The 72,089-nt window shown below is 43.2% G+C and overlaps 1 protein-coding gene across 1 annotated transcript; it reads right to left on the bottom strand.

The window, feature by feature from the left end:
* Positions 1-18,750: 18,750 nt before the first annotated feature.
* Positions 18,751-52,417, bottom strand: LOC124545965 (circumsporozoite protein-like). The gene is made up of 3 exons (XM_047124930.1): positions 52,069-52,417; positions 19,327-19,869; positions 18,751-19,136 (listed from the first exon to the last, which is right to left on the bottom strand). The coding sequence occupies exons 1-3, from the start codon at positions 52,415-52,417 to the stop codon at positions 18,751-18,753; spliced, it is 1,278 nt and encodes a 425-aa protein (XP_046980886.1).
* Between the last annotated feature and the right edge of the window lie 19,672 nt (positions 52,418-72,089).

The following is a 72,089-nucleotide window of genomic DNA, read 5'->3' as shown; positions in this document are numbered from 1 at the left end:
GTATTACGACTAATGTACAAACTGATAAAAATGTCTTTTCTGGCTATGATTGTGCTGAGATGTTGGAAAGTGGAGCACAGGATTACAGTGTCACAGATCGATCACGTTTTGAATGAAATTTAAACTGAAACAATGTTGCTGTGTGCCTAGATTAGATACTTGGTAGCAGCTAGTTTTGCTTTGGAGTTATTCGTAAGTATATCAACAGACTCATTCCTCCCACGCACAGTTTTGTTGAGCAAGATTCTGTGGGTGTCACCTGCAGAATTTGACCAGTGCTGCATACTTGCGTCAAAACAACCAAAAATTCCATAGTTGGACAGGAACTTTATTCTGTGGACCCCCACCACACTTAATAGAATACACTAGGAAGAACTGATATGAGAAAGTTCGATTAATGCTGTTTAGAACGGGTGGCATCAGACAGAGTTTAAAGATCTGATAATACATTTTCTGTGCTCATATGGTCTTGCTGATATCGCAGTTAGATCTAAACAATTGTACATGTGAATCCACAAATTCTTCTTCCTGCACGTTAAAATTCTAAATAATACATATCTTAAAAAGTACCAGCCACTGAAAGTACACATTACTGGGCGTACTCGCTACAATTTCGTATATACAACAGACAGTAAATGCTGTACCCACCTACAAACTTCCAGTGGCCGGTCCCTCGTTGCCTGTTCCTGATATGCTGCGCATACTGCTTGATGAGAAATAAAGGGGACTGTAACTCTTAAGTTACCACCAGTTTGTCGTACTCCAACAGTATATTGATAACATTTTTTTACTCCTTTACTGGTACATGTAATGTTGTCTATCACGCTATTGCTTTCGTGTACAAAACTACTGTCCCATTATAACGAACATGGTTTCCACTTGACGCCTTCCTTATTCCCAAAATTAATGTTTAAAGAGCTATTTAACATATATACTTGCGAATTTAAGTATCGAGTAAGGCAAGTCGAACATATTGCACAAAAAAATAGAAACTCCTCTACAGTGGCTCCTTTCGTAGTGGTACACAGTAGAGTGTCTGCACATCGGAAGTGCAATGTACGCCCCATCCCCGAAAATCATGTTAGTTAAAAACTGAAGAGAGTAAGTCAAGCTGTGAGTTAAAACTCAGGCATGCGCTTAAATTAACCGTTAGCAGAAGTGATCAGCTGTCATATGAAACAACCGCCGTGGCCTTGGTGTAGGCAAAATGAATGCTGAACATATACCATTGCTCCAGCCCCCGCACTGAACCGGTACTTCACATTACGTACAACCACAACTCAACCACAAACGAAACAGACACTCATTGACTACTACTTACGAGTAAACGACTGACACCACCGACAAATTCTATCTGAAGTACCGTCAATAAAGGCATCAGATCAGCAGAGTTTACTGAAGCACGGGATACAAGACGTCAGCTTTGACCAACGACGTCCTAGGTAAACCATAGCTATTAATGTCTTTACTTCCCAACCATAGATAATAAATCGGTTGTCTGCTGCGGATAAGCGCCATCATTGTACATTTAAAAAATTGAAAGATTGTCTTTTAAAAGAGCTAGATATTCGCAAAATTTCTTTCGTTTGCATTCATTTCAGTAATTGGTATTTTGCAATTCATTCGGTACTTAATTTCATTCCTAGTGTGTTTGAGATAATTTGGACGAATTGTTTTTTGTTTTATGAGAATTTTTTCTTTTTCGTTTTAGTTTGTAGGTATGAATTTATCTATTCCAATGAACCTGAATGATTTAATGGAGGCTATGGTAGAAATGATGGCCATGACTCGATTTTTACAAATGTATGTTCCTGTTGCCGGTTAAGTTCGATGTCGTGAGTGCGACGAACATATGCACCTGACAAGTATGTCCGCGCGACGTACTCACGACTTATTCGTATGGCGCTGCAGCAAAGATCGGTTGTGACTGTCCGATAGACGAGGAACATGGATCGAGAAAACTAAGCTCGCGTTGAGCGATATTGTTGGTCTATGAGGTATTCAGTGTGGCTATGCGTGCATGAATGTCGTGTGAGTGAGCGTACAGTTGTAGACTGGTACTCTTTTTGTAGGGAAGTTTGTAAGGAATATTTAAAGTACAGGGGGCCGCTGGGTCACCGGGTGTAATAGTCGAAATCGACGTGTCGCATTTTGGCAAAAGGAAGTATAACAGGGGGAACTTCCTGTAGGATTATGGATTTGGGGGGCTGTAGTTTGAAGTCAAGATGTGACGAAGTAGTTTTTAAAGTAGTTCCCAAACGAACGAAGGAAGTTTTGGTTACATTAACTGAAAATCATGTTGTAGAGGGTTCCGTAGTGATTTCAGATGGTTTTTCTTCATCTAGGGATTTGAACAATAGGGGTTACCAGCATCATGTTGTTAATCACAATACTGAATTCCGATCTTTGTCCACCAGTCAACTGAAGAGCAGGATACAAATGTTATGTACGGCTCTATTTTTCGTCTTCCGTAGCACTATTATAATATACTTCAATTGATATACGTAGGTCACTTGAAGTACAGAATACCCATGTTAAAAATGTCGGTATCTCCTATTCGCTAGTACTACTTTTCTGTTCATCAAATGGTACAAATGGCTCTAAGCACTATCCCATACTTCAGTTTTTATATATATATATATATATATATATATATATATATATATATATATATATATATATATATATCTCTGTGTGTGTGTGTGTGTGTGTGTGTGTGTGTCAATGGGATACAAATATTATGCACATAGATCTTTCCGCCGTCGGTAGCACTACTAACTATGTAAGAACAGACTATTTGTGGTAGCGGAGGCGAAAGAATGAAAGAATCAACACATGTACAATTTGTGTCCCGTACTTCACGTAATCTATATAGTTCAACTTAACAACAGAACACTAATACTAACGAAAACGAAGAAATTGACGTACGTTACATTTGTATCCCGTTCTCCAGTTAACCTATACGGCACGACTGAAGTTCCAGATACAACTCTTATGTATGTGACGTGAGGTATTGTATGCTACCGCTACTTCTATCCCATTTTTTCCCTTTATTTTCCACAGAAGTACCAGGACACAAACAAGCGATATCCTTAACATCAAGGTAGAAGTATTACTCGCTTGATATATGTTTACCATATTTTTTCAATCCTGTATTCCCTTGTTTCTGAACACTCCTCTCAGCTGTTACATCTTTGTAAAAAATGATCTCTGGCAAATTCCTACGTCATTGGGCAAAGCCGATGGGCTGTATCTTGTTCTTCAGTAGATCCGATCAGCATCTGCTGGAAATTATCTCATCACAGTCCAAATGATGAAGATATTACTGACCCATTGCTGCCCGCTGTAACACATTATTTAAACAAGGTATTTCGCTGAGATTTGGATACAGGGACTAGTTGAGGCATTACTAAAAAAGACATTTACACAGAAACCTCTGATTTCTGACCTATTTCCATTCTTCGTGTAATGTGTAAGCCGTTAGAACTTACAGTCTACGTCCAGGTAACAAACTACCCAACTACAAACAACCTACTAGACCAACACCAATCAGGTTTCCGCACACATCGCAGGTCAGCGTTTTCCTTCAAAGAGATGCACGAGAGACAGCTTTCATGTGATTCTTACTCTTTAGAAAAGCTTTGGCACTGCTATCTGTGATATTTTATCTTTCCAAAATTAGAAGCCTAAATTTCTTGACAAATGTAAGGCAATGGTTTCGCTCATACCTGACATCACGCCAGCAATGCTTCATATTCGTTATTATAAAATCACAATGGAGGAGGGTACTATCAGGCATTACCCAGTGTTCGGTGTTAGGTCCAGTATTCTCATCAGCTTTGTGTTTAGTTTTATGCTTCTGCAAATACCGCATCTACGTTGATGGCCTCCAGTTGTACCTAAGTGCAAAAAGCAATAAAAAGCTTTCGAGAATCTCAACACCGACCAACATGCGCACTCAAATTGGGAGCAGGATATAGAGTTAAAACTCAACCCTTCCAAAATTCAAGAGGTACTTGTTGCCCGTTCTAGGTTCGTTAGTCCGAAATAGTAGTAGTCCCTGCCATCTTAAACACTAAATAGGAGAAATTCCAACTTGTCGCATTCAGCGAAGTGTCTAGGAGTAATAAGAGTTGAAATTCTAAATTGGACTGAGCACATAACTGCATTGTGCTCGAAGTTATTAGCATCTTTTTGTGCCCCACAAAAATATAAGGAGCTCTTCCTTTAGACCTCGAAATGATTACAGGGATGTTATCCTGCAAGGATTCCTCAGAAATGCTCACAGGCCTCGAACTGATTATTAATACCTGTGTTCGTTGTATCTGTGATGTTCGACTCTTTGATCACATTTGACTGTCATATGCACAGCTGCATGCAGATGGGAGTAGGGGGACAGGGGGGGGTGCTACCCCAGAGAACCGTTATCCAAGGTGGCGGTGATGACTTCATCCAAGATGACGGCCATGACAGATGATGACACAAGTACCATTATCCAAGACGGCGGTTTTTGGCCTGAAGTTTGAGTATTGGCAGGAAGAGAGGTCGATTGGGCTACCTCCACTTACCTAATGATACCCCCTCCCCCAGAAAATGGCGGGAAGTTCAAATTCCATCAGTACAATGCAACACACCACGCCTACCTCTACCAACCTAAGGAAATGGCGGGAAAATAGGTTACTTGCGGCACCTCCACTAACATAAGTCATCTGACCGCTACCTCATCCTAGGAATTCGCAGGAAAAGGAATAAGATAGCCATAAGTCTTTATTTTGCATGCAGTCTTTATTTAAACTATAAGAGGCAGTACCACAATGAAGTGTGTTCACTATGATATCCACAGTCCAACTGACGTAGTACACAGTACCACCACAAGAGGGTTCTGTCATCGCTTCAGTATTGTAATCCAAGATGGTCGTCGGAGGTGGGGGAATATGGCAGGAAAAGGACTCAGCCTGTGCTGGACATATGCTCATATTCAAACAATTAGAGGCATTACCACAATGAAGAGTGTTCACCATGAGGCTTGGAGTCCAAATGACCTAGTACATAGTACTGCCCCCAGAAGGCGCTGTCATCCCTGCTCTGATGAGCTTGGGTTCACAACACAGAGTCCGCAGACCTGAAAATACTAGTAATTAAAGAAAGTACACTAATGTACAGACACACAAAACAACTCTTAAATTACGGAAATAATGCAGCACACAGTATACAGACCTGTAAAATGCACCTAAATCACCGAAATAATGCAGTTCACTGAAGAGCAGTCACGAAAACAACTCCCAAACTATCAAAATAACGCATGTAAAAAGCTCTTCAGCCATGCTCACTACTCGTAAACTGTCCAAATAAAGCATAGCACAGCATACAAATTTTCTTGCAAAATAAAGCAACAGGCACACAATCAACGCGAACACGGACCAGCCATTGCCCCCTGACCACTTGACTGCACAGGATGCTATCGCTCACACTCCCAGAAATCGGGATGCACCGGCAGCCCCCACGTCGTGATGATGCGACTGTCAGCTCCTGAGGCCATTTGGGTCGCACAAGCACAAGGCGGTACTATCCCTATCATATTGGACACCGTAGAAATTCTTCTCGAAATACGTGTTCACCTAGGCACCACTGATGGTACGACATGACGGGGGAGAAGACCTACTTGCAGAGCGACTCACCCTTGCAGACGCTGGAGAAATCTGTCCCATTGCTTCCCACAATAGCACAGGCTGCTTTCTCTTTCGTACGATTAAAATGGGACATCAAACTGCGTCTAACTGGGCACACGTGCTTACCTGTCCAGGGTGACTGATGCATCGCCATGAAATGCGCGTGCATAGCTACACACCATCGCAAGCGCATCTAAAAAGGCTCTCAATGTTATACTGATATCACACGGCTATGTAAAACAAGAACCTAATCGACCTCTCAGAAATTGTATAGTGCACCAGCAAGAGTTAGCGCTCACTTTTGTAGAAGCTTTCGTGATGTCTCAGCTTGTTTGCTTGGAAAATCTTGCCCTAACACAACCTGTTTACGAAAATAGTGCAGTAAAACGTCGAATGCATTCTTCCTCGCGGTCCTAACGTGGCACTCCGTCGCTCACGTGTTACCCTTCCTGCTTTCAACATACGCAATGTTCTCACCGCTATCTAGAAACTCCTGTACCCCAGCACAAAGGATGTCTTGTGAATGAAAGAAGAGAGCTTTATGATTGACTCTTATCGAATTTATCCGCCGAGTTACTGATGCCAACGGTATGGAAGCATCGTCTGCCTTTTATCTTCTTTCTGAAGATGAGACTTTCAACGGCAAAAAACTACTTTACACAGATCGCTATATTGAACTGGCAATTAAACCCTGCTAAAGTGTCTTATAGATCGTCAAATATGGAAAGTCTCTTACTCAATTACACTGCTCTGTTATTAAGGATGGAAACTTGAATATTAGAGGGTTAAACTGATATCCATCCCAACAATATATCACCAACTACTGCGTCGATGTAGTAAACATACAATTTCTATCCTGCGACGTACAAAATCGCCCCTTTAACATCACTCGTATGGCTATCGACTGCCAGAAACTCGTAGATATACCGCAAAGATGGACAGCACCATATATACTCCTCACTGCACTAGATATTTCCCATGAGGTCAGGCGGTTATCCACTCCCAATGGGTGACCAGAGCACCCTCAGTGGATCGAAGTCACTCTCAGAAGTGTTCTACAAAGACTGGATCGGTTCTCCTCGACACAAAGACGTTACTTTTACTGGTTCCGACTTGCTTGCTTTTCTACACCCATCTCCAGACTCTGGGGCTTACAAGAACACATGTATTTTTACATGGTTTGCCAGAACATTATACCATTTACGCGAAACTTCTCGATATCACGCACATAGCAGTATCCTAAGTGAGCGCTCGTGCAACATAATTCTACAGATATAGACTGGGAATTATTTCTCTACAAACCCGAAACATTAGCGAGGTGGAGCGCTCCGTAAACCACTGAGTAACTAGAAACTTAGCCCGTCTCCAATGACCTTTATCTGAAAAACCTTGAAAAAAGGAAAAATAGAGCAATCTGATATTTTCGCTCACGAATACTGATGTCTGTGATTTAGCAGATTCCAAATAATCCATATAATTTACAAAGTCAACTGAGGTGTTTCTCATTTCTAGACAAGCGGCAAATGTGTCATCCACCTGCTAGCTGCATACACCACAATCGAACTTACCTCAACTAAGTAAAGAAATTAAATGCCTAGACTCAGTCAACAGAACAATTTACATGCGATGGAATAATGGCCCAGTGCAAACGAATGTCCATGTTCAATCTCGTCAGATTTGCAGTTGGTCACGAAAGCTGTCCAGCACATACTAAGTATTAGTTCACTATTCGGGCGTCTAGAGGACTACACAGTTAAGTGAACTTCATTCCTGCACTGCAACAGCGCTCTCCGTTTGGACGGTCCCTCCCGTTAACGGGAAACGTGAATCATTCCCGCCACAGACCACGCACAGACAGAATCATCCTACAAAATCGGTCACGTATATATTTGATCGCTATAATTACAATTAAATGTTAGTATTGTGGTTTCATTAGAATGACATTCGACAGTGAGGGAACTATCGGAACTACATCCTGCTGACGGCTATGGCTCTGGAAATAGAAATATCTGTACAATTCTTATGACTTGACATACACTTCCCTTCGCCGTCACGGTATTCTACTTGAAATCCATACCTTCCTTACGACTGGTCATAGTCATGTCTTTTGCACAGGTCTGAACCCAAACACATACTTTACAATTCTGATGCTCAAGGCGAACGTATCAATATCCTCTACTACTAACTATAATACTTCGTCAATAACTGATTTCCAGCGACACGAAATAATACTGAGCGAAAATGAAGGATGGGTAGACATGTCTAATAAGTTTTCTTGTGAATGGTACGACTGTGTCCTAGAAAGAGGGGCGTAATCGTCTTACAAACAGCGAGGTGTTATAAAATACAATCATATTACCATCACGAGCGGTCTTGGTTCTACAGGTGCACACAAGTATCCATGTTAAAACTATAACCGCTTTACAAATCGAGGTACGACATCACCTGTGAATAAGGTGTTTTTTTTGTCCAGACAGATACCATAACACGTAATTTAACGGTGTTCGCTGGAGTATATTGTATCAGACCAACAGTGTGCTTACATGTCGCCGATGGTGCTACCTTGTAACAATGTTACACAATTAAAAAAGTGATTCTGCTAATGAATGTGGTATTTGCGACTCCCTCACTCCACCGCCGCTAGATATTTCTCCGGTATTTGTAGTGCATTCCTGTCTCGATGCCATGTCAGACGTTCGGTGATATATCGACTGGGCTATAGGCAATGCTTGATTGAGAAAGATCAAAACCAGTGGATGATGTGCTGATTGAGGTCGTAAGAAACTTACACTAGCTGTTCGGATCTCTAGTGCTACGCTGTCCGCTAGAATTTCTCTCTGGGATTTCGAAACAAGTCCTCCCATTCACGCACATACCTGCGTTGATCGTATGGAGAAGTCCTTTATTGATTAAAGGCACTAGTCAATCATATTTCTGGCACTCTCGTATCTCGAAACGAGTCACCTTTGTCGAAGGTATCTGCTACAGCAAAATTCCATCCTCGTATTAGATAACTCTCATGCACCTTGCAGCTGCTGCCATTTCACCAGCTTTACACATGTGATCGTCCCATTTCAAGTCGGAGCTGCTAGGAGTCGGAGGTAAATATACTCCTGGAAATGGAAAACAGAACACATTGACACCGGTGTGTCGTCGACCTGGGACCGGACCGCAGCGACGCACGGATGCACGCCAAGACCGTAGGATCCTACGCAATGCCGTAGGGGACCGCACCGCCACTTCCCAGCAAATTAGGGACACTGTTGCTCCTGGGGTATCGGCGAGGACCATTCGCAACCGTCTCCATGAAGCTGGGCTACGGTCCCGCACACCGTTAGGCCGTCTTCCGCTCACGCCCCGACATCGTGCAGCCCGCCTCCAGTGGTGTCGCGACAGGCGTGAATGGAGGGACGAATGGAGACGTGTCGTCTTCAGCGATGACAGTCGCTTCTGCCTTGGTGCCAATGATGGTCGTATACGTGTTTCGCGCCGTGCAGGTGAGCGCCACAATCAGGACTGCATACGACCGAGGCACACAGGGCCAACACCCGGCATCATGGTGTGGGGAGCGATCTCCTACACTGGCCGTACACCACTGGTGATCGCCGAGGGGACACTGAATAGTGCACGGTACATCCAAACCGTCATCGAACCCATCGTTCTACCATTCCTAGACCGGCAAGGGAACTTGCTGTTCCAACAGGACAATGCACGTGCGCATGTATCACGTGCCACCCAACATGCTCTAGAAGGCGTAAGTCAACTACCCTGGCCAGCAAGATCTCCGGATCTGTCCCCCATTGAGCATGTTTGGGACTGGATGAAGCGTCGTCTCACGCGGTCTGCACGTCCAGCACGAACGCTGGTCCAACTGAGGCGCCAGGTGGAAATGGCATGGCAAGCCGTTCCACAGGACTACATCCAGCATCTCTACGATCGTCTCCATGGGAGAACTGCATTGCTGCGAAGGGTGGATATACACTGTACTAGTGCCGACATTGTGCATGCTCTGTTGCCTGTGTCTATGTGCCTGTGGTTCTGTCAGTGTGATCATGTGATGTATCTGACCCCAGGAATGTGTCAATAAAGTTTCCCTTCCTGGGACAATGAATTCACGGTGTTCTTATTTCAATTTCCAGGAGTGTAGATACTGAATCAAATTGCAAATGACTGCTGGTACTGTAAGTGGGCTGCATCTGTTTTGGCAGGGCTGTGTAGCGCTTTGCATTGGATCTATGATTGCGCTTTCTTTGTAAGAGACTTTGTGGCTGGTTGGATTCGTTGTTGGAAGTTGATTGCCAGTAGTGTTATGCAGTTGGAAGTTAGTCGACAGCAGTGATGGAAGAACTGTTGGGCAGTTGGAGGTGAGCAGCCAGCAGTGATGGATGTTAGATGTGAGAAGTTAGCATTGACGGAGGATAGAGGTCTGAAGCGTTAGCGTAGGCTGACAATCTGTACAAGTTCGACTCGGAGATTCAATATTATTCATGATTATATACCTTTGTTCTAGATGTCAGTTATGATTTATATCCGTGTCTCAACTGGATGTCACAATATAATCGTAAAAAAAAAATACATTATTTGGTTTGCAAGAAAAGACGCCTAAACATAGCCTTCTGCTCTGCGCACTACATATGACAACCCGACAAATAAATACCACTACGAATCCATAAGACACAGACAAATGGCAACGTGTGAACCCACCTACTGACACTACATCGCATACACTGTATGCCGAATTTATAGAAACAAGATCGTACAGACGAACCAGACGGGCAGTTAGCCAAGATAAGCTTGAATCATAGGAAATATCATATACCCTGCGCTGCTCCACATTTATTTCAGCATATTAAGGGAGTATGTGATTAAGATAAACACAGGCACCAACGTGAAGGAATATCTGTCACTTATTTTCAATCTTTGTGCTTCTCGACAATGTTATAAAGACGGTTCATAGATGTTCATCAGAATTCTTGAGGGTAATTAATCGCCGGTCGTTGTGGCCCAGCGGTTCTAGGCGCTTCAGTCTGAAACCCCACGACCGCTACGGTCACAGGTTCGCATCCTGTCTGGGGCATAGATGTATGTGATGTCCTTAGGTTAGTTAGGTGTAAGTAGTTCTACGTTCTAGGGGACTGATGACCACAGATGTTAAGTCCCATAGTGCTCAGAGCCATTTGAACCATTTTTGGTAATTAATCAGTTGTTTGCATTCATGTGTAGTGACGAGTTGCTGATATCATTTTACGCACAGTATTGCCACTACTGATCCAGCAGTTTTGTTAAGTGTCTGCTGATGTGCTATTATTATCCCTGCCCTGATCTCGGAGACAGTACACACTCACTGAGCGTCAGAAGTGTAGCTCTCGCTGCCCAAATTACACCTTCAGCTGAACTGATACTTTTTCACTGTCACCTGTACGCGGCGGAAAATTAAACACTTATGTCTCAATGGTGGTATGACACAGCGTATCAGGAACAGAGGTAAGTGGATATTAATAAATGATTATGTTTCACGGTCAATGCTTGAAGGACACAGAACGTAGACAACACTATACATGAATTAGAATAATGTGGTATTTAGATTAGTACAATAGCATTAACAGTTTTGTGGTCATTAATCACAATAAATATGTAAAACCTTCATTAATTGTATTTAGTACAGTAAACGTAATTGTTATAACGATCTCGGAATCATTATACCTCCACTGACCTGTAAAATCTGTATTGCAGCACTCCTAATTTAACCAACACAGATAACAATTAACAAACACATACGGCATTGCGTACACAATGTCAGTTTATATCGAGGAAACAGTTTCAGTAATACTAACAACTTAGCTATTAATTTACATTCGAAAAACACGTGACACTGAACAAGTATGTAACTAAGTAGTTTTAGAAAAAATAGTTCGAACCAAAACTGCAAGACTCGAAGGTATTCCGTTTTCACTGGCTCTGTTAGATACATCATCGGTCGTCTCTTTGCTTTTCTCCGTAATTGTTCTTTCCTATGACCTTGAGCCTTGGTAAAAATTGTTGTTTTGAAGAGCGCGCCGCAGCGCGTAGTGTGAAGCAGTCGCCCTCCGTTTCTGGCGGTAGTGGCGCTGTGGCAATCGCACATTTGGTGTCTCCCTCTGGTGGGAAAGGGAAAAGGTTGCCCACGTGCATCTAAGGGTCGCTATGAGCTCGCCAGGGGTCAGTCCGGGTCAGTCACAGTCAGTCTGGGTCAGCCTCTCGTCCCCAGCTTGCTAGTCTGTCCGCATTTGTTACGTAGTTAGTGTCTGTCTGTCGTTCGGAGCTGCCTCTGTCATGTTTGTCGAATTTCGTGTGTTAACGAAATTGTTGCTTGGTGTGTAACGGCCTAATTCCTGAAATATATTTTGATCTTGCCTATGATCTTGAGAGGCGGTATCTGTGTACTGTTGACCATCTTTTTTGGCCAACCCTGTAGAATGTACATAAGATTGCATTTCATGCACTTTCATTTAAATGATCATTGAGGTATATAAAGCTGCCACCCTTTCACCGTAAGTCTTTTCTCAGAAGTTAAAATCAAGTCGTACCTTCGGTGGCAAGGTTAATATTGTAATTGTTAGTATTTTGTACCATTTCCGTCCCTCCTACGGGGTTGCATAATTTGTGTGCTTGTGTAAATTGTTAAAACCCTTAGTTTAAAGATATCTGGTGTGTTGCAGATTTGCACCAGTATAGTCTTTCAGAGGCTGTTGTGAGCGGTCGTAACTACGGCCGTGTCAAAACGGAGCGGCAACGTTCTCTGCCCGAAAGCTCATACAGTCAAAACTTGTTTCTTTCTGCCTCTGAATAAATTGTAACTTGATAATTAGAGGATGCTTTCTGATTATAATTTTAAATCTGTTTCTTTTAAAAAAATGCCTTTTAGGCACTATTAAAGTGAATAAATTCCCATTGGTTTAGAGGATTTTTGACTATGGTTTCATCAGTTACTCCCTGGCAACTACTTCCACACTTACATAGTGTGATTAAATGTGTTAATGTTCTTGATGAATCGCTAGCAAATAAAATAAATTCTGAAGCATATTCTTTGAAAACAAATCACGGTTCAGACCTATCTTTTTTTTAATCTCCTTACGCATCTTAACAATTGAAGCGAGTTTCACATCGTAGACTAATTTTATATTTGGCTATTTTATTACATCCAAACCAAAATTATAAACTACATTTTTGTGTAAAATTGCAATTAAAAGAGATAATTCTCAAGCAAACTAAGAAACTGTTAGATATGAAGTGGTCTGCCTCTTCGTGGCTTTGGGCGGGCTACATCGAGCGGAGCCGGAAGCTACCACAACTTGCTCCTGTTCACGATGACCAAGAGGCAAATAACATCTAGGCTGGGTATGTTACAACGGATCACTTGTAATAAGAGAAGGAAAACTCATATAACCGTAGGCAGCTGGTTACCCATCTGGCGTAACGGAAAAAAAAAAACGTTCGAATTACCAGCTTTGCGAACTGGAAGATGCACTATTGTTTAACCAGCGGTCCCGCATGTGAAGAGGAGGGGAGGTAGAAAGAAATCGTATTATGTCTCGGGTGTTCTGATGAGCAACTTCTATCTCAGTACAGAGTACTGAAATTATCCACTTGAGATCGTTGCTGTATGTTTGAAATATAGTAATGTAATGGGCGACAGAGGATAGAGAAGATGCACGCTAAAAAGAAAGAGCTTGGCTTTTACATCTTCTTAAAGAAATTACTAACAGGAAATACGACTTCTGGCTATTACCTAAATAGCAATTCGGGTACACAGTTCCCAGTAACGCATGAAAAGTAATTCCCTGGTGATATAATGTCAGTGCAGAGCTATAATCGCAGAGAAAATGATGTGGACTTCCCATTTTTTACCACAGCACTTATGCATTCTTGAGGTGACAGTAACTGATTAGATTTTAAACTGATAAACAATACAATTGTCTAAGAATGTAGACGCAGTGGTCCATTCAGTAGTCTCTTGATTCCCAGCACAAACACCTTCCATGACCTGAGAGATGACAATTACACGCATGGTGAATGCGTTCATGTTAATATAACGTACCTAGCTACATTTACAGAATTTCAGGAATGGTTTCCCAAAAGCTTAAATAAGTCATCAGTTACAGTACCCCTTGTTTTGCATACCTTAATACTGTGATGCGATCTACTTTCTGTTACTTCTCTGCTTGCTGATGGCTGCATTTTCACACGCTATGTTATTATATATGGTGCTGTGTTATTTAATTTATTTTCGGATAAAAATTCTGTTTGTTAAAGGTGTAGTAGGTATTATGCACTCAGACCGAGCGTTGTAACGCTACATTTTTTTTTTTTTTTTTTTACTCCAACGCTCTTTATTTATTACCCAAATCAATATAGAAACTTGGGATGAAATTTAACTTGCACTTCGAATCTGGAAGTATACATTGGTGGCTACTGCAAGTTGCCGGTTCCTGTACTTGCAGCAGGAATTCTCCTTCGACAACCTAACTCGTACATTCGCTCATCCATTACCCAACAAGCGAGAAATCTGGATAGAGATAACAGGCAACAAACAGCGTATTGCCTTCTCCGCTTCAGCTGTCACAATTCATTTACCACGGTGCAACGTGGTTTCCTCCAAGAATGCGATATTGCATCTTCTATAACTAAAGCGATCGCACGATTTGTACCATTATTTCGACACTCTTCTTGTCTATGAGAGGGCCGCCCTGTACGCATCCCCAAGGCGCAGAGCACGTCATCAGAGTGTTAAGTATAGTTCTCTAATTTTCCTTTCTTGTTTTAAATGTGATCCGTAGCAGTTTATTCTACATAACAATCGGGAATTAACTGTTCCGAATTCCGTACGGCGTGATTTGCGACGATATTCGAGTTTCACGCAATACAGCCTTCAACTGCAAACATGCCATTCTGATTTCAATAAACAACGTGTTCAGATTTGTGAATTCGGTCTGTGCGTTGAGATGGAAGATAACAATGCCCTTTGTGGTTTAGTGTTCAGTGATGAGGGTAACTTTTGTTAAACAAGAGAAGTGTAGCGACAGAATACAAGTACACAGCAAATAGACAAACATGACGAAGGCTCTCCAAAACTTCATGTGCTCTGTGTCGTTGTTCGAGAACACGTTTAAGGAGCGTTTTTTTTGCGGAGAAGACGATTACAGGAATTTTGTTACCTAAATATCGCCGATATGGCTTTATTAGTATTTCATTTTTGAACATGACGGAGTACCACCTAAGTGGTAAATTGTGAGAGCATCTCTCAGTAGTGAGCTGCCTCCAAGACCGACCGCCTTATGGGGGGACGGGCCTCAAATTGCATCACTAGAGTTGAAGATCATCTCATTTCACGGTATACGATCCTCATTTTTTTCCCTTTTTATGCGTATTATTTAGTGCTATGAAGATAGCCAGTAAACTACTTTGTGATACGAGAAGGCAAAATATAGAAAACAGGGACAATATGACACATATTATATTAAGATATTTATTTAAAATGGCAAAACATTAATTCCCGCTACATTTGCACATTATTGTCTCCCCTGATGAAACGCTCATCAAAACGTGTGAGCCGTGTTTGTGTCTATGAATTTGTAAGTGTGGGCCAGTGGGTGGCAGTCCCTTTCACATCGGAAACTCGTGAAACTGCTGGCGCCATTATTGTGAAATAGCAATTTTCTCCTCTGAGTTCATCTAGACTTCTCAATGACTTCCTATGTTATGTCTGGGCATAAGCATTTGCACCGACATTCAAATTAATCTTATTGAATATTTCGCAACTCACATACATAAATTTCAGCTCAACGAACATAGTACTACCAACGAGAAAGAATTAATTGCAGTAATTGTTCTAATATCAGTAGAATGAACCGTTTCTGTTCTTTTCGCTTCCCGAACACACGGCCTCGATCACACTCGGATAAGAATTAAACCAGCTTTCGTACTTGAGTAACCACAGCGACACAATAAGCTGGGCTCACAGGCAAACTGGCCGTAGGGTTCCCGTGTGACAACGTACGTCCGTAGTAAGATGTTGCCAACATTTCGTATAACACTGTCTTTTATGCAATTAGATACAAATACAGTATAAGACATGTAGACAGCTCCTCTGTCGTTGACTCCATCTATTAAAATCCTACTCTATAAAGGAATCTTTTAATAGCATAAGGCAATACATTACTACACAAATTGACAAACATATTTTCAATGGTCATGCATTCGTTTCCAGAACACACGGCGTCGCTCACACTCGGATAAGAATAAAATTAGTTTTCGTACTTCAGTAACCACAGCGAAACCATAATCTGGGGCTACAGATAAACTGGCGGTAGGGTTCCCTTGTGGTAGTGCACGTCTGTAGTAACAAGTTGCATCATTTCGTATAACATAAGCTTGTATGCAGTTAGATACAAATACAGTAGCCGGCAGGTGTGGCCGAGCGGTTCTAGGCGCTACAGTTTGGATTCGCACGACCGCTACGGTCGCAGGATCGAATCCTGCCTCGGGCATGGATGTGTGTGATGTCCTTAGGTTAGTTAGGTTTAATTAGTTCCAAGTTCTAGGGACTGGTAAGTCCCATAGTGCTCAGACCCATTTGAACCATTTTTGAACAAATACAGTAAAAGACATCTAAGCTCCTCCTCTGTCGTTGACTACAGCTATTAAAATCCAACTCTATAAAGGAATCTTTTAGTAGCGTAGGCAACACAATACTACAAAAAATTGACAAACATATTTTCACTGGTCATGAGTTGGACTACTAAAGTCCCGTAAAAGTTGTTCTGTAGTTCAGTACGTGAAAGAATTACAGTTTTCACGCACTATTCGCGAGTGGAACAGACTTGGATGGATCAGATAGTGGTACGCCACACACCATTAGGTGGCTTGCGAAGTATGATGTAGATGTAGGTGTATTTTCGGAAATCGCATTGGCATGTTTCGTATTTGAAGCAATAATTTTTCCCTTTAATTTGCACTTATGTTCAAATGAGACACGCGTATGAAAATGCTGTAATATATGGACACTGAAACATTGTGTAGCAACTGTCAGTTAACAGCGCATGTATCGTCATCTGGGTTGCCTGTCAACAATGCAGTGTCGCTTGAAGCGATCTGTGCCGTTGCCCAGGAACATTGCGAGTTCGAATAGTTCTCGTGCGCTCTACCATTGTCTCGAGGTGTTCTGAAAAAAGCGTATCTTAACAGTTAACGTAAAGAAGAAAGTTGTGAAAGCTTCGTATTACCATCTGAGAAGAAGCCTAAACGTCCATTTTTCCAGCCGGACACCAGTTCTTCGGAACAGGTATGTAATAAGTGATCCTTTCTGTCCTTGTCCGCCGTTAGACAGACAATTTCGCACACACAGGATCGAATTACATTAAGTAGTCCAAAATTACACATAAAGCTGCTACAACTGCTTTGGAAATAGTACAAGATACACACAATAATACAAGACACAAACATTACGCTTTCAGACAAAACATTTGGTCGTAGAGGTAGGAATATACACCTACTCGTTTGAAAAACATAGAACGTAGTTCGGATTCATTGTTTTCATAGGCGTCTAACGAAATACTTTTTATTAATTTTGGAATAATTTTCTATTAAATTATTCGACCATCTTGGCTTTTCTCTCTCTAACCCCATTTAGATGTTTCATTTATTAAATTACTGAAAACTTTATTCTGTGTATGAATGGTTAGTCTCAATATTTATGTGTATGTAGTCCATATCTTCCACGCCACTCCTGGTTTCAAATGATCGTGCAATTCATATATGTATCTGAGTCGTTTTTACCGGCAATATTCAGTACTAACAGTCCACGGTAAATTAAGGTTTTCCTGTTAAACACACGTTTGTTCGTGCGCTTCCCTTTTCAAGATTTAATCCTAAAAGAAATGCCGTTGCTGACATTCAGTGACTCATAAGGTATTTATTCAGTTCCCTGTCAAGGTTCTCGCATTCCAGATTAGCCCAGACGTGTATGATTTTTAATATATTTAAGAGCACTTAACAATCTGATTCTCCTGCAGAACTAATCAAGGATTATCAAGCTATATCAAAATTCCATATATTTTTCCTGAACTGAAGCCTATCCACTAAGTGATTTTTTTCGATGGAAACAAATGTGCGAGGTAAATAAGTAGTAGGCGGTGGCTCGAGATACCTTCTTTAATATAATCCCAGTTGAAGTTCACATTATACTGTGTCATGCTACATAACAGATAAATTATCCATCGACCCATCTAACTCTGTAATTAGACTGGTACGTTTCAACAGTTACATCTATGCGTTATAGTCTACTCCAAGTGTGGTGCGTTGAAGGAACACCTCATCCACACATAATGTCGGACAATATTTAGTGTGTTTCTTTGCTGCAGAAGATGTTTCGCCGGTTTCGCCGGTGGCTGCCCTGCTGTACCACTGGGGAGGGGAGAGAGGCAGACGAGCCGCCGGAGGAGGAGACCGCCCCTGGCCTCCCACTGGACAGCATGGAGGTGAGGGGCGCCGTGGCGCCTGCCTTCTGAGAGGCATCGACGGAGCACACTACTTGATTTAAAAGCGCTATTTTCATCATCTATCACTATTAGGTATTTTGTGAAACCTTGGCAATCTTTCTTAGCTAGTGACTGGGATAAAAAGTGGTGTTCTGAATTACTGCTTCCTTTAGACTACGTTCTGAGTTCCACATCGAGCGATTGGGAGACATCACAACATCATGTTGTGAATGAGACTGTATCATTGTGTGGAACGTTGAGCAGTGATAGTCTTTTGCTAATGTATAGATTACTATTCAGAATAACAAGCTCTTAAAGATCCAACCCGGACAAAGAAAATGCATGAGAATAATTTATACGCCACTATAATCTCACAGTATTTATAATGTCACTATATTGACAGATAAATAATTCGTACTTTCATTCGATTTAAGTATGTACAGAATAGATGTACCAAAAGAACTGGCAATATTTAATGTTACTTTAATGATCTAAATTACTGTGAATAGATCTTCTCTCAATTTGTATCACATGGAACACATTTATCAACATCTTAACATCATCCATTATATCTTTTTCTCACAGGAGCCAGCATTAGCTACAACAGCGGCGTGACCAGCCACGTCGCCCACTGCAACGCTGCAGGTATCGGCAGCCACGTTGCCGGACACAGGAGGAGAGCCAGCAGAAGCCACAAGAGAAGAGGCGTCTCCACCCGCGTCACCATCCACAGTACCACTTGAACGACCAGCTGCTCCACAAGTGGTTGCACCAGCCGCGTCACCAGCCACAACAGGAGTGGCCAAGGAGGCCACAACACAACTGGAGTCTCCAGCCGTATTGCCATCCACAACACAACTTGAACCAGCAGCTGCAACACACGTGGCATCTCCCGCCACGTCCCCATCTACAACACATGTCTCATCAGGCATGACACAAGTGACGTCGGCACCTACAATTGAAGTGGCGTTGCCACCCACAACAAGAGCAATTCTTCGAGCCTCATCGCCAGGCAAAACAGAAGTTACTTCATCAGCAGCCTATCTAACCACAAAACGTGTAGCCTCATTACCTTTAGAGCAGTTGGTGTCCAAAGCATCGCCATCAGCCTCCACACAAATAGCATCCGCCATCCCCATTGCCTGCTACAGCATGCATCCTGTCACCAGCCCTGTTGCCATATACAACACCCATCAAGTAACCAGTCCTGTTGCCAGATACAACACCCATCAAGGCACCAGTCCTGTTGCCAGATACAGCACACGCAGTATCACCAGTCCCGCTGCCGGATTCAGCACACGCTGTGTCACCAGTCCTGCTGCCCGATTCAGCACTCACTGTGCCACCAGTCCTGCTGCCGGATTCAGCACACGCTGTGTCACCAGTCCTGCTGCCCGATTCAGCACACACTGTGCCACCAGTCCTGCTGCCCGATTCAGCACACGCTGTGTCACCAGTCCTGCTGCCCGATTCAGCACACGCTGTACCACCAGTCCTGCTGCCGGATTCAGCACACACTGTGCCACCAGTCCTGCTGCCCGATTTAGCACACGCTGTGTCACCAGTCCTGCTGCCCGATTCAGCACACACTGTACCACCAGTCCTGCTGCCCGATTCAGCACACACTGTGCCACCAGTCCCGCTCCCAGACACAACACGCGTTCTGTCACCAGTCCTGCTGCCAGCTACAATATGATTCGCGTCTCAAGATTCTGAATTTCATTGAAATATATCATTTGTTCTTATTACACTTTTGATTAAATAAAAACGAAATTTTATGTGTTATATACTGTGTCTATTTCTAACTATGCTGATGTATGCATGTAGAGACCCGACACTTACATGTGTGTGGATACATTTTAATGTAATTTGTAATACATAAGCTTATAGAACCCTAGTACTTCAAAATTCATCCCAAGTAGTTTTCCATTTGCCAATTCTACTGCAGTGTTAGTTGACAAGAAAAGAAAACGTTGTTGTTTAGAAGGGAAAGGAACGAATGGAATATTACGACTAATGTACAAACAGATAAAAATGTCTTTTCTGGCTATGATTGTGCTGAGATGTTGGAAAGTGGAGCACAGGTTTACAGTTTCACAGATCGATCACGTTTTGAATGAAATTTAAACTGAAACAATGTTGCTGTGTGCTTAGATAAGATACTTGGTAGCAGCTAGTTATGCTTTGGAGTTATTCGTAAGTATATCAACAGACTCATTCCTCCCACGCACAGTTTTGTTGAGCAAGATTCTGTGGGTGTCACCTGCAGAGTTTGACCAGTGCTGCATACTTGCGTCAAAACAACCAAAAATTCCATAGTTGGACAGGAACTTTATTCTGTGGACCCCCACCACATTTAATAGAATACACTAGGAAGAACTGATATGAGAAAGTTCGATTAATGCTGTTTAGAACGGGTGGCATCAGACAGAGTTTAAAGATCTGATAATACATTTTCTGTGCTCATATGGTCTTGCTGATATCGCAGTTAGATCTAAACAATTGTACATGTGAATCCACAAATTCTATTTTCCTGCGCGTTAAAATTCTAAATAATACATATCGTAAAAAGTACCAGCCACTGAAAGTACACATTACTGGGTGTACTTGCTACAATTTCGTATATACACCAGAAAGTAAATGCTGTACCTACCTACAAACTTCCAGTGGCCAGTCCCTCGTTGCCTGTTCCTGAGATGCTGCGCATACTGCTTGATGAGAAATATAGGCGGCTGTAACTCTTAAGTTACCACCAGTTTGTCGTACTCCAACAGTATATTGATAACATTTTTTTTACTCCGTAACTGGTACATGTAATGTTGTCAATCACGCAATTGCTTTCGTGTACAAAGCTACTACCCCATTATAACGAACAAGGTTTCCACTTGACTCCTTCCTGATTCCCAAATTTAATGTTTAAAGAGCTATTTAACACATATACTTGCGAATTTAAGTATCGAGTAAGGCAAGTCGAACATATTGCAGAAAAAGATAGAAACTCCTCTACAGTGGCTCCTTTCGTAGTGGTACACAGTAGAGTGTCTGCACATCGGAAGTGCAATGTACGCCCCATCCCCGAAAATCATGTTAGTTAAAAACTGAAGAGAGTAAGTCAAGCTGTGAGTTAAAACTCAGGCATGCGCTTCAATTAACCGTTAGCAGAAGTGATCAGCTGTCATATGAAACAACCGCCGTGGCCTTGGTGTAGGCAAAATGAATGTTGAACTGATTCCATTGCTCCAGCCCCCGCACTGAACCGGTACTTCACATTACGTACAACCACAACTGAACAACAAACGAAACAGACACTCATTGACCACTTCTTACGAGTAAACGACTGACACCACTGACAAATTCTATCTGAAGTACCATCAATAAAGGCATCAGATCAGCAGAGTTTACTGAAGCACGGGATACAAGACGTCAGCTTTGACCAATGACGTCCTAGGTAACTCATAGCTATTAATGTCTTTACTTCCCAACCATAGACAATAAATCGGTTGTCTGCTGCGGATAAGCGCCATCATTGTACATTTAAAAAATTGAAAGTTTGTTTTAAAAGAGCTAGATATTCGCAAAATTTCTTTCGTTTGCATTGATTTCAGTAATTGGTATTTTGCAATTCATTCGGTACTTAATTTCATTCTTAGTGTGTATGAGATAAATTGGACGAATTGTTTTTTGTTTTATGATAATTTTTTCTTTTTCGTTTTAGTTTGTAGGTATGAATTTATCTATACCAATGAACCAGATTGATTTAATGGAGGCTATGGTAGAAATGATGGCCATGACTCGATTTTTACAAATGTATTTTCCTGTTGCCGGTTAAGTTCGATGTCGTGAGTGCGACGAACATATGCGCCTGACAAGTATGTCCACTCGACGTACTCACGACTTATTCGTATGGCGCTGCATCAAAGGTCGGTTGTGGCTGTCCGATAGACGAGGAACATGGATCGAGAAAACTAAGCTCGCGTTGAGCGATATTGTTGGTGTATGAGGTATTCAGTGTGGCTGTGCGTGCATGAATGTCGTGTGAGTGAGCGTACGGTTGTAGACTGGTACTCTTTTTGTAGGGAAGTTTGTAGGGGATATTTAAAGAACAGGGGGCCGTTGGGTCACCTAATGATACCCCCTCCCCCAGAAAATGGTGGGAAGTTCAAATTCCATCAGTACAATGCAACACACTACGCCTACCTCTACTAACCTAAGGAAATGGCGGGAAAATAGGTTACTTGCGGCACCTCCACTAACATAAGTCATCTGACCGCCACCTCATCCTAGGAATTCGCAGGAAAAGGAATAAGATAGCCATAAGTCTTTATTTTGCATGCAGTCTTTATTTAAACTATTAGAGGCAGTACCACAATGAAGTGTGTTCACTATGATATCCACAGTCCAACTGACCTAGTACACAGTACCACCACAAGAGGGTTCTGTCATCGCTTCAGTATTGTAATCCAAGATGGTCGTCGGAGGTGGGGGAATATGGCAGGAAAAGGACTCAGCCTGTGCTGGACATATGCCCATATTCAAACAATTAGAGGCATTACCACAGTGAAGAGTGTTCACCATGAGGCTTGGAGTCCAAATGACCTAGTACATAGTACTGCCCCCAGAAGGCGCTGTCATCCCTGCTCTGATGAGCTTGGGTTCACAACACAGAGTCTGCAGACCTGAAAATACTAGTAATTAAAGAAAGTACACTAATGTACAGACACACAAAACAACTCTTAAATTACGGAAATAATGCAGCACACAGTATACAGACCTGTAAAATGCACCTAAATCACCGAAATAATGCAGTTCACTGAAGAGCAGTCACGAAAACAACTCCCAAACTATCAAAATAACGCATGTAAAAAGCTCTTCAGCCATGCTCACTACTCGTAAACTGTCCAAATAAAGCATAGCACAGCATACAAATTTTCTTGCAAAATAAAGCAACAGGCACACAATCAACGCGAACACGGACCAGCCATTGCCCCCTGACCACTTGACTGCACAGGATGCTATCGCTCACACTCCCAGAAATCGGGATGCACCGGCAGCCCCCACGTCGTGATGATGCGACTGTCAGCTCCTGAGGCCATTTGGGTCGCACAAGCACAAGGCGGTACTATCCCTATCATATTGGACACCGTAGAAATTCTTCTCGAAATACGTGTTCACCTAGGCACCACTGATGGTACGACATGACGGGGGAGAAGACCTACTTGCAGAGCGACTCACCCTTGCAGACGCTGGAGAAATCTGTCCCATTGCTTCCCACAATAGCACAGGCTGCTTTCTCTTTCGTACGATTAAAATGGGACATCAAACTGCGTCTAACTGGGCACACGTGCTTACCTGTCCAGGGTGACTGATGCATCGCCATGAAATGCGCGTGCATAGCTACACACCATCGCAAGCGCATCTAAAAAGGCTCTCAATGTTATACTGATATCACACGGCTATGTAAAACAAGAACCTAATCGACCTCTCAGAAATTGTATAGTGCACCAGCAAGAGTTAGCGCTCACTTTTGTAGAAGCTTTCGTGATGTCTCAGCTTGTTTGCTTGGAAAATCTTGCCCTAACACAACCTGTTTACGAAAATAGTGCAGTAAAACGTCGAATGCATTCTTCCTCGCGGTCCTAACGTGGCACTCCGTCGCTCACGTGTTACCCTTCCTGCTTTCAACATACGCAATGTTCTCACCGCTATCTAGAAACTCCTGTACCCCAGCACAAAGGATGTCTTGTGAATGAAAGAAGAGAGCTTTATGATTGACTCTTATCGAATTTATCCGCCGAGTTACTGATGCCAACGGTATGGAAGCATCGTCTGCCTTTTATCTTCTTTCTGAAGATGAGACTTTCAACGGCAAAAAACTACTTTACACAGATCGCTATATTGCACCGGCAATTAAACCCTGCTAAAGTGTCTTACAGATCGTCAAATATGGAAAGTCTCTTACTCAATTACACTGCTCTGTTACTAAGGATGGAAACTTGAATATTAGAGCGTTAAACTGATATCCATCCCAACAATATATCACCAACTACTGCGTCGATGTAGTAAACATACAATTTCTATCCTGCGACGTACAAAATCGCCCCTTTTACATCACTCGTATAGCTATCGACTGCCAGAAACTCGTAGATATACCGCAAAGATGGACAGCACCATATATACTCCTCACTGCACTAGATATTTCCCATGAGGTCAGGCGGTTATCCACTCCCAATGGGTGACCAGAGCACCCTCAGTGGACCGAAGTCACTCTCAGAAGTGTTCTACAAAGACTGGATCGGTTCTCCTCGACACAAAGACGTTACTTTTACTGGTCCCGACTTGCTTGCTTTTCTACACCCATCTCCAGACTCTGGGGCTTACAAGAACACATGTATTTTTACATGGTTTGCCAGAACATTATACCATTTACGCGAAACTTCTCGATATCACGCACATAGCAGTATCCTAAGTGAGCGCTCGTGCAACATAATTCTACAGATATAGACTGGGAATTATTTCTCTACAAACCCGAAACTTTAGCGAGGTGGAGCGCTCCGTAAACCACTGAGTAACTAGAAACTTAGCCCGTCTCCAAAGACCTTTATCTGAAAAACCTTGAAAAAAGAAAAAAATAGAGCAATCTGATATTTTCGCTCACGAATACTGATGTCTGTGATTTAGCAGATTCCAAATAATCCATATAATTTACAAAGTCAACTGAGGTGTTTCTCATTTCTAGACAAGCGGCAAATGTGTCTTCCACAAGCTAGCTGCATACACCACAATCGAACTTACCTCAACTAAGTAAAGAAATCAAATGCGTAGACTCAGTCAACAGAACAATTTACATGCGATGGAATAATGGCCCAGTGCAAACGAATGTCCATGTTGAATCTCGTCAGATTTGCACTTGGTCACGAAAGCTGTCCAGCACATACTAAGTATTAGTTCACCTTGCAGCTGCTGCCATTTCACCAGCTTTACACATGTGATCGTTCCACTTCAAGTCGGAGCTGCTAGGAGTCGGAGGTAAATATATCTACCACCTTCTGCAACCCATGTCGAAACAGGCTAAGCTGCGTTCTGCGACAGGACTGTGTTTTGACCATTCGATGGAAACGGGAACTGGGAGAAGGACAAGGATTTTTGCTACTGCACTGTGGTGCGTCCCCAAACTATATGCAAGTACTGAAGATAAACATCCATTCACATCTATCTTCCCAAAATGCTATCTTCGTTAATATGTACCTTCCAACAGAGAAAAATTGGGAACTATAAAAGCTCCAGTAACTTTATCCGACACAGAAATCGATAAGATTTTTACCGCATCTCTCTCCTCCCTTATGTCGAAAACAAATACTGCATGCTGGAGGCATCGAGCACATGTGACAATCCTGTTAAATATACAGGCATTGATCAACTGCACAGACCAGTTTAAAGCTTCGTCACATGTGCTCTAGGAGGATGACCATATCCCGCAGACTATACTGTACGTCTCAAGAGAGGCGCCCTGTGACCCTTTCTCGTTGTTTAAACATTATTGTTTTCTCCTCTAACAGGCTTTGTATACAGCCAAACATTTTGTTTTCCTACCACGACTTCGAGGTATGTGTCAGGTTCTAAACTGACATTAACACTTTCTGATTCACGACCTCTCGCAGGAAACTAGACGTCGCACGGTGTAAATCATTTTGTTACCGCTGTTACCATAACACAACACACGCACTGTATGATTTCCATTAAAAGTCAATTACAACATAAGGAAATTGTAATAGTTTTGTGGCGTTGTGGGGGGTTTCCAAATTGCAGTCTGAAGGTGATTCACGAGCTCTACATTTGAACTCATCTGTCACAGCGATGGAATAGCTGATGGCTCTGCATTCCATTTCAACTGATTCCTCATATTACGGTTCTGTACGCGATCACTGTGCTAGCCATCCCCAGAATGTGTCACCCCTCCACAAATCTCTTGCTCCAACTCAAACAAGCGATGTCAGTCAATCATTATGTGGTAACCAACAGCATGTCAGTGGACGGATGGGATGGAAAAGACGCCGTCGATGTACTGAAATAATAAGCATTATAGTTGATAGTGTGAACAATTTTTGCAATTTTACAGTAATTTCCACACCTATCAATGATGTGACAGCATTTTTCCCAGTTTCAGTATCATGGCTAAACCACCCGTTCTTCAATTTGTGAGTGTCATTGCGAATGTAGATAGATGACTGTCCTGTAAGCCTATTCATTGTTAATTCTCGAACACATACATCATCAAAGTATATGAGACAGGACTCTACGTATTTCTAAAACCTCGATTAGTTTACGATCTATCTCTATGCTGATGGGTATCTCAGAGCATTCTAGGAGTCTTAGGGTAAAATTACCGACTGAAAGGCACCGCCTCACACGGCCATTGACCAACCAGACATGCAGCACCATTGCCAGTTTCATCTGGAACCGACCGCTATATTCCACGTCTTGTGAATGAATGGAGCTTGCCGAGTCCTCGCCCATTGAAGTGCACAAGAGTTCTCGAGATGCGCCCATTTAGAGGAGATTAGCACTCCTTGTCGATGTATAGTAACAGATTTGAAAGTGTTGTGGTGTGAGAAATCCACGACTGATGCATATACAGAGATGTACAGACGACGCCTCCCAATCAGTGCATTTTGGCTAGGTGTTTGCAGCTGTACTTCATTTACAAGCAATTTTAGAACACAGAACGAGAGTTTAAGGCATGGGTAGAACTGACTTAAAATTGATAGAATTTCGGGAAATGGCGGGGGAATAGGTACAATTTGACCAAATGTACACCGAAAAGCGGGAAAATTGAGGAAGTACTTGCATACCTTCTGGTTGGTTGAGAACAGTTTGTACATTGAAGCAAGTATATGGCAGCAAGAGGAATCCGAGAAAATATCAACATGGAAGCGAAGGGAATCAGGGAAGCAGTCAATTATTTTTTTCCGTCGAGACAACATATGCTTTATGTCTGTTGAGGTACCAGTGATATACGCGAGTTGACTACGATATGGCGCTTTCAGAAAGACAGACAACCACCCACCACTAAACTTACAAGCATGTGCATTAAATGATAACAGAGATTGGACGGGGTGAGTAATTGAGATAAAGCTGTAGCGAGGTACGATTTAATGGTAGACTGATGATGCATTCTAGAAAGGGAAAATTTGCTGCTGGGCAAGTTTTCCACTGTTCTTTCAGGATGCATCAGTCGCGTTACATAGCCACGCGTTCGACTCGTACACAGCCACGTGTTCTGTATGATATAAAGCACTGTCTACTTGCGATTGTTGATGGTAAATCTGTCGGTCATCAGAGGACTTCCATCTCATCTGTGATGAAACGTGACAAATCCCTCTAAACGAAGTATGATTTATGTGATGTACTTCATCCACCTGTCGCATCTTGGGTGTAATATCGAGACTTTAGCTTCATAACTAAGATATCTCTAAGTTAGCGATAGGTGTTTGTGAGGCACTGCAATCTCCATGTATTCATCTGCCTGACAATGTGCTGTTTACAGAATTAGTGGCGGAATGACTTGTAATTTTCACATGTTGGAGGCTGCTGCTATGTGTTTCTTTCTAAGAGGTATTCCCCACTACTAACGATCATTTTATACATGGCTTGGCTGATGCAGGCATAGCATAATTTCTGAACTGTCATCGGATGTGAACAGTGGGCCCATTGCAAGCTCAATGTTGGCTCCTTGATGTCCCTTGGACAGTCTGTTCCTTTCCCCTGGCTAATAATAGGTGCACCGTGAACGTGTCCCATATTTGTAGTTTCACAGTTTTTCCTCCAACATTCACTATTTTTTATCCAAACTCTACACCGATTGTGTGACTACTACTTTCATCCTTAAATTTACATTATATGAAATGGTGCAATAAACACGACTTCCCTGACGCAGCACTATCGATAACTAAAAATTTAAACAAGAAATCGTTTGGCTCTGACATCGCTCAACACATATTTTCTACTTCTATCCCGCAAAATTCATTCCAACGCATTTATTTGTACAGAACTACGTTTGATTTCTCCTCCAACAACACTCCACATACGTCAGGCGCTACACTTCCCTTTCCAGTGACCTAAGGACAGGGATCACACCATCAACATTCCTCCCTCTTCAAAAAGACTGATGCCTCAGCAGGCTCACAATACTCGAAAACACATATACGAAAGCAGAATGCCTACTTCATCTACGCATCCCCATTATACATGACACCAAAAAAAAAAAATCTACTCTACTACTTCCAGGATCGCAAAGCATATGGTACTTCATGCTGTACTCTATCTTCCTGGTTTTCTCTGCGCTTAACGTTAACGGGAGATGTGGTTTCAACAACTTCATATAGTCGTTGATACCTCGTGAGGAACTTCTTCGTTTTCCATTTTTGCGTATAGAGGCTGCGCAGCATTACCCATTGCCCCACTTTATATTGCAGTTAACTTCGTTTCTGCTTTACTCCGTCTTCCTGCCTTTCCAAAGCCTTTGTATTCTCCTATTGTACCCGTTTCCAAACATCACGAATTGTTCTCGCGAATTGACGTACAGATTCACCGGTCCTTCTCTTCTGTAGCTTCACTAAAACAAGCGGTGACGGCATTTTTCGCCCGTATGCTACCTCGTATGCAGACAAACCGGTATTTGTTCGGACTTCTCCATTGTATGCGCATACAATATGCTTCAAATACTCGTCCCACTGATGGTGTTGAGAATCCACATAAAACTCAGCATCTTCCCGATGTTGTGTGTACCCGTTCTGCCCTACCGTTGGCCTCAGGATGCAACGCACTCGTCCTCACTTCTTTACGTTCAACAGTTTACACAGCTCCATCATTAAATCCGACATGATGTTTGTGCCTTCTTCTTGCCTCTGGTACACCAAACTTCAAAATCCAGTTGTTTACTAACGCTTGCGCGACCATTGCCTGTTGATTCGGCATAGCCTAAAAGGTCCTAAAAGGTCCCAAAACATCAATCCCGAGCAACGAGAATGGACATGTTGCTTCCAGTAATCGTTGTAGCTGTATCTGTTTCCCACTAAAATCTGCTCTCTGCGCACATGGTATACAATTCTTGACATACTGATCCACACCTCCCCACCAATACCTCCCGCCACTCTCCTATTCGTCGCTCTACACCCTGCATGACCAGATAACACGTGATCATGTGCTTCCTTCAAAACCTCATCCCTCAGCATCGCTCGCACTATTACCCTTGGCCCTATCTTCGTTTCCCTGCACTGAAGAGAGTGGCACATATGAAATTGTGGCTGTGTCCGATACAATTTACAATCATTGTTCGCGTCCTGTAATTCTTGCCATACCGCCAGGTCATAACCTATGACTTCTATTTTTGCCACCTTTCTGCTCAGAGCAGCCGCATTACCGTGCTTCCTCGCAGGCTTGTGCACCAATTCGTAGTCGAATTCACTAAGCCTCACAGCCCATCTAACGAGTCTAGTGGATGGATCCTTCAACCCCAGCAACCACTTGAACGCAGCATTATCTGTCACTACACAAAATCTTCTCCCATATAAATAACATTTAAAATATTTGATTCCATAGATTACGCTAAGCATCTCCCTCTCTGTTGTTGAGTAATTCTTCTCTGCTGCGTTCAACTGCCTAGACGCATAGGCTACAGGATGCTCTTTCCCATCTATTTCATTGCTAAGAACACACCTTAATTCTTGATTCGATGCATAGCTTGCTAGTATAAACTCCTTTTCAAAATCTGGAAACACAAGAACCGGACTTGGTGTTAACACTTCTTTCAGTTTGTCAAACGCTTTCTGACACTCTCCTGTCCACTCAAGTTTTACACCCTTTCGTAAGAGTCGCGTCAGTGGCTGCGCCAAATCTGCAAAACACTTCACGATCTTTCGATAGAAATTGCAAATTCCGATGAATGATTGCACTTCCTTAACTGTTTTCGGTTCCCGAAAATCCCTTACAGCCTGTACCAACCTCGCATCTGTTCGTACTCTGTCCTTACTGATAATATACCCCAAATATTTTTCTTTTTCTAACGCAAAATGACACTTCTCTAAGCTCAACGTCAAACGGGCTGCTCTTAACCTCATAAAGACTTCCCTTAACCGCTGTCTATGCTGCTCCATAATACTACTTGATAACACTATAAAGTCATAGACAAGACACTGCCATGGTTTCATACCCCTCAAAACAATGTCTAACAACCTCTGAAACGTTTTTAGAGCGTTTTTCAAACCGAATGGCATTCTAATGTACCGGTTATTGCCTCCAGGTTTAGAGAAAGCAGTTTTTGGACGATCTTCTGGAGCCACCTCTAACTGATGATAACCACTTGTCTAATCCATCGTAGAAAAGTACTGACACTGTCCTAAGTGATCCAAAGTCTCCGATATGTTTGGAATGGTGTATTCGTCCGTTACTGTCTTATTATTGAGGCATCTGTAGTCACAACGGAACCTGTATTTCTTAGTTCCACCCATAGACACTTTAGGCACAACGACAATGCCCGCTCCCCAGCTACTACGTCTATGCTCCATAATACCGTCCGCCAGCTGCCGATCAATGAAATCCTCCACAATCGGCTGCAAATAACTCGGTATCCTGTATGGTTTGCGGTAAACAGGTGCTTCATTCCCTACTGGCATCCTAGGTTGCTGGTAACGGCTCTTGTGGAAAAAACAAATCTTTAAATTCCCACAATAATTTTTCCATATGCTCTCTTTCTCCTCCTTTTAAATGCTTAATTTTGTCACGCAATGAAGTTATATCGGCAGATAGTGGTTGATCGCTTCGCCTACCTCTCGATCCACAGTCTTCGTCATCTGGCACATCTAAATGTGCTACTAAAACTCCTTTGCTCAAATTCGCGTTTACAGCGCTCAAATTATCCACGTTCACGGGAACTAATCGCCCGTCGTTCTCCTCCTGTACGCGTACAACACTACCTTTCACAAAATAACCCAGTGAACCCAAAACTTCATTATCCTCCAATGGTTCAGTAACACATGCTGTACCCACAGGTAGATTTGAGTCCACACTTACCCAAACCGACTTCCCGATGCCACTAGACACACACTCATGCAAATTAAGCCTTAATGCTAATGTACGCCATTCAATTGGTTTGTTCATTACGTTGAACCCCCTTCGCGACAGCTCTGCATTGACAACAGTTTCCCCTAGTGGAAATAACATTCCACCAAGTTCCCCAGTTCGTTGTCCAAGGTCAATTTCTGAATGATGTTGATACAAGAAATCTACTCATAGGATCATGTCGTAGCCCTCGCTTACCCATGGTACTACCTCCAGGAATGCATTAAATCGGACTTTCCCTATTCGAAAGTCAACTGTCACCGACCCCAAAGTCGTGACCTCCTTATCCCCCAATCCACTCAATCTATAACGTGGTGGGTCTAACTTCCTTTGTCCCATTATATTCTTAGTAGCCACTGACACTTGCGCCCATGTGTCCAACAAAATCTTAAGCATTTTAGTTCCTATGGATCCAACCACTGAACATTCCACCTCTGCATACGTATTCGTATCATTGAAATTAAATGGGAGCTGCCTTAGGTGGGTCTTGGGCCCCCTCTGCCTTTTAACTCTTGTACACCTCTCCTATCTCCACTTCTCCATGCTACACTCTGCTGATTTTCACCCCTTCCTCTATTCCTTGGCGACTGGGTACATTGCCTCTGCACGTGAGCCGTACGACCACAATTATAACATTTTACCCCCGCCGTAAACACTGTTTGCTTCTCACGTACCGCTGTTGCCATATCTATTTCCTCACATTGGATTGCCAGCTGAACGGCCGAATGGAAATCTTTCCGATTCCCTTCACGCATTTTCCGTGACAGATGCGCCGGTAACCCTCTCAAGAATACATTGAGTGGCCTTTGCTCGGCCTCCTGCAACAGAACAGTATTTGCTTCATCGCTCTGATCCAACTCGTAAGTATACTCATTAATTTCCCTTATCCTGTCCACAAATTTCTCTATCGTCTCCCACAGTCTCTTTGTCATTGTACTTAACCTCTCCCTAAAGTACCGAGCGCTATTCTGTTTTTCGTACCTTTATAAAAGCCCTTCCTTTAACTGCTTAAACTGTCCTGCCTCCCTTAAGGCCTCAGCACACCTTACATATGTTTTCGCTTTACCTGTTAATCTAATCTTGGCAATATGTAACAACTGCTCAACAGACCAGCCGCTCATCACCGCTCAAGTCTCCAAGTCCTCCACAAACGAACGCACGTCCCCAGTTGCCTTGCCAGAAAACGGAATTATCAAACTTACGGCGGCTGGATCAATCTTCTGCACCCTAGGCAACAACGACTGATCACATGCGGTTTCCGGCTCACTTCTAGATGTTAATTCATTTCTCAGCTGCGTATTGTCCACTGTCAATTCTGCTATCTTTTCCATCAAAATCCGCACTGCTTCTGGTTCCGACACACCTGGCGTCCTTGACTCTGTCATTGTGTTTCTTTCGTTCCCAGTTAGTCCCGAAACAAAACATTTAAGTACAAGAACAACCTGACTTCCTACAGCTCCGTATCATGATACTCAGTATCATCATAAACCAATACAAAAGTAATTAAATGGCACGAAACAAATAACACATCTTACTGCCTCAAACACACTAACGCTTACTCTGACAACAAAAAATACTATGCACATATAAAACGTCTAAAATGTGGCTTGCCAGGAGCCACACTCGAAAAAACAAAAAAGAAATAAAACGTCCAACACTCAAAAAGAACAAATTTGTCTGCAATCACCATATCTTGCGACCATAATGCAGGCAGTGGGCTCACAGGTCGTACTGGACAGACAACGTCCGCTATTCTGACACCTAATGTTGTGGCGCCTTCTGCCACCGAATGTATCAGGATGGCCAAATGTAGCGGAAAGACACCAAATGTAGTGGGTGGGTGCCAGTAGTTGCCGTATTAAAACTTGGCGAGAACATTCAAAAAGATTTATTGTTCTTTAGCTACAGTGCCCCATTCACCTCGGTCTGTGTCACAGCATCCTGCAATGCTGCCGGCCGCTGTAGCTGTGCGGTTCTAAGCGCTTCAGTTTGGAACAGCTGGCCGCTACGGTCGCAGGTTCGAATCCTGTCTTGGGCATGGATGTGTGTGATGTCCTTAGGTTAGTTAGTTTTAAGTAGTTCTAAGTTCAAGGGGACTGATGACCTCAGTAGTTAAGTCCCATAGTGCTCAGAGCCATTTGAACCATTTTGAACCTGCAATGCTGAGGCCACATCCCCAGTGACCCAGTGCAATGCGCTGTGTCGAGCCGGCCCTGTACGCCAGCTGCAGATTGCCGATTACGTCAGGATGGCTTCGCCAGGAGCTGACTCAGCTGTCCTCGTTGTTTCTGCACTGCTCTGCCGGGAGCCGTTGGCCGGCCCCGCTGCTGCTTCTCCCTCGCTGGCGTAGCTGAGAACTCAGTGGCAACGACCACCCGTGATCTGGCGTCAGAATCTGTGGTTCTCGCCTCGGGAAGTCTCCAGTGCGTGTCGGGAGCCGAGACAACCGCCCGCGGTAGCGAGCCGAAGAGTGCCCCACCGCTGGCTGGCTGTGGACTCTGCATCGGCCTCAGAGGTTCGAACCAACGACCCGCCATGGACTCGGATGCTGTCACCGCATCTGTTGCTGCATGCGATTCGCCCCACCGTCTAGGAGAGCTGCTACACTTTAATGCATCTCATTAGAAAACAGTACATATTTGACCTCGGCTGTGCGCCTCTGTTTCGCTAAATCGCCACTTCGTGCCACGTACACACCACACCCCGGTTGTGCCAGTGGGCCCTTTCTGCCTGTAGATTGCGGCATGCGATCCGCTGCGTTTATATTTTTCAGTGGTTCGACGGCCCTGTGGCCTCCATTCCACTTCGCAACTGCTAGTCAGCGTAACTTACTGCAATCCGGCCTGCACATGGCTGTAACTTGGGCGCTCTGAAATATTGCACCAAACCTAGCTTCCCTATCTGAAATTGTGGTGCCGTTACAACTCCTTAGCTTCTTACACTGAAGAGCTAAAGAAACTGGTACACCTACGTAATATCGTATAGGGCCCTGCAAACACTCAGAAATGTCACAACACGACGTGACATGTCTGAAGCATTGTTTGGGGGAATTGACAATATGAATCCAGGTGTCCAGATCTCTTCTGAGTAGCACGTTGCAAGGCATCCTAGATATACTGAATAATGTTCATTTCTTTGGAGTCTTGTGGCCAGCGGACATGTTTAAACTCAGATGAGTGTTTCTGGAAGTGTGGTGTGTCTCATTGTCCTCTGGGATTGCCGAAGTCCGTCGGAATGCACAATGGACATAAATGGATGCAGGTGATCAGACACAATGCTTACGTATGTGAAACGTGACATTGTCGTATCTAGACGTATCAGAGGTCTCACATCATTCCAACTGCACTCGCCCCATACCATTTCAGAGTCTCCACCAGCCTCAACAGTCCCCCACTGGATTCACGAGGTTATCTCCTTACCCCTACACGCCCATCTGCTCGATACACTTTGAAACTGTGTTGACATACCCAAGCGAGGCGTAAGGCCTTGTGTCGTGCAGTCATCAAAAGTACACGAGTGGCCCTCGGCTTGGAAAGCCCATATCAGTTCTGTTCTGTTGAATGGTTCGCACACTGACACTTGTTGATGCCATAGCGCTGAAATCTACAGTTTCTTCCGGAAGGGTTACACTACTGTCACATTGAACGCTTCTCTTCAGTCGTCGTCGGTGCCGTTCCTGCGGTATCTTTTCCCGGCCGCAGCAATGTGGGATATTTGATGTTTTACCGGATTCCTGACATTCACGGTACATTTTCAATTTGGTCGTACAGGAAAATGCACAATTCCTCGCTACCTGGAAGATACTATGTTCCATCGCTCGTGCTGTGACTAATACAGCAAGCTCAGACACACTTACATCTTGATAACCCACCATTGTATCAGCAGTAACTGATCTAACAACTGCGCCAGATGCTTGTTGTATTACATAGGCGTAGCCGACCGCAGCGCTGTATTCGGCCTGTTTACATATCTCTGTATTTGAATGCACAGTAAACCGGCATACGGCTGGGAGAGTGTATGTGGACCACATTCCACTCCACACCAGCATCCAGTGACCCATACGGGCTTAGGATGACATGGCGACCTGTTGGTATTGTTGGACATTCATGGCCTGTTCGTGCACAGTTTGGTGTTTTAGATTTTATTTGGATACGCAAGCCTATACAAGTTTCTTTTTGCGCTTCAGTGTATGACAGATATTAACCACTAATCTACATGTATAAATTACATGTAGACTAGCCACTGCGGATGAGGTCGATTGCTCCATTTATTCTGTCACTCTCTCTCTCTCTCTCTCTCTCTCTCTCTCTCTCTCTCTCTCTCTCTGTGTGTGTGTGTGTGTGTGTGTGTGTGAGTGAGTGTGTCTGTAAGTATCTCGTAATCAGCCTACAGTTGATGCCCACATTAGTAATATCCATTACCATTATGATAAGCAAGTCATGCTTCTCCATACACATAGATTTTCATTCACTTCTGTTAGAACAGCAAGATATTCCAACACTGATTCTGCAGGTACTTTTCCTCTTGAAAACGTTGGTTAGTTGCAGCAATTTTCATACAGAATGTCGTTAAAGATGAACTTTACTCCTGAAGTGAAAGAGGATGATGTTTCACTTACGAATTACTTATATATTTACTCTGTAGCACCTGCACCACGGAAATGTCATCTAAGACATTCCATTAGAACAACATACGGGTTCCTTGGAAATAAATTGATTGATGATACATTTAACCGAGCATACGAGTTAGCGCACAATGTGAACCGCAAGTTTTCCATCGAGCTTCTCCTAACAGAAATGGATGGGAGTATACTCATACATATTTGCGATAATGTCGCGTACGCTGATGACATGTTGGTTGCCTGTGGTGAGAGCCAACTCATAAAGAATTCTGGAAACCAAAGCTAGAGGCATTCTACACAGTCTGCCAACATGACAGTTCGCATTTTATCGGAAGTAAAATTACAGAGAGACCTGATTATAAAATGGCACAATGCAAATAGTCACAGAAAACACGTAACTAGATACCTACTGGTATAGACCGACGATCGACTTCCGCTCAATCAGCACATAAAACAGAGTGTTGATGAAAGACGGTAACTTTTCCACTTTCATGCATCAACATAGCCGCTTCCATAGTGCCGCTACAACCTACACTATATGATCAAAAGTATCCGGACACCTGGTTGAAAATGACCTACAAGTTGATGGTGCACTCAAACGGTAATGCCGGAATTCAATACTGTGTTGGCCCAGCATTAGTCCTGATGACAGCTTCCGCCCTCGCATGCATTCGTTCAGTCACGTGCTGGAAGGTTTCTTGCGGAATGATAGCTCTTTCTTCACGGGGTGCTGCACTGAGGAGAGATATAGGTGTCGGTCGGTGATGCCTGGCACGAAGTCGGCGGTCCAAAACAGCAAGAAGGTGCCAAAAACATAAATGTAGTCCTGTGCTGTGATAGTGCCACGCAAAACAACAAGGGGTGCAAGCCCCTCCATGAAAAACACGACTGCACCCTAACATCACCGCCTCCGAATTTACTGGTGGCACTACACACGCTTGCAGATGACGTTCACCTAACATTCATCATACCCACACCCTGCCATCGGATCTCCACACTGTGTACCGTGATTCGTCACTCCACACAACGTTTTTCCACTGTGCAGTCGTCCAATGTTTACGCTCTTGACACTAAGCGAGGCGTCGTTTGCCACGTAGAAGCGTGATGTGTGGCTCATGAGCAGACGCTCGACCATGAAATCCAAGTTCTCTCACCTCCCACCTAACTGATCTAACTGTCATAGTATTTTCAGTGAATCCTTACGCAGTTTGGAATTCGTATGTGATGGCCTGGATAGATGTGTGGCTATTACACGTTGCGACGCTCTTCAACTGTCGGCGGTCTCTGTCAGTCAACAGACGAGGTCGGCCTATACGCTTTTGTGCTGTACGTGTCCCTTCAGGTTTCCACTTCACTACCACATCGGAAACAGTGGACCTAGGGATGTTTAGTAGTGTGGAAATCAAGTGTACAGGCGTATGACACAAGTGACCCCCCTTCACCCGACCACGTTCGAAATCCATGAGAGCCCCATACTGCTCTCTCACAATGTATAGTGACTACTGAGGTCGCTGATACGGAGTACCTGGCAGTAGGTGATAGAACAAGGCACCTAACATGAAAAACGTATGTTTTTGGGGTGTCCGAAAACTTTTGATCACACAGCGTATGTTGTGTGGATCCGTAGTATATTTCGCGGCGTGGACGTAGTCACTCTCTCTCTCTCACAACGAACGTAACCTTGTTACGCGACGTCAAAGAACTGTTCTGCTGAGACTAATAGGGGCTTTCAGCACAACGTCAGTGGAGGCACTACGCGTGGCGGTCGGAACATACCCGAGTGACCTAACAATCTGTCAGCGAGCTTAGATACACTTCCTAAAGAGAAGAAAAGTAGACAAAATAATGGAAATTGCGGATCATGATTTAAGGGACAAGGGACAACTGGGGCAGCGACAAGTGAATGCGTAACAGGGGGACTAGAATTTACTGTTTTATTCCACAACATCTGAGTAGAGCTGAAAATTCACCATATACACCCCAGTCCAAGCATGGTGCATTTCTTTAGTAGGATATGTCAAGTACCGTATGGACTTTCATGGAAGGCACACCTCGGTCAGCGAATATAGTGCCCCTGTGCCTAACAATGAACTCTTAAATATGTCCTTCTGAACTGCGTACTACATATGCGAACCCGACAAATAAATATCACTACGAATCCATAAGGCACAGACAAATGTTAAGCTGTGAACCCAGCTACTGACACAACATCGCCTACGCTGTATGCCGAATTTATAAAAAAAAAGATCGTACAGACGGACCACACGGGGAGTTAACAAGTTAAGCCTGAACCATAGGAAGTATCACATACCCTGCGCTGCTCCACATTTATCTGAGCATGTCACGGAAGTATGTGACTAAGATAAACACAGGCACCTACGTGAAGGAATATGTGTCTCATATTTACAATTTTTTTGCTGCTCGACAACGTTATAAAGACGGGACACAGATGTTCATCAGAATTCTTGAGGGTAATTAATGAGTTGTTTGCTTTCATGTGTAGTGACGAGTTGCTGTTATCATTTTACGCACATTATTCCCACTACTGATGCAGCAGTCTTCTTCAGTTGCTGCTGATTGTGCTGTTATTATCCCTGCCCGGATCTCGGAGACAGGACACACTAACTTAGCGTCAGAAGTGTGACGCTCGCTGCCCAAATTACACCGCGTGACCCTCAGCCGAAGACACACTTTTTCACTGTCACCTACACGTGGCAGAACTTCAAACACTTACGTCTCGATGTGGTATGACAATCAGGAACAAATGTAAGTGGATATTAATAAATGATGTTTCACGGACAATGCATGAAGGACACAGAACGTAGACAACACTACACGTGATTTAGGATAACGTGGTATTTAGAATAGTAGAATAGCATTAACAGTTTTGTCGTCATTAATCGCAATAAATACGTAAAACCTGCATTAGTTGTATTACTACAGTAAACGTAATTATTGTAACGATATCGCAGTCATTATACCTCCACTGACATATAAAATCTGTATTGCAGCACTCCTAATTTAACGAACACAGATAACAATTAACAAACACATCCGGCATTGCGTATACGACGTCACTTTATATCGAGGGAACAGTTGCAGTAATACTAACAGATTAGCTAATAATTTTCTTTCGAAAAACACGTGACACTGAACAAGTATTGTAAATAGTATCTATAGTATGTAACTAAGTAGTTTCAGAAGAAATAGTTCGAACCGAAACTGCAAGACTCGAAGGCATCCTGATGTCGCTGGCTCGGTCAGAGACATCATCGGTCGTCACTTTCCTTTTCTTCGTAGTTTCTCTTTCCTATGACCTATCTTTTTTCCCCCTTACGTATATTAATAACTGATGTGAGTTTCACATCCTGGACTAATTTTGTATTTAGCTATTTTATTATATCCAAACAAAAATTATGATCTACACTTTTATGTAAAATTGTAAGTAAAAGAGGAAAATTTCCGAACAAACTGAGAAAGTGGGAGATATGAAGTGGTCTGCTTCTTCGTGGCTTTGGGCGGGCTACATCGAGTGGAGCCGGCAGCTACCACAACTTTCCGCTGTTCACGATGACCAAGAGGCAAACAACATCAAGGTTGGGTATGTTATAACGATCAGTTGTAATAAGAGAAGGACGAGCCATATAACCGTAGGCAGCTGCTCACCCATCTGGCGTAACGGGGGAAAAAAACGTTCAAATTACCAGCTATGCGAACCGCAAGAAGTGCTGCTGTTTAACCAGCGGTCCCCCATGTTGAGGGTAGGTAGAAAGAAATCGTATTATGTCCCGGGTGTTCTGATGAGCAACTTCTGTCTCAGTACAGAGTACAGAACTTATCTATTAGAGGACGTTGCTGTATGTGTGAAATATAGTAATTTTGTGGGCGACAGAGGATAGAGAAGATGCGTGCTAAAAAGAGAGAGCTTGGCTTTTACTTCTTCTTAAAGATATTGCGGCGGCGCGGTTCTTTCTGTCCCTTTACGACGAACCTGCACCTACCTGTGAGCATTGTCTCGGCATATCATCAGTAGGGAAGCCGAGCGAAACCTACAGTACTTCGACGTGAACCAGGCTGCAATTAAAGTCACCAATCTACGTTTCTGGAGAAATTTTTCACACGAAATGAAAGGCTGGAAATCTTGTCCTCAGTTAATACAATATATTCTGAAACTTAGGTGAGCAAGTATCGCTGCCAAGCCCGTGCTGGTCTTAACACAGTCACTCACAATCCCTTTCACTCACGTTAGCAAGTTCATGGTGTTGCATTTCCCGAAAACGTAATAGCTACAAAAATACTGATTATTTTTGATTGCGAATACTCGCCAAATATTAAGTCTGTCGGGACCAAATGCAGCCACAGTTTTTAGCCACCGACCTGCTCAATACGCCACGCGGAATTTATGTCTTTTCTCGTCACAAAATTCACTTAAAAATTCAGAAATTTCTACACGCCCATCGGAACAATTATGCCGTCACTTTACCGCATGGTCATTGCATTCATATTAAGATAAGGTACCTAGCAACATTTACAGATTTTCAGGAATAGTTTCCTAAAATCATAAACAAATCATCAGTTGGTACAGTACCCCTTGATTTGCATATCTGAATACTGTGATGGGATCTACATTCTATTATTTCTCTACTTGATGATAGTTCCATTTTCACTCGCTATGGTATTATCTATAGTGCTGTGTTTTTTAATTTATTTTCGGAATTAAAATCCCGTTATTTAAAGGAGTATAAGTTATTATGCACTCAGACCGAGAGCTGTAACAGAATATTTTTTCGACTCCAACGCTCCTTATTTATTACGCGAATCAATATAGAAACTTGGGATGAAATTTAACTTCCACTTCGAAGCTAGAAGTGTTCATTGGTGGCTACTGTAAGTTGCCGGTTCCTGTACTTGCAGCAGGAATTCTCCTTCGAGAACCTAACTCGTGCGTTCTCTCGTCCATTACCCAACAAGCGAGACATAAAGACAGAGATATCAGGCAACAGCGTATTGCATTCTCCGTTTCAACCGCCACTATTCATTTACGACGGTGCAACGTGGTTTTCTCCACGAATGCGATATTGCATCTTCCATAACTAAAGCGATCCTACGATTTGTGCCATTATTTCGAGACTCTTCTTGTATTGTTGAACCTTCGTGGCTTGTTAGAGCAAAATTTGGTTTTTTAGTTTTTGTTTGAGTACGCAAGCCTATACAAGTTTCTTTGTCGCTTCACTGTATCTCAGATATTAACCACTAATCTACATGTATAAAGTACATGTAGACAAGCCACTGCGGATGAGGTCAGTTGCTTCATTTATTCACTCTGTGTGTGTGTGTGTGTGTGTGTGTGTGTGTGTGTGTGTGTGTGTGTCTGTGTGTGTGTGTAAGGGCCTCAGACTCGCAATCAGCATACAGTTCATGCGATCATTAGTAATTAGCGATATGATAAGCAAGTCATGCTTCTCCATACACATGAATTTCATTCAGTTCTGTTAGAACAGCAAGACATTCCAACACTGATTCTGCAGGTTTTTTTCCTACTGAAAGCGTTGGTTAGTTGCAACAATTTTCATACAGGACGTTGCTAAAAATGAACTTTACTCCTGAAGTGTAAGCGGATGATGTTTCATTTACGAATTAGTTAATTATTTACTCTGGAATACCTGTAACCACGGATGTGTTATCTTAGAAAGTCCATTAGAGCAAAATACGGGTTCCGCGGAAAAAAGTCGATTGATGATACATTTAAGCGGGCATACGAGTTACAGGACAAATTCAACCGCAAGTTTTCCATTGAGCTTCTCCTAACAGAAAAGGATGGGGGTATACACGTACATATTTGCGATAATGTCGCATACGCTGATGACATGTTGTCTGTGGCGTGATCCAACTCATGAAGACTTCTGGAAACCTAAGCTAGAGGCATTCTACACAGTCTGGGCGGGCGAGGTCTGGAAAAGAAGGTCACTGAGGCTACCGACATGACAGTCCGTATGTTATCGGAAGTAAAATTACAGAATGACCAGGTTATAAAACGGCAGAAAACACGTAACTAGACACCTACTGGTATAAATTGACGATCGACTACCACTCAATCAACACATAAAACAGGGGGTTGATAAAACACGGTAACTTTTCCAGTCTCTTCGATCAACACAGCCGTTTACACAGTTCCACTACAACCTACACTATGTGATCAAAAGTATCCGGACACCTGGCAGAAAATGACTTACAAGTTCGTTTCGCACTCCATCGGTAATACTGGAATTCAGTGCGGTGTTGACCCAGCCTTAGCCTTGATGACAGCTTCCACTCTCGCAAGCATACGTTCAAACACGTGTTGGAAGTTTCTTGAGGAATGACAGCCCATTCTGCATTGAGGAGAGGTATCGATGTCGGACGGTGAGGCCTCGCACGAAGTCGGCGTTCCAAAACATCCCAAAGGTGTTCTCTAGTATTGAGGTCACGACTCTGTGCATTCAAGTCCATTATAGGGATGTTAGTGCCATGTAACCACTCCACCACAGGCCGTGAATTATGAGCAGGTGCTCGGTCGTGTTGAAAGATGCAATCACCATCCCCGAAGATTCTTTAACAGTGGGAAGCAAGAAGGTGCTTAAAACATTACTGTAGCCCTGTGTTGTGATAGTACCACTCAAAACAACAAGGGGTGACAGCCCCCTCCATTAAAACACGACCGCACCATAACACCACCGCCTCCGAATGTTACTGTTGCACTACACATGCTTGCAGATGACGTGCACCCGACATTCGCCATACCCACACCCTGCCATAGGATCGCCACACTGTGTACCGTGATTCTTCACTGCAAACAACGTTTTTCCAATTTTTAGTTATCCATTGTTTACGCTCCTTTCACCAAGCGAGGCATCGTTTGGCATTTACTGGAGTGATGTGTGGCTTAAGAGCAGCCGCTCGACCATGAAATCCAAGATTTCTCACCTTCCGCCAAACTGCCATAGTATTTGCAGTTAATCCTGATTAAGTTAGGAATTCGTGTCTGATGGCCTGGATATATGTCTGACTATTACACATTACGACCCTCTTCAACTGTCGGTGGCCTGTACACTTTTGTGCTGTAAGTATCCCGCCACGTTTCGACTTCACTATTACTTCGGAAACAGTGGACCTAGGGACGTTTAGGGGTGTGGAAATCACGCGTCCAGACGTATGACTCAAGTGACACCCAATAACCTAACCACGTTCGAAGTCCGTAAAGCGCCCCATTCTGCTCTCTCACGATGTCTAATGACTACTGAGGTCGCTGATGTGGAGTACCTGGGAGTAGGTGGCAGCATAATGCACCTCATACAAAAACCGTTTGTTTTTCAGGATGTCAGGGTACTTTTGATCACATAGTGCTTGTTTTGTGGATCTGCAGAATATTTCGCGGCGTGCACATGGCCACTGTCTCTCTCTCTCATAACTAACACAACCTTGTTACGTGATGTCAAAGAACTGTTGTGCTGAGACTGACAGGGGATTTAAGCACAACGTCAGTGGAGGCACTATGCGTGGTGCTGGGAACATACCCGAGTGACTTAACAATCTGTCAGCGAGCTTAGATACACTACTGCCTGCAGAGAGGAAAAGTAGACAAAATAATGGAAGTTACGGATCATGATTTAAGGGACAAGGAGCAGCTGGAGCAGTGACAAGTGAATGCGTAGCGGCGGAGTGGGTAACCAGTGTTAACGGCTCTAGATTTTACTCTTTTTTCCACAACATCCGAGTAGAGCTGAAAATTCACCATGCACTTAGCCGTCCAGCCATGGTGCATTTCTTTTGTAGGATATGGCCAGTACCTAATAGACTTTCATGGAAGATACACCTCGGTCAGCAAACAGAGTGCCCCTGTGGCTAACAATGAACGGCTAAACATAGCCTTCCGCTCTGTGTACTACATATGACAACCCGACAAATAAATACCACTACGAATCCATAAGACACAGACAAATGGCAACCTGTGAACCCACCTACTGACACTACATCGCATACACTGTATGCCGAATTTATAGAAACAAGATCGTACACACAAACCAGACGGGCAGTTAGCCAAGATAAGCTTGAATCATAGGAAATATCATATACCCTGCGCTGCTCCACATTTATATCAGCATATTAAGGGAGTATGTGATTAAGATAAACACAGGCACCAACGAGAAGGAATATCTGTCACTTATTTTCAATCTTTGTGCTTCTCGACAATGTTATAAAGACGGTTCATAGATGTTCATCAGAATTCTTGAGGGTAATTAATCGCCGGCCGTTGTGGCCCAGCGGTTCTAGGCGCTTCAGTCTGAAACCGCACGACCGCTACGGTCACAGGTTCGCATACTGTCTGGGGCATAGATGTATGTGATGTCCTTAGGTTAGTTAGGTGTAAGTAGTTCTACGTTCGAGGGGACTGATGACCACAGATGTTAAGTCCCATAGTGCTCAGAGCCATTTGAACCATTTTTGGTAATTAATCAGTTGTTTGTATTCATGTGTAGTGACGAGTTGCTGATATCATTTTACGCATAGTATTGCCACTACTGATCCAGCAGTTTTGTTAAGTGTCTGCTGATGTGCTATTATTGTCCCTGCCCTGATCTCGGAGACAGTACACACTCACTGAGCGTCAGAAGTGTAGCTCTCGCTGCCCAAATTACACCTTCAGCCGAACTCATATTTTTTCACTGTCACCTGTACGCGGTGGAAAATTAAACAGTTACATCTCAACGGTGGTATCACACAGCGTATCAGGAACAGAGGTAAGTGGATATTAATAAATGATTATGTTTCACGGTCAATGCTTGAAGGACACAGAACGTAGACAACACTATACATGATTAGAATAATGTGGTATTTCGATTAGTACAATAGCATTAACAGTTTTGTGGTCATTAATCACAATAAATATGTAAAACTTTCATTAATTGTATTTAGTATAGTAAACGTAATTGCTATAACGATCTTGCAATCATTATACCTCCACTGACCTGTAAAATCTGTAATGCAGCACTCCTGATTTAACCAACACAGATAACAATTAACAAACACATACGGCATTGCGTACACAATGTCAGTTTATATCGAGGAAACAGTTTCAGTAATACTAACAACTTAGCTATTAATTTACATTCGAAAAATACGTGACACTGAGTAAGTATGTAACTAAGTAGTTTTAGAAAAAATAGTTCGAACCAAAACTGCAAGACTCAAAGGTATTCCGTTTTCACTGGCTCTGTTAGATACATCATCGGTCGTCTCTTTGCTTTTCTCCATAATCGTTCTTTCCTATGACTTTGAGCCTTGGTAAAAATTGCTGTTTTGATGAGCGCGCCGCAGCGCGTAGTGTGAAGCAGTCGCCCTCCGTTTCTGGCGGTAGTGCGGCTGTGGCAATCGCACATTTGGTGTCTCCCTCTGGTGGGAAAGGGAAATGGTTGCCCACGTGCATCTAAGGGTCGCTATGAGCTCGCCAGGGGTCAGTCCGGGTCAGTCTCAGTCAGTCTGCGTCAGCCTCTCGTCCCCAGCTTGCTAGTCTGTCTCTCGTCCGCATTTGTTACGTAGTTAGTGTCTGTCTGTCGTTCGGAGCTGCCTCTGTCATGTTTGTCGGATTTCGTGTGTTAACGAAATTATTGCTTGGAGTGTAACGGCCTAATTCCTGAAATATATTTTGATCTTGCCTATGATCTTGAGAGGCGGTATCTGTGTACTGTTGACCATCTTTTTTGGCCAACCTTGTAGAATGTATATAAGATTGCATTTCATGCACTTTCATTTAAATGATCATTGAGGCATATAAAGCTGCCACCCTTTCACCGTAAGTCTTTTCACAGAAGTTAAAATCAAGTTGTACCTTCGGTGGCAAGGTTAATATTGTAATTGTTAGTATTTTGTACCATTTCCGTCCCTCCTACGGGGTTGCATAATTTGTGTGCTTGTGTAAATTGTTAAAACCCTTAGTTTAAAGTTATCTGGTGTGTTGCAGATTTGCACCAGTATAGTCTTTCAGAGGCTGTTGTGAGCGGTCGTAACTACGGCCGTGTCAAAACGGAGCGGCAGCGTTCTCTGCCCGAAAGCTCATACAGTCAAAACTTGTTTCTTTCTGCCTCTGAATAAATTGTAACTTGATAATTAGAGGATGCTTTCTGATTATAATTTTAAATCTGTTTCTTTTAAAAAAATGCCTTTTAGGCACTATTAAAGTGAATAAATTCCCATTGGTTTAGAGGATATTTGACTATGGTTTCATCAGTTACTCCCTGGCAACTACTTCCACACTTACATAGTGTGATTAAATGTGTTAATGTTCTTGATGAATCGCTATCAAATAAAATAAATTCTGAAGAATATTCTTTGAAAACAAATCACGGTTCAGACCTATCTTTTTTTTAATCTCCTTACGCATCTTAACAATTGAAGCGAGTTTCACATCGTAGACTAATTTTATATTTGGCTATTTTATTACATCCAAACCAAAATTATAAACTACATTTTTGTGTAAAATTGCAATTAAAAGAGATAATTCTCAAGCAAACTAAGAAACTGTTAGATATGAAGTGGTCTGCCTCTTCGTGGCTTTGGGCGGGCTACGTCGAGCGGAGCCGGAAGCTACCACAACTTGCTCCTGTTCACGATGACCAAGAGGCAAATAACATCTAGGCTGGGTATGTTACAACGGATCACTTGTAATAAGAGAAGGAAAACTCATATAACCGTAGGCAGCTGGTTACCCATCTGGCGTAACGGAAAAAAAAAAAACGTTCGAATTACCAGCTTTGCGAACTGGAAGAAGCACTATTGCTTAACCAGCGGTCCCGCATTTGAAGAGGAGGGGAGGTAGAAAGAAATCGTATTATGTCTCGGGTGTCCTGATGAGCAACTTCTGTCTCAGTACAGAGTACTGAAATTATCCACTTGAGATCGTTGCTGTATGTTTGAAATATAGTAATGTAATGGGCGACAGAGGATAGAGAAGATGCACGCTAAAAAGAAAGAGCTTGGCTTTTACATCTTCTTAAAGAAATTACTAACAGGAAATACGACTTCTGGCTATTACCTAAATAGCAATCCAGGTACACAGTTCCCAGTAACGCATGAAAAGTAATTCCCTGGTGATATAATGTCAGTGCAGAGCTATAATCGCAGAGAAAATGATGTGGACTTCCCATTTTTTACCACAGCACTTATGCATTCTTGAGGTGACAGTAACTGATTAGATTTTAAACTGATAAACAATACAATTGTCTAAGAATGTAGACGCAGTGGTCCATTCAGTAGTCTCTTGATTCCCAGCACAAACACCTTCCATGACCTGAGTGATGACAATTACACGCATGGTGAATGCGTTCATGTTAATATAACGTACCTAGCTACATTTACAGAATTTCAGGAATGGTTTCCCAAAAGCTTAAATAAGTCATCAGTTACAGTACCCCTTGTCTACATACCTTCATACTGTGACGCGATCTACTTTCTGTTACTTCTCTGCTTGCTGATGGCTGCATTTTCACACGCTATGTTATTATATATGGTGCTGTGTTATTTAATTTATTTTCGGATAAAAATTCTGTTTGTTAAAGGTGTAGTAGGTATTATGCACTCAGACCGAGAGTTGTAACGCTACATTTTTTTTTACTCCAACGCTCTTTATTTATTACCCAAATCAATATAGAAACTTGGGATGAAATTTAACTTGCACTTCGAATCTGGAAGTATACATTGGTGGCTACTGTAAGTTGCCGGTTCCTGTACTTGCAGCAGGAATTCTCCTTCGACAACCTAACTCGTACATTCGCTCATCCATTACCCAACAAGCGAGAAATCTGGATAGAGATAACAGGCAACAAACAGCGTATTGCCTTCTCCGCTTCAGCTGTCACAATTCATTTACCACGGTGCAACGTGGTTTCCTCCAAGAATGCGATATTGCATCTTCTATAACTAAAGCGATCGCACGATTTGTACCATTATTTCGACACTCTTCTTGTCTGTGAGAGGGCCGCCCTGTACGCATCCCCAAGGCGCAGAGCACGTCATCAGAGTGTTAAGTATAGTTCTCTAATTTTCCTTTCTTGTTTTAAATGTGATCCGTAGCAGTTTAGTCTACATAACAATCAGGAATTAACTGTTCCGCATTCCGTACGGCGTGATTTGCGACGATATTCGAGTTTCACGCAATACAGCATTCAGCTGCAAACATGCCATTCTGATTTCAATAAACAACGTGTTCAGATTTGTGAATTCGGTCTGTGCGTTGAGATGGAAGATAACAATGCCCTTTGTGGTTTAGTGTTCAGTGATGAGGGTAACTTTTGTTAAACAAGAGAAGTGTAGCGACAGAATACGGGTACACAGCAAATAGACAAACATGACGAAGGCTCTCCAGAACTTCATGTGCTCTGTGTCGTTGTTCGAGAACACGTTTAAGCGGCGTTTTTTTTTGCGGAGAAGACGATTACAGGAATTTTGTTACCTAAATATCGCCGATATGGCTTTATTAGTATTTCATTTTTGAACATGACGGAGTACCACCTAAGTGGTAAATTGTGAGAGCATCTCTCAGTAGTGAGCTGCCTCCAAGATCGACCGCCTTATGGGGGGACGGGCCTCTAATTGCATCACTAGAGTTGAAGATCATCTCATTTCACGGTATACGATCCTCATTTTTTTCCCTTTTTATGCGTATTATTTAGTGCTATGAAGATAGCCAGTAAACTACTTTGTGATACGAGAAGGCAAAATATAGAAAACAGAGACAATATTACACATATTACATTAAGATATTTATTTAAAATGGCAAAACATTAATTCCCGCTACATTTGCACATTATTGTCTCCCCTGACATCTAGACAGCTCCTCTGTCGTTGACTACAGCTATTAAAATCCTACTCTATAAAGGAATCTTTTAGTAGCGTAGGCAACACAATACTACAAAAAATTGACAAACATAATTTCACTGGTCATGAGTTGGACTACTAAAGTCCCGTAAAAGTTGTTCTGTAGTTCAGTATGTGAAAGAATTACATTTTTCACGCACTATTCGCGAGTGGAACAGACTTGGATGGATCAGATAGTGCTACGCCACACACCATTAGGTGGCTTGCGAAGTATGATGTAGATGGAGGTGTATTTTCGGAAATCGCATTGGCATATTTCGTATTTGAAGCAATAATTTTTCCCTTTAATTTGCACTTATGTTCAAATGAGACACGCGTATGAAAATGCTGTAATATATGGACACTGAAACATTGTGTAGCAACTGTCAGTTAACAGCGCATGTATCGTCATCTGGGTTGCCTGTCAACAATGCAGTGTCGCTTGAAGCGATCTGTGCTGTTGCCCAGGAACATTGCGAGTTCGAATAGTTCTCGTGCGCTCTAGTATTGTTTCGAGGCATTCTGAAAAAAGCGTATCTTAACAGTTAACGTAAAGAAGAAAGTTGTGAAAGCTTCGTATTACCATCTGAGAAGAAGCCTAAACGTCCATTTTTCCAGCCGGACACCAGTTCTTCGGAACAGGTATGTAATAAGTGATCCTTTCTGTCCTTGTCCGCCGTTAGACAGACAATTTCGCACACACAGGATCGAATTACATTAAGTAGTCCAAAATTACACATAAAGCTGCTACAACTGCTTTGGAAATAGTACAAGATACACACAATAATACAAGACACAAACATTACGCTTTCAGACAAAACATTTGGTCGTAGAGGTAGGAATATACACCTACTCGTTTGAAAAACATAGAACGTAGTTCGGATTCATTGTTTTCATAGGCGTCTAACGAAATTCTTTTTATTAATTTTGGAATAATTTTCTATTAAATTATTCGACCATCGGCTTTTCGCTCTGTAACCCCATTTAGATGTTTCATTTATTAAATTACTGAAAACTTTATTCTGTGTATGAATGGTTAGTCTTAATATTTATGTGTATGTAGTCCATATCTTCCACGCCACTCCTGGTTTCAAATGATCGTGCGATTCATATATGTTTCTGAGTCGTTTTTACCGGCAATATTCAGTACTAACAGTCCACGGTAAATTAAGGTTTGTTCGTGCGCTTCCTTTTTCAAGATTTAATCCTAAAAGAAATGCCGTTGCTGACATTCAGTGACTCATCCGGTACTTATTCAGTTTCCTGTCAAGGTTCTCGCATTCCAGATTAGCCCAGACGTGTATGATTTTTAATATATTTAAGAGCACTTAACAATCTGATTCTCCTGCAGAATTAATCAAGGATTATCAACCTATATCAAAATTCCATACATTTTTCCTGAACTGAAGCCTATCCACTAACTGATTTTTTTCGATGGAAACAAATGTGCGAGGTAAATAAGTAGTAGGCGGCGGCTCGAGATACCTTCTTTAATATAATCCCAGTTGAAGTTCACATTATACTGTTTCATGCTACATAACAGATAAATTATCCATCGACCCATCTAACTCTGTAATTAGACTGGTACGTTTCAACAGTTACATTTATGCGTTATAGTCTACTCCAAGTGTGGTGCGTTGAAGGAACACCTCATCCACACGTAATGTCGGACAATATTTAGTGAGTTTCTTTCCAGCAGAAGATGTTTCGCCGGTTTCGCCGGTGGCTGCCCTGCTGTACCACTGGGGAGGGGAGAGAGGCAGACGAGCCGCCGGGGGAGAAGACCGCCCCTGGCCACCCACTGGACAGCATGGAGGTGAGGGGCGCCGTGGCGACTGCCTTCTGAGAGGCATCGACGGAGCAGACTACTTGATTTAAAAGCGCTATTTTCATCATCTATCACTATTGGGTATTCTGTGAAACCTTGGCAATCTTTCTTAGCTAGTGGCTGGGATAAAAAGTGGTGTTCTGAATTACTGCTTCCTTTAGACTACGTTCTGAGCGTTACCTACTTTACTGTTATTTGTAAGAGTCAAGAAATGTCACTTTCTTCAGTTGCGGGATTCGCTGTTCTCATGTTAAGTGGTTAGTCCTTATACATCAATGGGAATCAAAAGTGGCACTCGCATAAGGTGTCAAACGTATTTGCATATTTATCAATCGAATAAGGAAATAATTACCAAGAGTAATAGTAGGAAATCATAAGGAAAACGTAAGTGTGGCATGTTATATATTGGCTTTATTCTAATTAGCGTAAACATTATGTCCATTGTGTATCTCAACACTGAAACCTCCCTCGTGGGATTGGGAATACGTGGTGCGCTAATGAAGGTATAGAAACGGAGCAGGAATAAATGAAGAGTCATTCCAGCGACGATACGGGTCGATAATGCAGAAATGCACTGACTTCTGCGTCTCTGAGAACGGGTAGTCTGCTGTGTCAGGTGCTTAGGGACAATCATTGGTAAATGGTTAACTTGGATGGATGTCGTGGGCTATGAAAGGAGGTTGAATGGCGGAGAAACCTGCAGTAGGCGATAAGACCTTCGATGTCCTCTCCTCATCGCGGTATGTAACGGTCGGAATCATTTGCGGACTGTAGAGCAGGATTGGAGGCTACCTGTGGCAGATATGACGACAGAGCAGATTGCTGGTACAGGCACAAAGGCCTAATCCGCGACATCCAGAACCTCTTGTGTATTGTATTCTTGAGGCGGCCCAACACCATATTAAATATTCCGTCATATTATTTTGGATCGTCAGTATAAGTTTGTAGGACACAGACCGCCATGAAACCCTGCGAGGTGAATATGCGCATCCTCGCGTGTCTTCTCGTAAATGCAGAAGTGCTCTTACAGGGATGGTCCACATCGAGCGATTGGGAGACATCACAACATCATGTTGTGAATGAGACTGTGTCATTGCGTGGAACGTCGAGCAGTGATAGTCTTTTGCTAATGTATAGATTACTATTCAGAAAAACAAGCTCTTAAAGATCCAACCCGGACAAAGAAAATGCATGAGAATAATTTATACGCCACTATAATCTCACAGTATTTATAATGTCACTATATTGACAGATAAATAATTCGTACTTTCATTAGATTTAAATATGTACTGAATAGATGTACCAAAGAACTGGCAATATATAATGTTACTTTAACGATCGAAATTATTGTGAATAGATCTTCTCTCAATTTGTATCACATGGAACACATTTATCAACATCGTAACATCATCCATTATATCTTTTTCTCACAGGAGCCAGCATTAGCTACAACAGCGGCGTCACCAGCCACGCCGCCCACTGCAACGCTGCAGGTATCGCCAGCCACGTTGCCGGACACAGGAGGAGAGCCAGCAGAAGCCACAAGAGAAGAGGCGTCTCCACCCGCGTCACCATCCACAGTACCACTTGAACGACCAGCTGCTCCACAAGTGGTTGCACCAGCCGCGTCACCAGACACAACAGGAGTGGCGAAGGAGGCCACAACACAACTGGAGCCTCCAGCCGTATTGCCATCCACAACACAACTTGAACCAGCAGCTCCAACACACGTGGCATCTCCCGCCACGTCCCCATCTACAACACATGTCTCATCAGGCATGACACAAGTGACGTCGGCACCTACAATTGAAGTGGCGTTTCCACCCACAAAAAGAGCAATTCTTCGAGCCTCATCGCCAGGCACAACAGAAGTTACTTCATCAGCAGCCTATCTAACCACAAAATGTGTAGCCTCATTACCTTTAGAGCAGTTGGTGTCGAAAGCATCACCGTCAGCCTCCACACAAATAGCATCCGCCATCCCCATTGCCTGCTACAGCATGCATCCTATCACCAGTCCTGTTGCCAGATACAACACCCATCAAGGCACCAATCTTGTTGCCAGATACAACACCCATCAAGGAACCAATCCTGTTGCCAGATACAGCACACGCAGTATCACCAGTCCCGCTGCCGGATTCAGCACACGCTGTGTCACCAGTCCTGCTGCCCGATTCAGCACTCACTGTGCCACCAGTCCTGCTGCCCGATTCAGCACACACTGTGCCACCAGTCCTGCTGCCCGATTCAGCACACACTGTGCCACCAGTCCTGCTGCCCGATTCAGCACACACTGTGCCACCAGTCCTGCTGCCCGATTCAGCACACGCTGTGTCACAAGTCCTGCTGCCCGATTCAGCACACACTGTGCCACCAGTCCTGCTGCCCGATCCAGCACACACTGTGCCACCAGTCCTGCTGCCGGATTCAGCACACGCTGTGCCACCAGTCCTGCTGCCAGACACAACACGCGTTCTGTCACCAGTCCTGCTGCCAGCTACAATATGATTCGCGTCTCAAGATTCTGAATTTCATTGAAATATATCATTTGTTCTTATTACACTTTTGATTAAATAAAAACGAAATTTTATGTGTTATATACTGTGTCTATTTCTAACTATGCTGATGTATGCACGTAGAGACCCGACTCTTACATGTGTGTGGATACATTTTAATGTAATTTGTAATACATAAGCTTATAGAACCCTAGTACTTCAAAATTCATCCCAAGTAGTTTTACATTTGCCTATTCTACTGCAGTGTTACTTGACAAGAAAAGAAAACGTTGTTGTGTAGAAGGGAAAGGAACGAATGGAGTATTACGACTAATGTACAAACAGATAAAAATCTCTTTTCTGGCTATGATTGTGCTGAGATGTTGGAAAGTGGAGCACAGGATTACAGTTTCACAGATCGATCACGTTTTGAATGAAATTTAAACTGAAACAATGTTGCTGTGTGCCTAGATTAGATACTTGGTAGCAGCTAGTTTTGCTTTGGAGTTATTCGTAAATATATCAACAGACTCACTCCTCCCACGCACAGTTTTGTTGAGCAAGATTCTGTGGGTGTCACCTGCAGAATTTGACCAGTGCTCCATACTTGCGTCAAAACAACCAAAAATTCTATAGTTGGACAGGAACTTCATTCTGTGGACCCCCACCACACTTAATAGAATACACTAGGAGGAACTGATATGAGAAAGTTCGATTAATGCTGTTTAGAACGGGTGGCATCAGACAGAGTTTAAAGATCTGATAATACATTTTCTGTGCTCATATGGTCTTGCTGATATCGCAGTTAGATCTAAACAATTGTACATGTGAATCCACAAATTCTTCTTCCTGCACGTTAAAATTCTAAATAATACATATCGTAAAAAGTACCAGCCACTGAAAGTACACATTACTGTGTGTACTCGCTACAATTTCGTATATACACCAGACAGTAAATGATGTACCTACCTACAAACTTCAAGTGGCCGGACCCTCGTTGTCTGTTGCTGAGATGCTGCGCATACTGCTTGATGAGAAATATAGGGGGCTGTAACTCTTAAGTTACCACCATTTTGTCGTACTCCAACAGTATATTGATAACATTTTTTTTCTTCTTTACTCGTACATGTAATGTTGTCAGTCACGCAATTGCTTACTATCCCATTATAAGGAACAAGGCTTCCACTTGACGCCTTCCTTACTCCCAAAATTAATGTTTAAAGAGATATTTAACATATATACTCTGCGAATTTAAGTATGGAGTAAGGCAAGTCGAACAGATTGCAGAAAAAAATAGAAACTCCTCTACAGTGGCTCGTTTCGTAGTGGTACACAATAGAGTGTCTGCACATCGGAAGTGCAATGTACGCCCCATCCCCGAAAATCATGTTAGTTAAAAACTGAAGAGAGTAAGTCAAGCTGTGAGTTAAAACTCAGGCATGCGCTTAAATTAACCGTTAGCAGAAGTGATCAGCTGTCATATGAAACAACCGCCGTGGCCTTGGTGTAGGCAAAATGAATGCTGAACATATACCATTGCTCCAGCCCCCGCACTGAACCGGTACTTCACATTACGTACAACCACAACTCAACCACAAACGAAACAGACACTCATTGACTACTTCTTACGAGTAATCGACTGACACCACTGACAAATTCTATCTGAAGTACCATCAATAAAGGCATCAGATGAGCAGGGTCTACTGAAGCACGGGATACAAGACATCAGCTTTGACCAATGACGTCCTAGGTAAATCATAGCTGTTAATATCTTTACTTCCCAACCATAGATAATAAATCGGTTGTCTGCTGCGGATGAGCGCCATCATTGTACATTTAAAATATTGAAAGTTTGTTTTAAAAGAGCTAGATATTCGCAAAATTTCTTTCGTTTGCATTGATTTCAGTAATTGGTATTTTGCAATTCATTCGGTACTTAATTTCATTCTCAGTGTGTTTGAGATAATTTGGACGAATTGTTTTTTGTTTTATGAGAATTTTTTCTTTTTCGTTTTAGTTTGTAGGTATGAATTTATCTATTCCAATGAACCTGAATGATTTAAAGGAGGCTATGGTAGAAATGATGGCCATGACTCGATTTTTACAAATGTATGTTCCTGTTGCCGGTTAAGTTCGATGTCGTGAGTGCGACGAACATATGCGCCTGACAAGTATGTCCACTCGACGCACTCACGACTTATTCGTATGGCGCTGCAGCAAGCATCGGTTGTGGCTGTCCGATAGACGAGGAACATGGATCGAGAAAACTAAGCTCGCGTTGAGCGATATTGTTGGTGTATGAGGTATTCAGTGTGGCTGTGCGTGCATGAATGTCGTGTGAGTGAGCGTACAGTTGTAGACTGGTACTCTTTTTGTAGGGAAGTTTGTAGGGAATATTTAAAGTACAGGGGGCCGTTGGGTCACCGGGTGTAATAGTCTAAATCGACGTGTCGCATTTTGGCAAAAGGAAGTATAACAGGGGGAACTTCCTGTAGGATTATGGATTTGGGGGGCTGTAGTTTGAGGTCAAGATGTGACGAAGTAGTTTTTAAAGTAGTTGCCAATCGAACGAAGGAACTTTTGGTTACATTCATTGAAAATCATGTTGTAGAGGGTTCCATAGTGATTTCAGATGGTTTTTCTTCATGCAGGGATTTGGGGATTAGGGGTTATCTGCATCATGTTGTTAATCACAATACCGAATTCTGATCTTTATCCACCGGTCAACTGAAGAGCAGGATACAAATGTTATGTATGGCTCTATTTTCCGTCTTCCGTAGCACTAGTATAATATACTTCAATTGATATACGTAGGTCAATTGAAGTACAGAATACCCATGTTATAAATGTCGTTATCTCCTATTCGCTAGTACTACTTTTCTGCTCTTCAAATGGTACAAATGGCTCTAAGCACTATGGGACTTATCATCTTAGGTCATCAGTGCTTAGACTTAGAACTACTTAAACCTAACCAAGTATCCCATACTTCAGTTTATATATATATATATATATATATATATATATATATATATATATATATATATATATATATCTGTGTGTGTGTGTGTGTGTATGTGTGTCAATGGGATACAAATATTATGCACATAGATCTTTCCGCCGTCTGTAGCACTACTAACTATGTAAGAACAGACTATTTGTGGTAGCGGAGGCGAAAGAATGAAAGAATCAACACATGTACAATTTGTGTCCCGTACTTCAGGTGATCTATATAGCTCAACTTAACAACAGAACACTAATACTAACGAAAACGAAGAAATTGACGTACGTTACATTTGTATCCCGTTCTCCAGTTAACCTATACGGCACGACTGAAGTTCCAGATACAACTCTTATATATGTGACGTGAGGTATTGTATGCTACCGCTACTTCTATCCCATTTTTTCCCTTTATTTTCCACAGAAGTACCAGGACACAAACAGCGATATCCTTAACGTCAAGGTAGAAGTATTACTCGCTTGATATATGTTTACCATATTTTTTCAATCCTGTATTCCCTTGTTTCTGAACACTCCTCTCAGCTGTTACATCTTTGTAAAAAATGATCTCTGGCAAATTCCTACGTCATTGGGCAAAGCCGATGGACTGTATCTTGTTCTTCAGTAGATCCGATCAGCATCTGCTGGAAATTATCTCATCACAGTCCAAATGATGAAGATATTACTGACCCATTGCTGCCCGCTGTAACACATTATTTAAACCAAGTATTTCGCTGAGATTTGGATACAGGGACTAGTTGAGGCATTACTAAAAAAGACATTTACACAGAAACCTCTGATTTCTGACCTATTTCCATTCTTCGTGTAATGTGTAAGGCGTTAGAACCTACAGTCTACGTCCAGGTAACAAACTACCAACTACAAACAACCCACTAGACCAACACCAATCAGGTTTCCGCATACATCGCAGGTCAGCGTTTTGCTTCAAAGAGATGCACGAGAGACAGCTTTCATGTGATTCTTACTGTTTAGAAAAGCTTTGGCACTGCTATCTGTGATATTTTATCTTTCCAAAATTAGAAGCCTAAATTTCTTGACAAATGTAAGGCAATGGTTTCGCTCATACCTGACATCACGCCAGCAATGCCTCATACTCGTTATCATAAAATCACAATGGAGGAGGGTACTATCAGGCATTACGCAGTGTTCGGTGTTAGGTCCAATATTCTCATCAGCTTTGTGTTTAGTTTTATGCTACTGCAAATACCGCATCTACGTTGATGGCCTCCAGTTGTACCTAAGTGCAAAAAGCAATAAAAAGCTTTCGAGAATCTCAACACCGACCAGCATGCGCACTCAAACTGGGAGCAGGATATAGGGTTAAAACTCTACCCTTCCAAAACTCAAGAGGTACTTGTTGCCCGTTCTAGGTTCGTTAGTCCAAAATAGTAGTAGTCCCTGCCATCTTATACACTAAATAGGAGAAATTCCAACTCGTCGCATTCAGCGAAGTGTCTAGGAGTAATAAGAGTTGAAAATCTAAATTGGACTGAGCACATAACTGCAATGTGCTCGAACTTATTAGCATCTTTTTGTGCCCCACAAAAATATAAGGAGCTCTTCCTTTAGACCTCGAAATGATTACAGGGATGTTATCCTGCAAGGATTCCTCAGAAATGCTCACAGGCCTCGAACTGATTATTAATACCTGTGTTCGTTGTATCTGTGATGTTCGACTCTTTGATCACATTTGACTGTCATATGCACAGCTGCATGCAGATGGGAGTAGGGGGACAGGGGGGGGTGCTACCCCAGAGAACCGTTATCCAAGGTGGCGGTGATGACTTCATCCAAGATGACGGCCATGACAGATGATGACACAAGTACCATTATCCAAGACGGCGGTTTTTGGCCTGAAGTTTGAGTATTGGCAGGAAGAGAGGTCGATTGGGCTACCTCCACTTACCTAATGATACCCCCTCCCCCAGAAAATGGCGGGAAGTTCAAATTCCATCAGTACAATGCAACACACCACGCCTACCTCTACTAACCTAAGGAAATGGCGGGAAAATAGGTTACTTGCGGCACCTCCACTAACATAAGTCATCTGACCGCTACCTCATCCTAGGAATTCGCAGGAAAAGGAATAAGATAGCCATAAGTCTTTATTTTGCATGCAGTCTTTATTTAAACTATAAGAGGCAGTACCACAATGAAGTGTGTTCACTATGATATCCACAGTCCAACTGACCTAGTACACAGTACCACCACAAGAGGGTTCTGTCATCGCTTCAGTATTGTAATCCAAGATGGTCGTCGGAGGTGGTGGAATATGGCAGGAAAAGGACTCAGCCTGTGCTGGACATATGCTCATATTCAAACAATTAGAGGCATTACCACAATGAAGAGTGTTCACCATGAGGCTTGGAGTCCAAATGACCTAGTACATAGTACTGCCCCCAGAAGGCGCTGTCATCCCTGCTCTGATGAGCTTGGGTTCACAACACAGAGTCTGCAGACCTGAAAATACTAGTAATTAAATAAAGTACACTAATGTACAGACACACAAAACAACTCTTAAATTACGGAAATAATGCAGCACACAGTATACAGACCTGTAAAATGCACCTAAATCACCGAAATAATGCAGTTCACTGAAGAGCAGTCACGAAAACAACTCCCAAATTATCAAAATAACGTATGTAAAAAGTTCTGCAGTCATGCTCACTACTCGTAAACTGTCCAAATAAAGCATAGCACAGCATACAAATCTTCTGGCAAAATAAAGCAACAGGCACACAATCAACGCGAACACGGACCAGCCATTGCCCCCTGACCACTTGACTGCACAGGATGCTATCGCTCACACCCCCAGAAATCGGGATGCACCGGCAGCCCCCACGACGTGATGAAGCGACTGTCAGCTGCTGAGGCCATTTGGGTCGCACAAGCACAAGGCGGTACTATCCCTATCATATTTGACACCGTAGAAATTCTTCTCGAAATACGTGTTCACCTAGGCACCACTGATGGTACGACATGACGGGGGAGAAGACCTACTTGCAGAGCGACTCACCCTTGCAGACGCTGGAGAAATCTGTCCCATTGCTTCCCACAATAGCACAGGCTGCTTTCTCTTTCGTACGATTAAAATGGGACATCAAACTGCGTCTAACTGGGCACACGTGCTTACCTGTCCAGGGTGACTGGTGCATCGCCATGAAATGCGCGTGCATAGCTACACACCATCGCAAGCGCATCTAAAAAGGCTCTCAATGTTATACTGATATCACACGGCTATGTAAAACAAGAACCTAATCGACCTCTCAGAAATTGTATAGTGCACCAGCAAGAGTTAGCGCTCACTTTTGTAGAAGCTTTCGTGATGTCTCAGCTTGTTTGCTTGGAAAATCTTGCCCTAACACAACCTGTTTACGAAAATAGTGCAGTAAAACGTCGAATGCATTCTTCCTCGCGGTCCTAACGTGGCACTCCGTCGCTCACGTGTTACCCTTCCTGCTTTCAACATACGCAATGTTCTCACCGCTATCTAGAAACTCCTGTACCCCAGCACAAAGGATGTCTTGTGAATGAAAGAAGAGAGCTTTATGATTGACTCTTATCGAATTTATCCGCCGAGTTACTGATGCCAACGGTATGGAAGCATCGTCTGCCTTTTATCTTCTTTCTGAAGATGAGACTTTCAACGGCAAAAAACTACTTTACACAGATCGCTATATTGCACCGGCAATTAAACCCTGCTAAAGTGTCTTACAGATCGTCAAATATGGAAAGTCTCTTACTCAATTACACTGCTCTGTTACTAAGGATGGAAACTTGAATATTAGAGCGTTAAACTGATATCCATCCCAACAATATATCACCAACTACTGCGTCGATGTAGTAAACATACAATTTCTATCCTGCGACGCACAAAATCGCCCCTTTTACATCACTCGTATAGCTATCGACTGCCAGAAACTCGTAGATATACCGCAAAGATGGACAGCACCATATATACTCCTCACTGCACTAGATATTTCCCATGAGGTCAGGCGGTTATCCACTCCCAATGGGTGACCAGAGCACCCTCAGTGGACCGAAGTCACTCTCAGAAGTGTTCTACAAAGACTGGATCGGTTCTCCTCGACACAAAGACGTTACTTTTACTGGTTCCGACTTGCTTGCTTTTCTACACCCATCTCCAGACTCTGGGGCTTACAAGAACACATGTATTTTTACATGGTTTGCCAGAGCATTATACCATTTACGCGAAACTTCTCGATATCACGCACATAGCAGTATCCTAAGTGAGCGCTCGTGCAACATAATTCTACAGATATAGACTGGGAATTATTTCTCTACAAACCCGAAACATTAGCGAGGTGGAGCGCTCCGTAAACCACTGAGTAACTAGAAACTTAGCCCGTCTCCAATGACCTTTATCTGAAAAACCTTGAAAAAAGGAAAAATAGAGCAATCTGATATTTTCGCTCACGAATACTGATGTCGGTGATTTAGCAGATTCCAAATAATCCATATAATTTACAAAGTCAACTGAGGTGTTTCTCATTTCTAGACAAGCGGCAAATGTGTCATCCACCTGCTAGCTGCATACACCACAATCGAACTTACCTCAACTAAGTAAAGAAATTAAATGCCTAGACTCAGTCAACAGAACAATTTACATGCGATGGAATAATGGCCCAGTGCAAACGAATGTCCATGTTCAATCTCGTCAGATTTGCAGTTGGTCACGAAAGCTGTCCAGCACATACTAAGTATTAGTTCACTATTCGGGCGTCTAGAGGACTACACAGTTAAGTGAACTTCATTCCTGCACTGCAACAGCGCTCTCCGTTTGGACGGTCCCTCCCGTTAACGGGAAACGTGAATCATTCCCGCCACAGACCACGCACAGACAGAATCATCCTACAAAATCGGTCACGTATATATTTGATCGCTATAATTACAATTAAATGTTAGTATTGTGGTTTCATTAGAATGACATTCGACAGTGAGGGAACTATCGGAACTACATCCTGCTGACGGCTATGGCTCTGGAAATAGAAATATCTGTACAATTCTTATGACTTGACATACACTTCCCTTCGCCGTCACGGTATTCTACTTGAAATCCATACCTTCCTTACGACTGGTCATAGTCATGTCTTTTGCACAGGTCTGAACCCAAACACATACTTTACAATTCTGATGCTCAAGGCGAACGTATCAATATCCTCTACTACTAACTATAATACTTCGTCAATAACTGATTTCCAGCGACACGAAATAATACTGAGCGAAAATGAAGGATGGGTAGACATGTCTAATAAGTTTTCTTGTGAATGGTACGACTGTGTCCTAGAAAGAGGGGCGTAATCGTCTTACAAACAGCGAGGTGTTATAAAATACAATCATATTACCATCACAAGCGGTCTTGGTTCTACAGGTGCACACAAGTATCCATGTTAAAACTATAACCGCTTTACAAATCGAGGTACGACATCACCTGTGAATAAGGTGTTTTTTTTGTCCAGACAGATACCATAACACGTAATTTAACGGTGTTCGCTGGAGTATATTGTATCAGACCAACAGTGTGCTTACATGTCGCCGATGGTGCTACCTTGTAACAATGTTACACAATTAAAAAAGTGATTCTGCTAATGAATGTGGTATTTGCGACTCCCTCACTCCACCGCCGCTAGATATTTCTCCGGTATTTGTAGTGCATTCCTGTCTCGATGCCATGTCAGACGTTCGGTGATATATCGACTGGGCTATAGGCAATGCTTGATTGAGAAAGATCAAAACCAGTGGATGATGTGCTGATTGAGGTCGTAAGAAACTTACACTAGCTGTTCGGATCTCTAGTGCTACGCTGTCCGCTAGAATTTCTCTCTGGGATTTCGAAACAAGTCCTCCCATTCACGCACATACCTGCGTTGATCCTATGGAGAAGTCCTTTATTGATTAAAGGCACTAGTCAATCATATTTCTGGCACTCTCGTATCTCGAAACGAGTCACCTTTGTCGAAGGTATCTGCTACAGCAAAATTCCATCCTCGTATTAGATAACTCTCATGCACCTTGCAGCTGCTGCCATTTCACCAGCTTTACACATGTGATCGTCCCATTTCAAGTCGGAGCTGCTAGGAGTCGGAGGTAAATATACTCCTGGAAATGGAAAACAGAACACATTGACACCGGTGTGTCGTCGACCTGGGACCGGACCGCAGCGACGCACGGATGCACGCCAAGACCGTAGGATCCTACGCAATGCCGTAGGGGACCGCACCGCCACTTCCCAGCAAATTAGGGACACTGTTGCTCCTGGGGTATCGGCGAGGACCATTCGCAACCGTCTCCATGAAGCTGGGCTACGGTCCCGCACACCGTTAGGCCGTCTTCCGCTCACGCCCCAACATCGTGCAGCCCGCCTCCAGTGGTGTCGCGACAGACGTGAATGGAGGGACGAATGGAGACGTGTCGTCTTCAGCGATGAGAGTCGCTTCTGCCTTGGTGCCAATGATGGTCGTATACGTGTTTCGCGCCGTGCAGGTGAGCGCCACAATCAGGACTGCATACGACCGAGGCACACAGGGCCAACACCCGGCATCATGGTGTGGGGAGCGATCTCCTACACTGGCCGTACACCACTGGTGATCGCCGAGGGGACACTGAATAGTGCACGGTACATCCAAACCGTCATCGAACCCATCGTTCTACCATTCCTAGACCGGCAAGGGAACTTGCTGTTCCAACAGGACAATGCACGTGCGCATGTATCACGTGCCACCCAACATGCTCTAGAAGGCGTAAGTCAACTACCCTGGCCAGCAAGATCTCCGGATCTGTCCCCCATTGAGCATGTTTGGGACTGGATGAAGCGTCGTCTCACGCGGTCTGCACGTCCAGCACGAACGCTGGTCCAACTGAGGCGCCAGGTGGAAATGGCATGGCAAGCCGTTCCACAGGACTACATCCAGCATCTCTACGATCGTCTCCATGGGAGAATAGCAGCCTGCATTGCTGCGAAGGGTGGATATACACTGTACTAGTGCCGACATTGTGCATGCTCTGTTGCCTGTGTCTATGTGCCTGTGGTTCTGTCAGTGTGATCATGTGATGTATCTGACCCCAGGAATGTGTCAATAAAGTTTCCCTTCCTGGGACAATGAATTCACGGTGTTCTTATTTCAATTTCCAGGAGTGTAGATACTGAATCAAATTGCAAATGACTGCTGGTACTGTAAGTGGGCTGCATCTGTTTTGGCAGCGCTGTGTAGCGCTTTGCATTGGATCTATGATTGCGCTTTCTTTGTAAGAGACTTTGTGGCTGGTTGGATTCGTTGTTGGAAGTTGATTGCCAGTAGTGTTATGCAGTTGGAAGTTAGTCGACAGCAGTGATGGAAGAACTGTTGGGCAGATGGAGGTGAACAGCCAGCAGTGATGGATGTTATAAGTGAGAAGTTAGCATTGACGGAGGATAGAGGTCTGAAGCGTTAGCGTAGGCTGACAATCTGTACACGTTCCACTTGGAGATTCAATATTATTCATGATTATATACCTTTGTTCTAGATGTCAGTTACGATTTATATCCGTGTATCAACTTGATGTCACAATATTATCGTAAAAAAAAAATACATTATTTGGTTTGCAAGAAAATCTTTCCTTTGCTAACCACATGCTGTTAGCAGTTAGTTGCTTTAGTAGCTAGAGTCTTCTATTTAGCTGACAGTATTGACACTCACGGTATTAGAGTAGTTCGCGTAATGAAGATTTTTGTGAGGTAGGTGTTTAATGAAATGTATAGGTTACTGTTAGGATTTTTTTTAGTCAGGGCCATTCTTTTGAATTAATTATTTGAAGTCTGGTTATTTTTTTATGAGCAGGCAGATTGCGTAGCGCTAAGATATTGTGGGTCTCAGTTATTCAGCAATTTAAGTACAGCCACACTCATTTAAATAAAGAGGTTTCAGTACTCATTGTCCTTAAAAGATCAAAATTCTGCCGTACCAACCTGGTAAGTATACTTGTAAAAGCAGATCAACAAGAAGTTCATAAACAAAGGTCAGTATGGGTAAATACACTGTGCCATAGAATTAAAGGATCAGTTTTCGAAATTCCATGCTTAACACACATTACGACACAGAAATTTGAAATGTGGCTCAAAGTGCCTACAGTCTTCTTCAATAAAGGTGCAAAACTGGCGCCCTGCGACGTCACCCTTGGCTCGATGACACTTCAAAACAGGCCGCAGCTCAGAAGTTCGTATGAGCTGTAAGATGGGTTAATGATGTCACATCCGCACCAAATTTCACAACATTTCTGTCCGTTGCCACAGTGGACGTTTAACTCTTTCGTTTGACGCCATTGAGATAGAGGTCATAACCGCGACACCCATCACTGAAATCATGGGGTTTTCTTGTGGTTGGCCGAGGAACACATTTCAGACACACCGCCGCTCAGAATTAAAACGAAGGCGACAGGGGTTGCATAAAGCGCGTCAATGAAACCACCTTCCCATGGGGCGATGACTCCCACCCATATCGCGGTGGAAAATGACAGTTCTAAATGCAATGAGCGACGGGAGACGCTGACATTGCTGACAGCCCAGCAAGTTACAACCATTCTCTAAAGGCTATATGGCGTAGTATTCCCCTTGAACGTGGTTGCCCCACCGAATTTTTACTTTCGTTTGCAGATTGGAACCTACAGGGACAAAATTTGGTTTCAGGGTGGGGAGGGGTGTGGCGGAGACGCGGTGTTGACATACGCGTGATTAAAACGGCAAATCCGCAGCGGTATTAGCCGAGCGTTCTGGAGCGATGCTGTCATGGACTGTGCGGCTGATTCCGTCGGAGGTTCGATTCCTCCCTTGGGCATGGATGTGTGTGTTTGTCCTTACGATAATTTAGGTAAAGTAGAGTGTAAGCTTAGGCACTGATGACGTTAGGAGTTAAGTCCCATAAGATATCACACACATTAAAAAAAATGGCAATGGATCCCACTGAGACATGTAGTTGGAAAAATCCCTCGACAGTTCCCACCTACTTTTATTGAGAATTTTAAAAATGAGCCTTGTCACCTCTCCGATTCCAGCTGCATATATGTATGTGGAAACAACATACCATGTTGCAGACAGTTTGACGTATTGCGTTCTGAGAGAGCTACTCGGAAAGTATGGTCCGCTTGATCGTGCAATGGAAACCACAACGAAAGTTTGCAGAAGCTTTGCATAGATCTGCCCAACGATCGCGTCACTTCGATCTTTTCAGTTCTCTGTGCACAGTGAGCACCTAAAGATGCACAAAAAACAGTGTCTTCCGCCATGTATGAGTGCCTGTGAGAGATTTCGCCTGATTTTATGCAGCCCACACAGCGTTATCGTCATGCGTTTCCTTCTTTACGACGTTTCGCTGCCCCACACTGCAGGGGCAATGAGGACGTTCCTGCAGCAAATTTGATGGGAAGTGTTTGATCACCCATCATACAGCGGGGACTTGGCTACCTCTGAGTTTTATATCTGCTCACATGAGCCGTTGCTATAAAGACAAAATTTTGTCGTTGACAACAAGCCACAGATCAGCGTAGAGAATTGGCAGGAAACACATTCAGCGAAATTCTAAGACGACAGTATTGTGGAAAACTGCTACAATGCTATGACAAATGTGTCAGTCGTAGCTGCCACTATGTAGAGCAGTTGCTGGAAAGTTTATCCTACTGTTGCACTTAAAATGTTTTTGATCTTCACTGTAGTTTCTATTTCACGACCGACCGAACTTACTTTCCGAATAGCCCCTGTGTAATCTTAAATTTAAGATAGGAATTAATAATTTATCTCCATACAAATCTCCCACAGCTCCAACTGAAGTCCCAGGAACCTTAAGAAAAATAATAAAATGCTTACCAGTATATCTTTTAACTCTTGCGCTCCTGATTTGACATATAAATTATTCATATATCGCTTCTCCTGTGACGTTACCATTACAATTTTTTAGTTGTGTCTTAAAAGTGCAGATGAGGTGTTCTGCATCTTTGTTCGATTGAAGGTGGAACAGAAGTGCACGTATGTGGTGAATACCATGCTGTGCACAAAAAGCGTCTGAGAATAAAATTGTGACTGTTGTCACTGACCGAGGAGTGGGGCAGATCTTTGATTCACATTACCTGAGTGAGAGGCTCTGCCGTGTTGAGGTGGAGGTTGGTAGCTCTGTGAAACGGGAGTAAGTGTCAATGACCAGCAAACAACAAACATCCAAGAGGGAGTCTGTGAAGTCCACACGGACGCACTCACAACGCTGATAGCCCAGACCATGGTGAACAGCTTTGCCGGGGAGCGGCCAGAAACGCTGCGCATTTAGATAAAGCAGTGATTAAATGTTCAAATTCGTTATTAATTCAAAGCATTAGACATGGCGACTAGCCAACATCGTGGTGAATGAAATGTCGCAATGATCCTTATGCAGAAGGTGAATAATGTCGTGCCAAGAGAAACCCTAACGATCCTTTGTAGAACATCCTTTCACTGCGCACAACAAAAAATCGCCATCGACGAGCGCGTGTCTGTGTCTGAACTGACAATAATTGTGGACGGAATTTGTGGCCCATCTTGCGGAACACATTGCCGCAGTTGAATGGAGAACAGGGTCGACGGCGACGGCTTGAGCAATGGAAGAACTGATAATAGAGAATCTATACACAGTGCTCCAAGCTACCTCGTCGAGGTAAAAGCTGAGAACATCATCCTGATCGAAACCAGGGTCAGATCCCATCAGTAAACGCGAAAGGGTGACTGCGTTTGAATGATAAGGTACTTGCGGAAATGAATACCATTGTTACATCTACTAAGGAACAGGGCCCAACTCTGAAGTCGATGGCTTGTGTTATACGGGAAGTTTGCCACGGGGCTAAAGAGAGAGGACCAGCTGATAGTGGTCAAACACGAGGCAGAACGGTGGATGTTCTTCAAGGTCTGGAATGCGTGGTCTCAGGCAGGAGTCCACTCAAACGCTGCACTTTTCTTAAGTGGTTGATATCAAGGAAATGAAACCAAAGCTGCTTGCTGAAGGAACTTGAGGCAATTCGCGACTTTGCCTAAGAAATCCTGGAACCCTCTCAAATTCGCGGGGCGAAAGGGCCGTAACAGGCGGTATGTGCCTGTCGGTTGGCTGAATCCCCCGACAAGAAATAAGATGTCCAATGTATTCAGGGTTGCAAGAAATATGACTTTTCCAAATTGCACTTTAGTCCTACGGCACATGATGTCTGAAACAAAAGACTATGTTTGTGAAGACGGTCTTAGCTGGTGTGACTGGTAACGACACTCTCGTCGAGGTGATTGATATAACAGTGAATTCGTTGGGTAAGTTTCACCAAATAGCGCTGAAAAATGGCCGGGGTGCTTACAACGCCAGAAACACTTCAGTCTTAAATGTAGAGGCCTTACGGGATTATCATAACAAGAAGCAGACGTAATTTGTCATCAAGTTCTAGCTGTTAATGTACTTCCAAGAAATCTATTTTTGAAAAATACTGTGCATGCACAGCTTCGTCACGGGTTAGTCCTGGCGTAGACGGGGGTATGTATCGACCGCTTACTTTGAATTAACTGGCAGCTCAGAGTCATCACCACAGACACGGATTATGGCCGTCGGCTTCTTGATAATGACTAATGTTGTAGCCCAGGGACTGGATCAAATAGGTTCCATGACGCCTAAAGCGGTCAATCTGTCTAATTCTTCGTTCACTTGCGCGCGAAGTGTTACATTCCTGGCATGGAAAAAACGGGGTCACGCCGTCGATTTTTATGGCATACGCACTACGTTATTAGCACCCTTCTTGAGTCCCGTGAGAAAAGGGCACAATATTCCTGATAAACATAATTCAGCCGTTGATAAGGCACAAAATCAAACACAAAATAAACTGAATCGGATATCGTAAATCGAAAAGTCCGGATACCGTCCAAAAGCGAACAAATGTTCCGTAAGCGCTCTATCCATTGCTAGGAATAATCAATGGGCGCACCACAGCCTTGTACGTTGTTCCCGCGGTAAACTGGTCCAGGTTAGGAATCTGCTGTCTATTACAGCTGAGAACCTGGCGCAAAGTTGCTGACAGCGGACGAGAACCAAGACGGACGTAAGTATTAGAATTTAACAGCGTGGCTGCTGAAGCCCTGTCCAGTTGGAAGCGTAAGTGGAACCCCGTTAATATGCTCATTGATGAGCGGTGTCTTAGAAACAGTTGCATTTCTTACACTGAAGAGCTAAAGAATCTGCTACACCTGCCTAATATCGTACAGGGCCCACGCGAGCACTCAGAAGTGTCGGAACACGACGTGACGTGTCTGAAGTAGTGTTGGGGGGATTTGACACCATGAATCCTGCAGGGCTGTCCATAAATCTGTAAGACTACGAGGGGGTGGTGATCTCTTCTGAACTGCTAGTAGCAAGGCATCCCGGATATGCACAATAATTTTCATGTCTGCGGAGTGTGGTGGTCAGCAGAAGGTTAACACTCAGAAGAGTGCTCTTTGAGCCACTCTATAACAATTCTGGACGTGTGGGGTGTCTCATTTTCCTGCTGGGATTGCCGAAGTCCGTCGGAATGCACAATGGACATAAATGGATGCAGGTGATAAGACAGAATGCTTACGTACGTGACACCTGTCAATGTCGTATCTAGACGTATCAGGGATCCCTCATCACTCCAACTGCACTCGCCCCACACCATTACAGTGTCTCCACCAGCCTCAACAGTCCCCTGCTGACATGCAGGGTCCATGGATTCATGAGGTTATGTCCTTACCCGTACACGTCCATCCATGCGATACAATTTGAAACTGTGTTGACGCACCCACGCCAGGCGTAAAGCTTTGTGTCGTGCAGTCATCAGGAGTGCACGAGTGGCCCTCGGCTCAGAAAGCCCATATCAATGATGTTTCGTTGAATGTTTCCCACGCTGACACTTATTGATGGCACAGCATTGAAATCTACAGTTTCTTGCGGAAGGGTTGCATTTCTGTATCGTTGAACGCTTCTCTTCAGTCGTCGTCGGTCCCGTTCTTCCGGTATATTTTCCCGGCAGCTGCGATGTCGGAGATTTGATGTTTTAGCGAATTCCTGATATTCATGGTACACTCGCGAATATGGTCGTACGGGAAAATGGCCAGTTCATCGCTACCTGGTAGATATTATGTCCCATCGCTCTTGCGCCGACTATAACACCACGCTCAGACACACTTACATCTTGATAACCTACCATTGTAACAGCAGTAACCGACCTAACAACTGCGTCAGATAATTGTTGTATTATATAGGCGTAGACGGCCGCAGCGCTGTATTCTGTCTGTATACATATCTCTGTATTTGAGTACGCAGTAAGCTGACATAAGGCTGGGAGAGCGTTTGTTCTCCACATGCCACTCTATACCAGCATCCAGTGACGCCTATGGGCTTAGGATGACACGGCGACCTGTCGGTATTGTTGAACCTTCGTGGCTTGTTGGAGCAAAATTTGGTTTTTTAGTTTTTGTTTGAATACGCAAGTCTATACAAGTTTCTTTGTCGCTTCACTGTATCACAGATATTAACCACTAATCTACATGTATAAAGTACATGTAGACTAGCCACTGCGGATGAGGTCAGTTGCTTCATTTATTCACTCTGTGTGTGTGTGTGTGTGTGTGTGTGTGTGTGTGTGTGTGTAAGGGCCTCAGACTCGCAATCAGCATACAGTTCATGCGATCATTAGTAATTAGCGATATGATAAGCAAGTCATGCTTCTCCATACACATGGATTTCATTCAGTTCTGTTAGAACAGCAAGATATTCCAACACTGATTCTGCAGGTTTTTTTCGTACTGAAAGCGTTGGTTAGTTGCAACAATTTTCATACAGGACGTTGCTAAAAATGAACTTTACTCCTGAAGTGTAAGCGGATGATGTTTCATTTACGAATTAGTTAATTATTTACTCTGGAATACCTGTAACCACGGATGTGTTAACTTAGAAAGTCCATTAGAGCAAAATACGGGTTCCGCGGAAAAATGTCGATTGATGATACATTTAACCGGGCATACGAGTTACAGGACAAATTCAACCGCAAGATTTCCATTGAGCTTCTCCTAACAGGAAAGGATGGGGGTATACACGTACATATTTGCGATAATGTCGCATACGCTGATGACATGTTGTCTGTGGTGTCATCCAACTCATGAAGACTTCTGGAAACCTAAGCTAGAGGCATTCTACACAGTCTGGGCGGGCGAGGTCTGGAAAAGAAGGTCACTGAGGCTACCGACATGACAGTCCGTATGTTATCGGAAGTAAAATTACAGAATGACCAGGTTATAAAACGGCAGAAAACACGTAACTAGACACCTACTGGTATAAATTGACGATCGACTACCGCTCAATCAACACATAAAACAGGGGGTTGATAAAACACGGTAAGTTTTCCAGTGTCTTCGATCAACACAGCCGTTTACACAGTTCCACTACAACCTACACTATGTGATCAAAAGTATCCGGACACCTGGCAGAAAATGACTTACAAGTTCGTTTCGCACTCCATCGGTAATACTGGAATTCAGTGCGGTGTTGGCCCAGCATTAGCCTTGATGACAGCTTCCACTCTCGCAAGCATACGTTCAAACACGTGTTGGAAGGTTTCTCGAGGAATGACAGCCCATTCTGCACGGAGTGCTGCATTGAGGAGAGGTATCGATGTCGGACGGTGAGGCCTCGCACGAAGTCGGCGTTCCAAAACATCCCAAAGGTGTTCTCTAGTATTGAGGTCAGGACTCTGTGCATTCAAGTCCATGATAGGGATGTTAGTGCCATGTAACTACTCCGCCACAGGCCGTGAATTATGAGCAGGTGCTCGGTCGTGTTGAAAGATGCAATCACTATCCTCGAAGATTCTTTAACAGTGGGAAGCAAGAAGGTGCTTAAAACATTTGTGTAGCCCTGTGTTGTGATAGTACCACTCAAAACAACGAGGGGTGAAAGCCCCCTCCATAAAAACACGACCGCACCATAACACCACCGCCTCCGAATGTTACTGTTGCACTACACATGCTTGCAGATGACGTGCACCCGACATTCGCCGTACCCACACCCTGCCATAGGATCGCCACACTGTGTACCGTGATTCTTCACTCCAAATAACGTTTTTCCAATTTTTAGTTATCCATTGTTTACGCTCCTTTCACCAAGCGAGGCATCGTTTGGCATTTACCGAAGTGATGTGTGGCTTATGAGCAGCCGCTCGACCATGAAATCCAAGATTTCTCACCTTCCGCCAAACAGCCATAGTATTTGCAGTGAATCCTGATTAAGTTAGGAATTCGTGTCTGATGGCCTGGATATATGTCTGACTATTACATATTACGACCCTCTTCAACTGTCGGCGGCCTGTACACTGTTGTGCTGTAAGTGTCCCGCCACGTTTCGACTTCACTATTACTTCGGAAACAGTGGACCTAGGGACGTTTAGGAGTGTGGAAATCACGCGTCCAGACGTATGACTCAAGTGACACCCAATAACCTAACCACGTTCGAAGTCCGTAAAGCGCCCCATTCTGCTCTCTCACGATGTCTAATGACTACTGAGGTCGCTGATGTGGAGTACCTGGGAGTAGGTGGCAGCATAATGCACCTCATACAAAAAACGTTTGTTTTTCAGGATGTCAGGATACTTTTGATCACATAGTGCTTGTTTTGTGGATCTGCAGAATATTTCGCGGCGTGCACACGGTCACTGTCTCTCTCTCTCATAACTAACACAACCTTGTTACATGATGTCAAAGAACTGTTGTGCTGAGACTGACAGCCGGCCGCGGTGGTCTCGCGGTTCTAGGCGCGCAGTCCGGAACCGTGCGACTGCTACGGTCGCAGGTTCGAATCCTGCCTCGGGCATGGATGTGTGTGATGTCCTTAGGTTAGTTAGGTTTAAGTAGTTCTAAGTTCTAGGGGACTGATGACCACA

Source organism: Schistocerca americana, chromosome 8, assembly GCF_021461395.2.
Source record: "Schistocerca americana isolate TAMUIC-IGC-003095 chromosome 8, iqSchAmer2.1, whole genome shotgun sequence".
Taxonomy (NCBI): Eukaryota; Metazoa; Arthropoda; class Insecta; order Orthoptera; family Acrididae; genus Schistocerca; species Schistocerca americana.
Note: the sequence above shows the minus strand (reverse complement) of the source record. Positions and strands in the feature narration are given on the sequence as shown.

What these genes read in the sequence shown, in the direction of transcription:
- LOC124545965 (XM_047124930.1), bottom strand. Translation starts at nt 52,417, where the DNA reads ATGCCTGATGAGACATGTGTTGTAGATGGGGACGTGGCGGGAGATGCC. An exon ending in TGTAGCTAATGCTGGCTCCT is followed by an intron (nt 19,870 to 52,068) that starts GTGAGAAAAAGA and finishes ATCATATTGTAG; the next exon opens with CTGGCAGCAGGACTGGTGAC. An exon ending in CAGGATGCATGCTGTAGCAG is followed by an intron (nt 19,137 to 19,326) that starts GCAATGGGGATG and finishes CTTCAATTGTAG; the next exon opens with GTGCCGACGTCACTTGTGTC.